The sequence below is a fragment of the Harmonia axyridis genome, chromosome X (assembly GCF_914767665.1).
Source record: "Harmonia axyridis chromosome X, icHarAxyr1.1, whole genome shotgun sequence".
Classification (NCBI taxonomy): domain Eukaryota; kingdom Metazoa; phylum Arthropoda; class Insecta; order Coleoptera; family Coccinellidae; genus Harmonia; species Harmonia axyridis.
The window spans coordinates 26,522,979-26,595,067 of record NC_059508.1 but is presented as its reverse complement, the minus strand read 5'-3'; the positions used below and the strand labels follow the sequence as shown (position 1 = coordinate 26,595,067).

The window sequence follows — 72,089 nt, the reverse complement described above, 5'->3', positions numbered from 1 at the left end:
TTTTGTAGTCTCATTCTAAAATAAATTGAAGGACAACAATCAATACGGTAAGGACTTTCGGTTTCAAGGTGGACAGAGAAATGGGGAATCAGAAAAATTGGAGAACAAGATGAATATTTCAAATTTGATCGATAATTTTTGAAGGTCCTGAGAAGGACCGATTAGTTAGACGAACCATTCTCATCACAACAGTAATTTTCATATATTTATTCACTTCTTCTTCTTCAAAGGTGCTGCTTTTTTCGGAGTTGCCACAGACTTGACTGATTTGGGTTTTGGAGCTTTCGGTTTCTTAGTTGGCGATTTCGCAATCTTCTTAGCTTTAGAAGGGGACTTGGCGGCTTTGGGGCTCTTCTTCTCGGTTGTTGCAACTGCTTTCTTCGTTTTCGTTACAGCGGCTTGTTTTTTGGCAACAGTAGACTTCTTTTTCTTCTTGTCGGTCACCACAGCTGATGCCGAAGTGGATTTTTTAAGATCATCTTTGGACTTGGAGGTGGCTTTTTTAATCACTTTCTTCTGGGATCCCGATGTCGAACCACCAGCTGCCAATTTGAACGAACCAGATGCGCCTTTTCCTTTTGTCTGAACTAAAGATCCAGATTGCACAGCTGATTTGAGGTATTTCTTAATGAAAGGAGCCAATTTTTCCGAATCTACTTTATAGTTGGAAGCTATAAATTTCTTGATGGCCTGCAATGACGATCCACTTCTTTCTTTCAAATCTTTGATGGCGTTATTAACCATCTCTGAAGTCGGAGGATGGTTGGGTTTGGCCTGTTTCGCGGTCGCAGTCTTTTTCTCGGATTTCTTCGCAGTTTTCGCACCGATTGGAACGGACGCACCGCTTTGTTGCACCTCTGTATCGGCAGAAGACATTATCGTGATAATTGATGAAATCGTTACACTGTATATATTTCAAAAACGTTAGATACACTTTCTGCAGGAAAAATACTGAAAATTAATGCATTAAAACTGAAGTCGACGGAACTTTGGCTAGAAATGTATGAATATGAGGATTATTTCGAGCAAAATGCTCAATTGATCAATCCTTGAAATTTCCGAATGGAAAAATCAAAAATAGAAAATTTCTGCACCATCTCGTCTAGAAATATTCCCGGAAAATTTCCCATAATCGATAATACACGACATTCGAAAGAAGGAATGTGAATTCCGGTATAAAACGCTATCGTTAACAAAGGTGGTCCTTCGAGCCGGAGTATTGGCCTCAGTTTTCTCCATGTAATTTGATTAATAGGAAATATAATCAATTGTATTTCAGGGAACGTAAATTGTTCGAATTTTCGTTAATTCAAAGCATACTTGATATAATCGATAACTTTCCTACAATTAGGGTTATTATAGTTCTGAAAGTGGCGAGTCGGTAGGGTGATCTAGTGTGGATGAATCTTCTAACTGTTCAATGAAGACAATTTTAAATCAACTCGTGAGAAATAACAGACAGGAAAGGATAATAATCGTATTTTGGAGCAGGCTGGAAATGTAGCTGATTGTTCATAAATTCATAGAAAAGCTTTTCCGCTAAATAATGCCGTAATACAAAAGCGCGTTCGGAAAAAGTAGTCAATCTAATATGAAAACTCGATTAATGTTAGACACGCACTAACGGATGAATTACCTGAAGAACGAATCATACAAATTAATAGTTTGAAAAAAAAAAAGGATAATATAAAATCTCCATAAAAAAAACAATTTGTAATCCCATACTGGAAGCAGGAATCAGCGAATGATATAAATGGGAACCAGCGATATCGTGCAAACAAAACTATATTACCTCATTTAATTAAGATATCAAATAATTCAGTAAGTAAACTACTTTTAATAATTCAAGTGAAATAGTAAATTGTTAATTCTGCACTTCAAACATGTGAAACTTAAGTAACACGGGAGAGTATAAATCTCAAGTATAATATTGACAGTCCAATGGGCACTGGAAGAATGTCTAGGTAAAGTTGCTTCACACGCCACTCATTATTATTATTATATTATAATAATATTGTATTATAATTATATTATAATGGATATGGAATGTCTTGATGATGAGTCTGATAACTCACTGGCAGATTGAATGGTCATAGAATCGAAAGTATAAATTTCCATCAACTAGTCATTAAGCTGAACGATGAAGAGAGCCTGAAATGTTTATGATGATGAGTACATACTGGCAGATTTAATTTTTATTGTTATTAACGGTCATAATAGTGCCGTAATGTAATTTTCCATAAATCTGTTATTGAAGAAAAGAAGAAAGAAAGAGGTGAGCAATGAAGAATATTTGCAGGTTTATGCAATGTTATTGTTGATCGGAGTAATGAAATATACAGCGAAAACAAGATCCCTATATGAAGAATAAGGAATATTGTTCAAAAAGCATTAATACAAAGATGTGCCACGTCCCCGACACTTGTTAACAATATAGAACAGAAATGAACATCTGAACACTCATTAGTGGGTTTGGTAGAGTTATCCGGACGCCAAGGCATCAAGGATAACCCTCTTTTTGATCAATGGGGGTATACGACCTTCCGTAAGATATTCACGGTTCCCAAAATCACAGCCTTCTGCATCCATGTGATCGTGTTCTTAGGCAGATTCAGCTCCTTGAGATAAATACATATATATATATATATATATATATATATATATATATATATATATATATATATATATATATATATATATATATATATATATATATATATATATATATATATATATATATATCGTGAATCTATTAAGGGAATTCGACTGATAAGAAGGATTTCAGTTTTACTCTTTATTCATACCAAGCTTTCGGAACTGGTTGGTTCCTTCCTCAGGGTTACTACAATTTTAACAATTAAAATTAAAATTACATATACAAAAAGAACTATCCCAAATCTTTAAAAACAGTCACAGAATTTGAGGTTGTCTCCTTAATAAGTTAAAATTCATCAATTAACGCAAATTTTTAAGTAAATTAGTCTCAAATACTCTATCAGTTGGATTAATCTTTCTTTGTCAATTGGATGTGAAGTATAAACAGTGTGTCTAACCTAACTTAATTATTTTCTTTGGTACATATCACAGAATCGCATCGCGTCAACTTTGGTTTACTTTTTCTTATTTTTATTCGTCTAGTGGTCCATCATAGAATCGTTCCCGGTTTGGATATGTTAACAGGAACGTGTAAACATTGCTTAATCTTTGTACGTCAGTTTTTTTATTTATTGGATTTTCTTGATTTCTTATGTTGATCATTTCTTGTATCAGTCTTTTATTATATTTACCTTCCGTACATAATACTTCTGTATTTTCAAAATCAATTTGATGATCCTTTTTCATTGAGTGTACAGCTAAAGCACATCGTGGGTTCATTGTCCGGATATCACTCTTATGTAACGTTAATCGACTCTTTAACCATTGAGATGTCTGTCCCACATAGGTGGGACATATACTATTTTTACATGTTTTGTGGTTGCCACGTTTTTGACTGTTTTCTATTGCTATTGTAGTCCTGAAGATGGTCCCCATCGGGATCGAAACGTCGATTAAATGAAATAAAGAAGAATGAAATTATAACACTTATCAATTTTCCCACACCCCTTATCATACTTATAACTATTGTTGTATATTGGGAATTAAAAATCGTTGATATATATATATATATATATATATATATATATATATATATATATATATATGGTGACGACAGGATTTTTACCTTGGTGCTCCCACCCGGTTGATCCTATATAACCACGAAAGTGTGAAGGGAAAAAAAAAAAAAAAAAAAAAATATGTATGGTGTAGGAATACGAGATCCGTATACAGCCAAGTTATCAACGCTACGAGATCATGAGATCCGATGGCCGGATCTCGTAACGTATTTCGTTCATTTTCGGTATCCTGAGGTAGTATATATCATTCTGGCGAAGTTTGAGATGGAGCTCATAGCGGTCACTAATTACATGCAAATTGTACAAATGAAGTTCGGGAAAATTGGCGCTGGCATCGAAAATGTATATCGTCCTAGAGGTGTCGTGCGTACTTTGGGAGATCCTTGAATTGCAACACTGTGTGGATCTCGGAAAGTCGAAACTCTTTATCAATTTGATGAATTAAATACATACCTATTATTCATGTCATGACTCGTGGTGATTTATCTAAGTGGAATGACGAGAAGGGTTTGGGAATGCATTTATTTCGCTTTCTGATACTCGAATTCCTGACAACGCTTGAAAGTCTAGCTAGGGCAGTTTGAACTGTTATTTCGATAAGTGTATAGGATGGTCTTTGTTGGAAATTTTCAACTTTTTAATGTAGGTGTTCGAATATACATAAGTAAAATTGAACGAAATGAATAAGAGCGAGTTTTATCTAATGAATAAATGATATTCATCGAAGTATTTCATATTTATGAGGAAAAATTTATCTCTTCTTCAATACTATAAATGAAATCATTCGAGACGTACGTTTCCTTTCCTAATTTAATGTACTCGAGACAGAAAAATATTGAGTACTCGTACCTTTGCATAATGTTGTTCTAGGCTTTGATCATAAAATATTTATTGATAGAGCTCAAATTCAAGAGCCAATATGTTGAATTGATTTTATAAACCATAAATCAATTCATGGAAATTTTTGGAGTATCTTCTTGAAAATCGGTCAATAGATATTTCTTTGGAATTTTGTTATTGTCAATTTATAATTCTAAGAACGGATATCATTATGTCGGATCGCAGATCAATTAGTTTTAGGCTGAAAGTGACGTCGCTGAATAATTAAAAAAAAAATTGTTGGAGGAAAAGTTTCGTTACATTTTCCCAAGAAAAATTTTCTATGAAAATTGATATGTTACACCAGCCTACTGAATCGGATTTTGTATCCAACAATAAACAGAAGTACCTACTGAAGATTAATGTAGGGTGGAATGCAAAATATCATATCTGGGACACGTACCAAATGATTTCGAATTATACTAGGCGGATTGTAGGTATCATTGACAAGCTTCAATATTTTCTACAATTTCTCGTATATACCGAATATTCGTCTATGGCTTTTTTTTGGAAAAACTTAGGTATTGTTGAATGTAATTTCCTTTGCTCTGTTGTATTTGTCAATCAGTAATATGTAAGGGAATAAGATTTCTTCTTATAGGGTATTCCCCGAAAACTCTCGTTTTCTTTTGAAAAATGAATTTTTTGCTAGAAGACTAATGATAATATAACTTAATTCATTGCAAACATAGGTGCTAACTCTTTTTACTAAATGAAAACATTTATAACAAGTAACTATGAATTTGAGGTCAATACTCCTATCTAAAACATCATTTTTAATTAGAACATCTTATTCGAATTGCTTGAATTCCAATTTCAGAAAGAATCAAATCTTAAAATTTTTGTTGATTATTCTCTCGAAAATGGATAAGTTCAGAGCCTTCGACGATGAGTACCGTTTTTCAAATTGTGATATACAAGAGGCGAAGCTATTTTGTTACCATAATACAAGAGCGCTCACATAATTTTGCGATTTAATAACTGTTGGTTATTTAAAAGGTAGCACCTGCTTGTTATTTTTTCAGTGGGAACAAACATGAGGAAGGTATCCAATTATTTATAACAAATTATTTATTAAATGAACAATTTGAGTTTGAATGCGAATATTATTCTTTAACATGAAATAGCAGGATAAACTATGAAAATTGGTTAGTACATATGAATAATAAGTCGAATAAAATTATTGTATATCAAAAAAGACTACACCTACAACTCAATTTCGAAAATTTTAAATTAAAACCGATTTTTGCACCAAACGTCTCAAATTGAATCTGCTGATTGAAGAGATTTATATTGGAATCTACTAAGAATGATGTAATAAGAAATATGCTTTTGCTTGTGTGTTTCTCACACCATTCTACTCTAAATCCCGTAGCTCTAAGCTGACATTAAATTCCACCTCAGATTCCACTAGTTAATATGCGAGTTTAACAAAAAGGTTTTTTATGATTCCAGGTTATTTTCCATCAAATTGCACCGCACATTTGTGTTTTCTAGAATAGAACCTTTACAAAAAAGATTTTACACGAGAAATAAACCACAAAATTTCATTCAATATCAAGGAAATTTGATGTGGAAAGTTGACATAATATATAATAGGAATTCCTTCGGAATTCGAAAAATTCTTAAACGATTTTTTTCAGTAGTTTTTATGGTTTAAAGAATACTCTTAACAGATCATAGAAATTAATTAACGTGTCAGAGACATAAAGCAAAGTTGGTGTTTCATAAATGGGACACTCTAAATATGTAGAGTTCCATTTAAAAAACAAGAAACTGCGTTGAAAAGTTTTTCAACCTCAGAATTGTCGAAAAGTGTACCGTTATCGATTTTTCAAAAATGTCATCTGTTTCAAAGATTTGAGTAATTTGTCTTTATTATTTGATGGGACGCCTCATATATAAATATTTCTCGATGATTAAAAAGTAAAATAACTTATTTCCGCTTTATATAATATAAAGCGGAATTTCCGACAAGTAAAGACTGAAACAATCAAACACTAAATATTTCTCATTTATCTGCACATTTAATTCATTTTGTGTTCATCGTAGAATTGTAATCCAGTCATTAAAGTGTCCAATTTTCAAAATACCAACACTCCTCTATATCTCTGAATCGATATTTGATTTCTAATTAAGTGGGAACACCCTATATATAACTCAATTACAATAATACGAAGAATACAAAATGAATTGATCTCGAAATTGATGAAAAATATGTATATATGAGGTGTGCCATCAAAACGGTGTCCTATGTTTGAAACGGATAACAGAAATTTTTTTTTGATTGGATAGATTTAAATATGTTTCATTTCTTTCGGGATCTAACTGATGAATTAGATCTCGAAATAAGTGAAACATTTTTACACAAAATGTTGTGTCCATTGTATAATTTCAATCGAATATTATGTAGGGTGTCCCATTTAAATGAGACCAATTCCCGTCTATATTTCTAAAACGATTATTAATTCCTATGCTGTGTTATTCTTAAAATATTGACCATTAAAATTACTGGAATAACGGGAAATAAATTGAATCTCAAGATAAATGAAAAATATTTATATACGAGGTGTCCCATCGAAACAACGAAGTCAAAAATACAATATCTTTGAAACAGATAACATTTTTTAAAAAGCGATAACGGGATGCTTTTCGACAAATCTGCGGACAAAAACCTGCGTCGAAAAATATATGGTGTACCATTTGAGAAACATCAATTTTACTCTTTATTTTTTTAACGGTAGGTAATGATTTCTATGATGTGTTATCAGTATCATATGAAACATAAAAATTACTGAAGACAATATTTTAGAATGTATTGAATATCTTGAATATAAGATATATATATTGAAATATTTGAAACAGTAATTTTTCATGAATGTCTTGTAACTTGAGAACTGAGCAAGATATCTATGATCAGCTTTCTGATCTTGGTTTATTTCGAAAGAAGAGCTCAGGAGTCCTTGAAGATTTTTTCATCTTGTCTTATGAGTCTCGAGATACGTTCAGTGAGCATCGAATTTAGCTCATCCTGTACATACAGAGTGTCCGGAAACTATTACGCCGAATTGAAAAAGAACAAACTTCTTTGAACAATTTCGGAAAATGTGGAATTAACGAATAAAAATTACATTCAATTTTTTATAATCTCTGCAACGAATGATTTTTGGGAAAAAAATGAAGTCTTATTGATTTTTCAAGAGAAATGTTCTGTTTTGGCATCATAGTTTCGGGACACATTGTATATTAAAACCATCGTTGGTTTGGGTAATTAAATTTGTTCCACTCGAAATGAAAAATTTTCCTTGTGTTCACGACTAATTGATAAAAATATTTTTTCACATTATCTTAGAAATATGTTAGTTTCACATATACCAGAAAGGGTTATTAACAATAAGTTTGAATTACGTCTTGAACATTTATTAGAATTCGAAGGTTATGTATTAGTAATAGAATATCAAACCATAATAATCATCCTGTGGCTTGAAAGTTATTGCTTTTCAATATTTTCGTATTTGCCGGAGAATATCCTGCATCTTCGGAACAAAAAATAAACAAAACGTTTGATGGTTCGTTCGGAAGTAATATTAATTGTATTGGTTCCTAAGAGCTATTCTGTTATTTCAAGCGATACTGAAAAATTGATGAACGCTCTGTATATGACCGTTTTAGAAAAAGAAACAAACGTTAGAGTTATGCATAATATCGACGTTCCTTCATTCTACCACGACGGCCCGTCATCTGGTGTCATCTGGAAGAGGAGACCGATATGCAGGGGGCACTTCAAGCGTTGACAGGTATAATTTGCCCAGACGAAGATAATTTTTAACGCATTCATATCAGTTTTCTAAACCAACACTGTATCGATATAAGTCTGTAAAATTTTTGTGTTCAACGCTGTCTTGACACATAATTTGAACTAAAGAGAAAATAGCGATGTTTAATCGAATTGCCGTAAATGTACTTTATGTTTTACGACCTCCTCATTTTTGAGCTATTGGACCACATAATTTGATTCATTCGCGTTACGTAGTAGAATTCACTACACAACTCAAACTTCATTAAGTTACATATTTTTCGGAAAAGAATTCACTCTAAAGAACTTAAACTCTACCAATAGCCGTAACTGTTTTTTTATAAAGGGTGTTTCATTGGGCAACAGAAATATTTCACAGGTGCATAGGTGACAAACAACCAATGTAGAAATTAATTACAAAGTAATCTTGAAATAATTAAGAATTCAATATTTTTCATGATTTATTGTTAGAAGTCATTTCAAACCACTTTCAGGTATCGAAGTTTAAAAACTTCACTTTTACGTTGAAAATTTGTGCAGTAAAACTGTCTGCGCTAAAATTTGAAGTACACCTCCCAGTTCAGTTTTTAGTTCAGATTTTCAAAATTCCGATCTACAGGGTGTTGTTACGAGGATTCAAACGATTCATAATTTTTTGTTAACCCAGACATGGATTTTCGAGGCGGTTATTGCATGATACGTTTGGGCTCTCAATCAGGAATATATTTGCCAAATATGAAGAAAATATACCGGGTGGTTCGTTCGATATGGCTTCAGAAAGAAACGGGTGAAATTCATAAAACACCCTGTATCTCGACTATGAAGACAGTAAGACCCAATAAATGGGGTATCCCCAGAACCGCCTTGGTGCCACCTATGCACCAGGAAGTATTTCCGTTTTCGAATGAAACACCCTGTATAATGTGGAAGTCTTTTTGAATAACTCATTTGGACCAAACACATTGAATACCAGCTGAATATTTTTCTAAAAAGGCGTTGTTTGCAAACCAACTTGTTTGACGTCAAGTAGTCATCAATGTAATAAACATATTCTTATGATTTCGAGGGAAATTATATCAACAACAGTACAATGTTGTGCTATATTTTGTTCATTATAGGCAGTCGTAGATTAATCGTCGTACTATATAAATGTTTGATAATGCATCATTATTGATATATTCGTGTGCTTACATAACTCGTGCTACGCACTCGTTTTCAACATACACACTCATATAATAATAATAATTTTATCCCACTTGTATAGAAAATAACTATCATCCACGACTGCTTGATTTTGAAGCTCTAATGCCAATAATTGTGGTTCATTTGCGTTGCGTAAGAATACTAATCAGGCAATTCATCACGAAATGAACGAATTCAGAAACAGACTCATGAATAACCAGCACTGCTTCTTATATACAGAGTGTAATTGAATGTCAATATCCATGGAGGTGATTTTGGTGCCCATTTTAAGAAAAAAACTTCATATGAACATATGTCCTAACCTTTTCAGGGTGGTAAAGTTTTCGAAAATAATTAATTCATTTTTAATATCTCCAATAACACTTCCGATATTTCAATGAAAGTTGTCATTCATGTACTATGAATCAAGAGGCATTCTTTAATCTATCACCTTTTTTTTTTATTTCCACCAGTGGGTAAATAGGCCGGAAATAGGCAGGTCAAATGACTTGCCTATTTCGGTAGACATTGATAGTATACCACATATTTTTCCTCAAATAAAAATTATTCTCGAAATTCCCAATCATTTTTCACCAAAGTTGATAATCTAACTTTTTTCAATTCGATGCACGGTTTTCGTTAAAAAACTAAAAACTGTTTCTCTGCATGATCATAACAATATCGTTGATTTGACAATATCATCATACAGAGACATAAGTAGATTTTATTATTTCAGACGAAACCCGTGCGTCATCCAAAAAAAATTCAAAATATCAAATTTAAAATATCCGAAGTGGTATTGTACATATTAAAAATAAATGATTTATTTTTGAAAATTTCATCAAATACCAAGGCAATTTATTTTAATCAATATATTGTGGTAAGTGATAATTTAACGGCATTTTATTTTTTCGAAAAAACGCATTGCTGAATAATATTTCAACAAAAAACATGAGTGCTTGTGGCAACAAAAATCTGAGTTCAAGACAAGGATCTTTCACGAATGCTTCTCGTTAGAAACACATTATTTTGGTTTGTGTTTTTTATAATTTTTCACAGGAAAAATGAGATTCCGAAATAGTAATCGACAGGACTATTCCATGAAACCATAAATTCTTTTTATCAAAGGTATTTTGATTTTGGTGACAAGAGCTGTCGAGTTTTACAACGGGTAAACTCGAAAAAACTGATGAAAGATGATATCATACAGTTTTCCATCAAGGTAATTATTTGTAATTCAAAATCGAGCGTTTCAGATTGGTGGAAATCAAGAAGGGAAAAAGTGTAATTTCACAATATTCAATCAAAACAATGTACAGCAATGTACAGTCTTAGATAAAACGATGTAAGTACTATATATGTATCTGTGTGAATATTAAAATATTCGTGTGTACTTACACAATAAAGTATATAGATATTAACGATGCATTGATCCCATGTTTATATATATAGGAAAATACAATTATTTGTTCGAAGTGTTTTATCTTTTAATAAGTAACTCATGTTATTTCGATGAAATGTGTTACCTGATGCGCAAGTGGTGCACATCTTTCTTGAGATTTGATACCTGCATTCTATTTTCTATATCGATGAAAGCAATATCACCTGCTTATACATATATAAAACTTTGGAGTTAAATTTTTATAATCTCTAATCATCTATAATATTTAGTCGAAGTTGTAGGCAGAGATCCAAATATAAGCAGAAACGAGTCATATTAAAGTGATGTATTATATTATAGTATGATTCAAATGAATCGAAATATTTGCTCATATAACCTCCACTTTCAGGACATTAGCACACAATATCAATATATATTATAGTTCGAAAACAATATCAATTTTAATATGAAGACAATAGGACATAAAACGTTCAACTTGGTGTTCATTGTCTTGGAACTTTATATTTTATAACAACAATGTCCTAGAAGTAGAGGTATATTTTGATTGGTTCTTCATGATACAGTTGGGGTAGAAAATATATCAAAACCAATTGAACCTGCTTTTGACAGCGAAACAATTTCCCTCGTCAATTTTTATACATGTTAAGAAAATAATACTGATAAATCCTTAATTTTATCAGAAAAAAAATTTACCTATATAATGTATGAGAATCAGACATAAAAAACATAAAGTGTTTCTCATTCTCGTTAATTTTTCTTGTATTTCATTTCTTTCTCGGACTCTATATTCCATTTTTTTTTGTGCATTGCCTGAAATTTAGTCAATAGCATATAACACGTATTTCCACAAAACGTTTTCAATTATCACATAAATAAGAAAACAAACAGAAATTATTGTTATTGTTTTACAGAATCAATAAAGTATGTTATGTTATGTTATTAAAATGAAATTTATCTTCTGAATTATCGAAAAAATATGTTGATTAAAAACTCCTCTCTGAATATAATATTTTTGAGAGAATATGCATGAGTATTACTCAAGTAGAAATATAAGGACAATTTGAATTGTATCCTGGGTTGAGTGAATCCCATGCGGATAATTGGAATACTTGGTAACATTGACCAGCCGACCAAGATGCGAATCGCTAGTTAGAATAACGTGTTAAAATGAGAGAAAGTTTGGGATGCACAAATTTTTTGTTTTCTTTGTTTCATTTCGTTAAATCTGAGTGAATTCTGAATTTCTTGATCGGTCAATTTGAGTAATCGAGTGATTTCTAACATAAGGGGGTTGTGTCAAGTAACCGTGCAAGTAACGGTGACTGTGTTAGCTTTTCATTATTATTGTGCCCTTTCAAAAACCATTCACGAAAAACTCATTTGGTTAACCGGTAACGAAATTCAAAACAAACTTTTCTGTTGATACTGCCTGCTACATTTCAATCAAAAAGCCCTTTCGTTTCGACTGGATACGATAACTTGAAATTCCTTGTTTTACGAGTAAACATGAAATTTCCAAAAAACATATTCATCCGGCTATAAAATCTGAATTGTTCGTGAAACAAAATATTGTAAATACCTACTATGTACAGTGCTCAAGCAAATTCATAACAGTGTTAATAATGAGGTTAGGGAAAATCGTAAAATGATAAAGTATCTAGTGAACATGATCATTTTCCTATCGACACAAGAGCATTTAGGGGAATCAATGAAAGTGTTAATACTGACATTCGAGGAAATTTGGAGAAGCTTGTTGAAGTCGCCATGACGTCAGACGTTATTAGAATATATTTCCGTTCCGTCTGTATTAGTGTATTTTGCAAATTATATCGAAAACCTTTCAGAATGATTAAATTGATTCGGTGACCAAAATTTTGAGGCAAATAACATTTATAACGAAATGGACAGTGTTTTTACTAGGAATAATGTATTCATTATTCATTAATAACTGATACTGTTGTAGATTATTATCTGTTTAATTTCCATAAAATGAATGTTTTGTTACTGAAATATATGTTTTTAGTTATGTTCAATATACGGCCTAATAAAAAGCGTCACTTCCACTTCTGATAATAACATTTTTAAATCTGATTGATAAGTGAGAGGAACTATTCGATCTATAATGTTCCTTGAAACTCAAAATGTTGAATTTTCACCTAAATTCAATACTGAAATTCGATTCAAACCAAAATTATTGAATTAATCAAACTACAATTCAGTTATTGGCTAAACCCTACATATAAGTGTTGGCAAGAAATCGTGGAGGAAAAACTACTTTTATCAATTATTCTTCAAATTAATTGAAATGAGTATGACTACTTCAAACCTTATTCTAGCAAGGCACTCGAAATTTTGCAACAAGCTTGAAATGCTTATTTCATATATATGCGTAAAAATGCAACCCGTTCGAAAGATCAATTACCGAAATTCTCATTATGGCATATTCCATATTTTTCTTGAATTATCCTTGGTCTATATTTGATTATACTGATGATATGATCAGCTTTATATTTCGCACAGTTCCGGGCTGTGTTTTAGTTGAAGCCTCTGAAAACTCGATCCTATCGGTTCTGTGGTATCAGAGATATTTGATAGTCGCCTTTCGATATCCTTTTCAATTGCTCTATGGTTCTGGTTCACTGAGCAACATGAAATTTCACGGAAGGCTTCAAATTGTCGTATTTCAAGGGAGTGCGTAATTTCATTCAAGTCAAACTCATAGTTTTGAAATAAATAGAAACTCAACATTTCTAAAAGACATATTCACTAAAATCTTGGTCAGATTTTACCAGTTAACGAACTTCGCGATACGAAACCACCCAAGTACACTGTCCTTCATCTCGAATGTTTCGTGTATACAAACACGCAAACAGATTTACATTTGAAGACGAATTCATCAACAGGGAGTCGAAACTTAAATTTCGACCACTCAAAAATCGGTGAGATTATGACAGAGTTCAGCCCTAAAACTGATGAAATAGGAACACCTGCTACAATGATTGACTCTGGCGTTGGCATAAATACATATTCCAAGTACACGACATGTTCTGCATCTTGCGAGATCCGACGAATATGCGATTTTGACCCTTATCGATATACAAAGATTTTGATACTTATCTCGCATCTAACGAGATCCGTCTTAGTGGCAACGTTGAACGGATCTCATTGCCACGCGGTATACAATGTATATAGGGTATATAGGAAAGGATCTCGGATTGTTGGTTTATAAGACATGGACCTCGTAGCGTTGAAATTTTACAGGGATCTCGTAATCACATTTTCGAAGTATATACGCAATAATGGTCGTGATTTATACAGAATGATTTCTCAGGGAATCGGTGTGAACACCAAAAAAATACTCTGTTTTCTTTGCCGAGCTTTCGGATTTTATTCAATCCATCCTCAGGGCTTCTACAAGATATCAACAAAAATTATCAGTTACAATAAAGAGAAAAAATAAACATTCTATATATATATATATATATATATATATATATATATATATATATATATATATATATATATATATATATATATGAACCCATCGGTTCATATTTGACACCCTTATGAGAGATAAGTTCAACGGTTGATATATATGTTTTTTCTTTGTAAATATAATATGGATTGTACCGTGTGTGAAATATTGTGCAATACGGGATAGGAATGAGAAAATTGGCTTCTCGATTAGAAAATGTGTGATCTCGTTATACGCGGAGGGGATTAACTTAGCGAGAATTATCAACTCAAACGGGTGGGATGAACGGAACTTCTTCTTCTTGATAGTGCCAATCCGTTATCGGATATTGGAGACCATTCTGGCTATTGTGACCTTATTCACTGTTGCACGAAACAGTCCAATTGTTGTTTCCCAGAACCAGACCCTCAAATTTCTGAGCCACGAAATTCTCCTCCTGCCGGGACCTCTCCTTCCCCCAACCATGCCCTGCTGTATAAGCTGGAGAAGGCTGTATCTTTGTTCATTCCGCATGATGTGGCCCAAGTACTCCAGTTTCCTCCTCTTCACGGTGTCAACAATTTCAGTTTTCTTGTTGACTAATATTAGAACCCTCTCATTGGTCATGTGCTCTGTCCAATTGATTCGGAGTATTCTTCTGTAGAGCCACATCTCGAATACTTCAAGCTTCTTACACGAAGCTTCAGTAAGCGTCCATGACTCCACCCATACAGAAGCACAGGAAAGACATAGCACTTCAGAAGTCGTATTTTGGTCTTCTTGTTCAGGTCGTGAATCGTGAAAAGTTTTTTCATTTTAATGGAAGCTGCTCTTGCCTTTTCAATCCTACAGCGGATTTCCCTCGAATGATCCCATGCCGAGGTACGAAATTGTTTCGACTCTTTACTATTCTGTTGTCGATGTAAAGTTGATGAACGGAACGCGCAGAAGAAATAATTATATATCTTATCGCCGCCTACCGTCATCGATTCTGTGAAAATATTTTATGGAATAATTTATATAAGCCCATTTCTTAATTTGTTCAAATTGATAAAATAAGGTGGCAATAAAATTTGGATGAGAAATGTTACTCCTAGTGCACTACTAACCAAATGCTTATAAACTTGAATAGATAACACTTTTGTTTGTCCTCGGAATATTTTTACATTTTGCGATCGTATGGTCACAGCAATTCCAAGTAAAAAAAAAATTAATAAATAATATTTATAGTTAGGTGAATGAAAATGTTAGCTGTTTACCCTTAACGCTGAATTCCAAAAGAATTATCTCGTCATAGTAATTTGGTTGCCCATCTCACGGACAGGCTTAGGCTTTGTGGGAATTTTGTTTGCTTTCGGATTGTATGATATTTGTGTAATGGAAAAAACGAGAAAAAGTTAACTTTGTGGTCCTGAAAAGGACCGATAGCAATATTTCGATGGTGAAATTTAACCTCCGAAACCGTACAACGTACGACCTTGGCGTTTCAAAGCATATACGACGTCCATTGCTGTTACAGTCTTCCTTTTTGCGTGTTCGGTGTAAGTTACAGCGTCTCTAATAACGTTTTCTAGGAATACCTTAAGTACACCTCTAGTTTCTTCGTAAATCAAACCAGAGATACGTTTCACCCCACCGCGGCGGGCCAATCTTCTGATAGCGGGCTTCGTGATTCCTTGGATATTGTCTCGTAGAACTTTCCTGTGACGCTTAGCGCCACCTTTTCCCAAACCCTTACCACCTTTGCCTCTGCCAGTCATTTTTCAGTTAACGACTACAATAACAAGAATTAACTAAAGGTTTTAGCGGAAAATACGGCTTTTATACCATCACAGTTTTCCCCACCACTAGATCTACACGACCAACCAATGATATTGCGAGAATGTGCAGTGGAACCGCCTACCTATTCCGCTATAAATAGATGAATCTAAGATTTCCCTCAACTAGTTTATACCCATACTCGAGATGGCCCGTACGAAGCAAACCGCAAGAAAATCCACTGGCGGAAAGGCACCGCGTAAGCAACTTGCCACAAAAGCGGCACGTAAAAGTGCACCCGCTACTGGTGGCGTAAAAAAACCTCATCGTTACCGTCCAGGTACCGTAGCTCTTCGTGAGATCCGTCGTTATCAGAAAAGTACCGAGCTGTTGATTCGCAAACTTCCTTTCCAAAGGTTAGTGCGCGAAATTGCCCAAGACTTCAAGACCGATCTCCGTTTCCAGAGCTCCGCCGTGATGGCCCTTCAAGAAGCTAGCGAAGCTTATCTGGTCGGTCTATTCGAAGATACAAATTTATGTGCCATTCACGCCAAGAGAGTAACCATTATGCCGAAGGACATTCAACTTGCTCGACGTATCCGTGGCGAACGTGCTTAAGCATCTTTTTCACAAAGTTTAAAATCGGTTCTTTTCAGAACCACAACTTTTTTTTTTACATTTATACAATTGATTGATTTCTTATAAGGTATCCCAAATTAAAGATCCGATATCAATAGTGCAATATAACCTTACTTAATTTCTTCCAACAAAATGCGTTACGAATTTCAATTTTGATTATGGATTTTTCATCAGTCTTTTGATATCCTCTATATCTTGGCGCAATAGCTTATTTTAAGCTGGAAGCAAATTATGCCGTCTTATTTCCAATTCGATCATTCAACTGCAAAAGATTCTGATGACCAGCATTAGAGAGAAGCGATACCGTGATTTCTAGATCACGTTGTGAAACGTGAACGTTACTTTATGATATCAGTGAAATTAAAGCGTGACGTGATCACTGTTTAGGTTGCTTGTTAATAATATTTGTATGAATCACCCAAACCTTAGTTCGTTTATCTTTGCAACTCGAATTGGTCACTCATTCAAAGCAAAATTGTTATGAAAACATCCATTTTTCTTACATATTCAACTCTTTTCCTTATTTCAGATTTAGTTAGGAACGTAACAGAAGGATATCGATTTTTCAAATGTTTCCTCAAATTTGAAGAGGTGATTTTGAAAGATAATTTCAACTTGCATAAATTACAAGTAGCATAATTTACATCAACTTTTGTGAAGAAAGCCCAAAGATTGCTGGTCTTTCGCCTGTTATTATTCTTTCGCCTATTATTATTATGTCGCTGACGTGTTTTCGTTTATTTTTTATAATACAGAGTACCATTTATTGCTTCGGTCGACAACTTCAATATAGAAAGAATTTCTTTGGGGTTGTTTATCAAAGATAAGCATAAAATTAGAATTTTATTGCCACCACCAATTATGCAGTAATGCAGTAGTTATTAGTTTGCAGCAAGTATTTATTGTTCAACTAGTTCTACAAAAATACTTCCTACAGCATGCGAAGTTGCCTACGATGCTGGGATTGTCATAAAAATATGCAATTATGTTAGTCGAAAAAGGTTCCGAAGCAATAAAAACATCAGGCTGCCTTCATAATTTACGATTGCAACGGACGATGATATGCCCTGAAAAGATCTGTGAAATGTTCAAACTGTGATCCCGTCACGCTCTGTATTCGTTTTTCGGAACCGTGACTACCTGTGACATTCTGATCTCAGTTAAATCACAGTTCGTGAAATATAGCTCTTCTCTAATCAGCATTCCACCGACTGTTTCATAACATTTTGAAGAGGATAATGAGCATACAAGTTGTAAATAACATCCCATCACCAGTAAGGGTTAATGTACAACAATCTAGCTTGCGACATGTTTGGAATACCATAGACGATGAGATGGCGGTAGTTTTTGCAGACACTCGCCATTGCTAGAGTCCATCGAACTCTGTGCTAAGCTTTAATTCTTCGGGTTTGATGAAATGTCCATCAGTTGATTATTCAGGTGATGCGTCAGCAGTGTTGTGAAAGGCAGTGCTATGGTTCCTAAATGGTTTTGTCGGAGATGACCCGGGACCAACTTCTATTTTCTTTTGAAGTTTGTAGGTTCGGGTATATACCCGAACTTAAATAGGTGGAGTCAATTTAGGTGGTACGATCTCAAATAAAAAGTTTACACTGAGAAGGTAATTTTTTTTTTTTTTTTTTTTTTTTTTTTTAGTGAGATTATTGTCAGAGGTGTCGAGTGAGATTAGTCGACAGAGTAAGACGTGTCAGCAGTGAGTAGTGATTTCCCAGCCCACTGGTGAGTTATTTTTTGTGATTGTGTATGTTGTAATTTCAGTGTACTGTGTTGTTCAAGTGTGATTGTTGTAAAGCAAACAGGCCCATTGAAAAACGCTCTTAGGAGCGGGTTCGATCAGAACCCTGATCTATTCCACCGTCTCTAACGCGAGTGAGACAGTCATGGATGCGACGACGAGTAGTTCCCCGGTCAAGCCGACAGCAGATCAAGTGGAGACAATTTTGGACTACTTTGCTTCCGACGAAAAAATTTTGAGAACATTGTTTATCAGATTAGGCGAAAAATTGGGTATCCCAACGGGTGAAACTCCCGAAAGGAGGTCAAGGAAATCGAAAAGGCAGAAGACACTCCCAAAATCTAATGAGAATTCCCCAATTCAGACAGAAAACAGGTTTGAAATCCTTTCAGACCTTGAAGTCAACGAAAAACTTGATGAAGTCTCCATGGTCTCAGACGATGAAGACTCTCAAATTGACCACGCCCCCAACAGCGAAACCGGTAAAGATGGCAGCACATCAGCAACCCCCACCCAGAGGAACACCCAAAACAACCACGCCCCCAAAAGTTCGTCATTCAGAGGCCAAAAAGAAGAGAACAATACGACTTCAATAAGAAACCGATTTTCAATCCTCGAGGATAAAGAAATGGAAGTAATCCAACCAGAGACTCAAACCGAAAATCGATCCCCCCGTAACCCCCGACTGAATAAAATAGAATTTCCGCCAATGCCAAGGAAATCAGTGCCCCTCACCGAAGCACTAAAACCAATCCCAACCAAAGCCCCCCCAAGAATTCCTCCAATCAAGGTGAGGAACTCTAATTCATTCCCGTCAATTGAAAAGATGGCAGACGAACGTCAAATAAAAATAAAATTTGCAAAACAGACCAATCAAGGGTTGCAAATTTTCCCTGAGACTGCTGACGACCATCGAAAACTGACCTCAGGTCTGAAAGAACACGATCAGGAGTATTTTTCCTATACATTGCCTGATGACAAGCTACTCCGCGTTGTGATTCGCGGCATTCCCGGACATGAAACCGAGAAATCGATCAAAGAAAAATTAGAGAAACGGGGCTTCGAAGTTTTCGAAACAACCCAACTATACAGGAGAGTGAAAGGCGGGAAACACTATTTCCCATTGATGTTGGTGAAACTTCCCCGCACCGAAGCCAGTAAAGAAATTTTCAACCTGTCCCATCTAGGTTTCTTCAAAATCCAAGTAGAATCCCAAAGAACAAGGCAAACATTTAAACAATGTTTCAGATGCCAAAGCTTTGGCCACACTCAGTCTACATGTCACTTGAAACCAAGATGCGTGAAATGTAGCGAGGAACACTGGTCATTCGAATGTCCGAAACCAAAAACTACTCCTGCCGTGTGCGCCAACTGCCGCCTACCCCACCCAGCCAATTATCGAGGCTGCAAGAACTACCCGGGCAACTCAAAGAAGCCCAAAACTCAGGAAAGGAAGTTTAACTCTAACAAAGTTGTAGAGGGCGTGTCCTACAGTTCCAAAGTGGCCCCGAAAAAGACTGAAAACAAGATCATAACCAAAGAACCAAACATGACGGAGATGTTGGCCCAAGTCACATCTTTATTAGCCAAGATTGCCAGTAGCCTCAATAAATAGGAAGCCGCACTCTCTAAAAGTGCTTGCGTGGAATTCAAATTCCATCGTGAACAGACTCCCGGAGTTCAGGGACTACGTTGCAGAAGAAAAATTTGACGTCGTTCTCTTATGCGAAACGTTCCTGAAGCCAGCCAACACATTGTCGGTCCCTAACTACCACATCTACCGAAGTGACCGCCTCACAGGAAGAAACGGTGGAGTCGCTGTCCTAGTGAAGAAAAATATCCATCACGAACGGATTCCCAATTTCAACATTGTAAATCTAGAGCACGCAGCAGTGAACATCCTGATGTCCGACAACAGGCCCATCACAATTATAGCCGCCTACAACTCTCCGAGTAAACCCCTCCTTGCTTCTGATTTGAGCCAGATATTCCCCTCATCTGACAGAATAATCCTTGGTGGTGATCTGAACGCTAAAAACCGTCTATGGAACTCGAGGACCACGACGACACGAGGCAGAACTCTTGCCGCGCATGCAGCCTCCAACAACTACTCGGTTGTTGGTCCGGATCAACCAACGCACTACGGGACAGGGAGACCCGATGTGCTGGACGTTTTTCTCCTCAATAATATAGAATACTCTTCCACAGTACATACGCAGACAGTCCTGAGTTCAGATCACAACCCGATAATTCTAGAGCTGGAAGACTGGCACGACATCCCAGTTCAACACTCGGAGAAGCAAATAAATTGGAGAAAGTTCACTGACCTGCTCAAGAACACCCAACCCCTAGAAGAGCCCAAGACCGTGATGGAAATTAACAGTGCCACAAGAAGACTGACAGTGGACATTCAAGCAGCCATTTCTGAAGCGACAAAAATAAAAATCAAAAACTCCCCGGACAAGAACAGCTTACCTCCGGAAATCAAACAGCTGATTCAACTCAAGAACAGAGCTCTGAGAAAAGCCCAACGAACTCTGGACCCAAGGGACAAGAGGGAAGCTAATCGTTTGACCAACAAAGTCAAATATGAGATCCAGAAGTTCAAAAATGATAGTTGGCAGGAATTTCTGGAAACAATCAATGAAGACTGCAACGATAGCAACGCCCACTACAAACCCATGTGGAACCTGAACAAGAGGCTCAAAAACAAGTCAAATAGATCTCCACCATTACATGGACCAGGCCGTATTATTCATACAGACCATGAAAAAGCTGATGTCTTCGCAGACAGACTTCAATTACAGTTCTCCCCAAACCGCAGCCCCGACGACGACATTGACTTTGAGGAATCAATTGAAAGAAAGGCAAGAAGAATCATCCGCCAACAATCCGACGCAACGATCCGTTCAACCAACGCAGAGGAAGTTCTTGAAGAGATAAAGTATCTCAAGAAAAGAAGCTCTCCTGGCGAAGACGGTATCACAAATTCCCATTTGAAAAACTGCCCCATAGAATTTACTAAGAATATCGTTAATTTAATAAACGGCATTTTACGCCTTCAGCACTTCCCTGAAGCATGGAAGAATGCAATAGTAATTCTAATACCTAAACAAGGTGAAGACCCTTTATTTCCTCAAAGTCACCGTCCTATTAGTCTCCTCTGCACCATGGGGAAACTCACTGAACGTATTGTACTTAGAAGACTCGAAGAAGAACTCCAAAGCAACAATACCATCCCTGATGAACAATACGGCTTCAGAGCAGAACACTCGACTGAACAGCAAGTACTTAGACTAACAGAAAACGTGATCAATAACATAAATATGAGACACATCAGTGCGGCCGCATTTTTCGACATATCCAAGGCGTTCGATAAAGTGTGGCACCAAGGTCTAATTGTCAAAATGAACCAAGCTGGCACTACCCTAGCAGTCACAAGACTTATTAACAGCTACCTCAAATCCCGGACATTTCAAGTCAAAATTGGCTCTTGCAGATCAGCTAAAACCCCAATAACAGCGGGGGTTCCCCAAGGAGGTGTTCTCTCGCCGAAGTTGTATAATATTTATTCATCGGATATTCCAAGGGTTTTCGGAAATGCGAAAATCTTCACCTATGCTGACGATACCGCTGTGCTTGCCCACTCCAGAAATTTGAATCTGGGAAGAAGATACCTCCAATCAGCGACTGATTCAATTCTGGAGTGGATGGAGAAATGGAAAATCAAAGTAAATCCAAAGAAAACGCAAGCAATCGTTTTCAGCAGAAAAGCCGCTCTACCGAGCGATCAACTCGAAATAAATGGTGAAGAAATCCCTTGGAGTAACAAAGTTAAATACCTTGGTGTGATCTTTGACCGTAAGCTTACGTGGAAGGATCACATCGAAGAAATCAAAAGAAAAACTACGCTGAAAAATATACAACTACATCCTCTGATGGCCAGAAAGAGCAAACTCAGCCTTGACAACAAGTTGAGGTTGTACAAAATGGTAATCGTCCCGTCGATACTATACTGCTCCACTGCTTGGGGGCAAGCTGCCAAATGTCATAAATCAAAACTTGAAGTAATTCAAAGCAAAACCCTCAGAAAAATTACAGACGCCCCTTGGTTCATCCGGAATAATGACATCAGAAAAGATCTAAAAATTGACACAGTTTCTAAACAAATAAGACGACGTAACAAGAAACTTTTGGAAAAATTCGAGTCCCACACCAACCCCACTTTGGCAGAGGCCTTAAATTACGACCCAGAGGAGTCATCAAAAATAAAGCGGCCAAAATTAGCGCTAAACGAAGAGGGAGATCATAGTCAATTCCACCACTGAAGGCGAAAAAATAAAGTAATAACGCCCACAAAATTCCCCCATCCTATGGGGAATATACCAAGCCCAAGGATAAAAGTGTTTCAAACACTAATCCAAGAAGAAACCAAAGATCCTTGTGTGTAATTTTTTAGTTTTCACTTATCGTCAGATTGATCGATTGAAGATGCCTCCTAAAACTAGCGGAAAAGCTGCCAAGAAAGCTGGCAAGGCCCAAAAAAACATTTCTAAAAGCGACAAGAAGAAGAAACGCAAGAGGAAGGAAAGTTACGCTATCTACATTTATAAAGTATTGAAACAAGTCCATCCGGATACGGGTATTTCAAGCAAGGCTATGAGCATCATGAACAGTTTCGTTAATGATATTTTCGAACGCATCGCCGCCGAGGCGAGTAGACTTGCTCACTACAACAAACGTTCGACAATAACCAGCAGGGAAATTCAAACAGCAGTGCGCCTTCTCTTGCCCGGTGAGTTGGCAAAACACGCCGTCAGCGAAGGAACTAAAGCAGTAACAAAATACACCAGTTCCAAATAAAGCAGGAATTGTTGTTGCATATCAAACGGTTCTTTTCAGAACCACAAATTTTTAAAACTTATAATTATAGTCTGATCTCTAATTTCACCGTTAACGACATGTAGATTTATCAATTTGAAATAATCCATACTAATATAATTCGAATATGTTCGTCAACTTCCTATACCATGTCTGATAATTTTGAACACCAATATCATATATATATATATATATATATATATATATGTATATATATTCGGTTCAATGTTATTTACCTGCTTTTCAATTGTTACTATATATATATATATATATATAAATATATATTTATACCGTTGCAGGGTAAGGCTTAGAGGTTGCCGGTTCCTCTCAGAACAAGGCAACACTCAATTGCTTCTGAGGAAACTTCTCACAATTCTCGTGGTCCACAAGATCATCTCCTTTTGCGCCTTCTCTATTAGATCTTCGTGAAGTCCAAGTTTGGCTGTGTTCCCAGTTAGATGCATCTCAACCAGCCCATTCGTGGTGTGAGTAGATATATATATATATATATATATATATATATATATATAAACCTGTTGCAAACAGTGATTGTTAAAAAAAAAAATATATATTGATATATATAGATATATATATATATATATATCTATATATATCAATATATATATCTATATATATATATATATATATATATCTATATAAGGATAAGGACAGTCCCTCTCAGAGAAATACTAACCGTAGACACGTGTTTCGGGCTTTCGGCCCTCATCAGTACGGTGAACAAGTGTTAGGATGTGCAGCACTTGAAAGAAACAACAAACAAACAGAGTCAACAACAGAAGCCAGCAATCCATTTGTGGTTTCAGCAGGAAGACCCAATGTGTTTTCGGGCAACAACCGACATCACCACGCGAAAAGCTATAACTAACTGCGTGACATCCGAATCCAGGAATAATAACATGTCGGAAGGATAACGAGGGTAATTGTTCATAAAACAAATCATAAGGATAAGGACAGTTCTCTGAGAGGGACTGTCCTTATCCTTATGATTTGTTTTATGAACAATTACCCTCGTTATCCTTCCGACATATATATATATATATATATATATATATACAGGGTGAGTCTTTGACTTGTACATATATTTTAACCGAAGGTTCTTGAGGTCAAAAGAAACACTTTTTTCATTTACCATTTTTTCCGATTCGGCCCTGTTAAGAAGATATAGCCATTTTAAATTTTCAAAATGAGCTAATTCACCCCTGAAAACCGGAACACTGAAGTTTTCTCAAGCATAAGATATACCTCTTGAACCTTGGAAATAAGCTACTAAATTAGAAAAACCATCATAAACTCACGTTTAACATTCCATTTGTTGAACAAAGTAGTGTTTATAATCAAATAAATGAGTTATTCCAATTTCGTTGTCGCTAAAGATTAAATATTCTTCTCTTGATTTCTATTTCATTTTCGATAATTATAACGAATTGAGCTCGCTACCAGCCATATTAGCTCTGATACTCATATCCATTCATTCATTATATTTCATTTATATGATATCGTTGTTTATTTTTCGTGCAAGAATTAACCTTAAAATCTCAAATAAATAATATTCATCTATGAAAGATCTAACACAGACTATAGTAATCTGTGGTTTTAAGTTTGAATTTCAAATTTCGAGTGATGCCAAATATAAACACAGCAGTTCGGTTCGAATAATCTATGTTCTAACCTAAAATTTTCATTTACAGTTTACACTGTTATTGTTATAAGATATTTGTTATGAAATGAAGCATTTGATTTGTTCCAACTATCTCATAAAAATATTGAAATGCATCAATATTTTTGAAACCATCAGTATGAAAATATGGAAATATGTAAAATATTCTGGCTCTGTAATCAATGGAAAATGTTAGACTCCACTTGTAATCAAATTTGTTGTTAATGTGTACCTACATTATAGCCAACTTTACTACTTAATTCATCTTGATTTTGGCATTGAAAATAAATGAGAAGTATTCAATATAATTATCCACAATAGAATATTTGGTTTCTTTCAACTCACCTGATTTGTTTTCACATTAAAACAATTATGGCCCTCTTGGAAGTATGTCAATCATAAGCTCTTAGGATGAATTTATGGAATAGCAAAAGAATAAAAGTATTCAATCTCAATCACATGAAAATTTGTCTAGTATGTACCTAGTGGTATGTTTCGATGTGTGTGGTATGTTTCGATGTGAGTTAGAATGAGCCGAAGAAGAATACAGTATTGTTCGATAGCAGCAGTCTTTAGTGGGATATTGATTGTTGTCATTATAATGGGACTATTTTGTGAAAACTTTTTTAAACATGGGTTTTATGAATAATCTGGACTTTTCAAAAAGAATGTTGATTTTAGTGAAGTATCTTCTTATTATCAGAGCTGTGCCAAAGCTCAGTGATTTTTAATCAAATCGAGGAGTTGAGGTGAGCTTATTCAAATAACTTCATTTTCAAACTAAGTTGGCTAGTACTTCAATTCTTAAATCTGAGACATGACTTCATAGTAAATATTCATTTCTGTGGTTTTTTTTCCACAATAGAACAGAGTTGCATTCAGCCAAAGTACCCAATTTTTTTAATTTCACAGATAATTTTTTTTTTTTAAGATCAAGTTATTCGAAAACGGCGCTTTGTACGAGAAAATATGAAGAATACTTTTATTTTTCAAATTAGCCAAATATTCTTCAATGAACGTTCAAATTACTATTAAGAGTTGGTTTCTTCGAATTTCTGGTATTTTGATGGTATGTTATGTTCATAACATAGAAACAGAAGAATGTGTATGGAATCTGGTGTTCGGAGAAGATGTATCACATCAAAAAAAAGCTATATTTCAAAAATCATTTCCTTCGATACAACCATTTCCGAGATATAGCCGATAATCACATTTTTTTAACGATTTTCAACAGCCTGTATCTTTTTAACCGGGCCGAATCGGAAAAAATGGTAAAGGAAAAAAGTGTTTCTTTTGACCTCAGGAATCTTGGGTTAAAATATATGTACAAGTCAAAGACTCACCCTGTATATATATATATATATATATATATATATATATATACAGGGTGAGTCTTTGACTTGTACATATATTTTAACCGAAGGTTCTTGAGGTCAAAAGAAACACTTTTTTCATTTACCATTTTTTCCGATTCGGCCCTGTTAAAAAGATATAGCCATTTTAAATTTTCAAAATGAGCTAATTCACCCCTGAAAACCGGAACACTGAAGTTTTCTCAAGCATAAGATATACCTCTCGAACCTTGGAAATAAGCTACTAAATTAGAAAAACCATCATAAACTTACGTTTAACATTCCATTTGTTGAACAAAGTAGTGTTTATAATCAAATAAATGAGTTATTCCAATTTCGTTGACGCTAAAGATTAAATATTCTTCTCTTGATTTCTATTTCATTTTCGATAATTATAACGAATTGAGCTCGCTACCAGCCATATTAGCTCTGATACTCATATCCATTCATTCATTATATTTCATTTATATGATATCGTTGTTTATTTTTCGTGCAAGAATTAACCTTAAAATCTCAAATAAATAATATTCATCTATGAAAGATCTAACACAGACTATAGTAATCTGTGGTTTTAAGTTTGAATTTCAAATTTCGAGTGATGCCAAATATAAACACAGCAGTTCGGTTCGAATAATCTATGTTCTAACCTAAAATTTTCATTTACAGTTTACACTGTTATTGTTATAAGATATTTGTTATGAAATGAAGCATTTGATTTGTTCCAACTATCTCATAAAAATATTGAAATGCATCAATATTTTTGAAACCATCAGTATGAAAATATGGAAATATGTAAAATATTCTGGCTCTGTAATCAATGGAAAATGTTAGACTCCACTTGTAATCAAATTTGTTGTTAATGTGTACCTACATTATAGCCAACTTTACTACTTAATTCATCTTGATTTTGGCATTGAAAATAAATGAGAAGTATTCAATATAATTATCCACAATAGAATATTTGGTTTCTTTCAACTCACCTGATTTGTTTTCACATTAAAACAATTATGGCCCTCTTGGAAGTATGTCAATCATAAGCTCTTAGGATGAATTTATGGAATAGCAAAAGAATAAAAGTATTCAATCTCAATCACATGAAAATTTGTCTAGTATGTACCTAGTGGTATGTTTCGATGTGTGTGGTATGTTTCGATGTGAGTTAGAATGAGCCGAAGAAGAATACAGTATTGTTCGATAGCAGCAGTCTTTAGTGGGATATTGATTGTTGTCATTATAATGGGACTATTTTGTGAAAACTTTTTTAAACATGGGTTTTATGAATAATCTGGACTTTTCAAAAAGAATGTTGATTTTAGTGAAGTATCTTCTTATTATCAGAGCTGTGCCAAAGCTCAGTGATTTTTAATCAAATCGAGGAGTTGAGGTGAGCTTATTCAAATAACTTCATTTTCAAACTAAGTTGGCTAGTACTTCAATTCTTAAATCTGAGACATGACTTCATAGTAAATATTCATTTCTGTGGTTTTTTTTCCACAATAGAACAGAGTTGCATTCAGCCAAAGTACCCAATTTTTTGAATTTCACAGATAATTTTTTTTTTTTAAGATCAAGTTATTCGAAAACGGCGCTTTGTACGAGAAAATATGAAGAATACTTTTATTTTTCAAATTAGCCAAATATTCTTCAATGAACGTTCAAATTACTATTAAGAGTTGGTTTCTTCGAATTTCTGGTATTTTGATGGTATGTTATGTTCATAACATAGAAACAGAAGAATGTGTATGGAATCTGGTGTTCGGAGAAGATGTATCACATCAAAAAAAAGCTATATTTCAAAAATCATTTCCTTCGATACAACCATTTCCGAGATATAGCCGATAATCACATTTTTTTAACGATTTTCAACAGCCTGTATCTTTTTAACCGGGCCGAATCGGAAAAAATGGTAAAGGAAAAAAGTGTTTCTTTTGACCTCAGGAATCTTGGGTTAAAATATATGTACAAGTCAAAGACTCACCCTGTATATATATATATATATATATATATATATATATATATATATATATATATATATATATATATAGTATATTTCAACCAACAAAGAAAATCATGATTCAAGACGAGACAACCAAACATACACCTCGATTTATATATATATATATATATATATATATATATATATATATATATATATATATATATATATATATATATATATATATCGTGAATCTTTAAGGGAATTCGACTGATAAGAAGGATTTCAGTTCTACTCTTTATTCATACCAAGCTTTCGGAACTGGTTAGTTCCTTCCTCAGGGTTACTACAATTTTAACAATTAAAATTAAAATTACATATACAAAAAGAACTTTCCCAAATCTTTAAAAACAGTCACTTACAGAATTTGAGGTTGTCTCCTTAATAAGTTAAAATTCATCAATTAACGCTTTTTAAGTAAATTAGTCTCAAATACTCTATCAGTTGGATTAATCTTTCTTTGTCAATTGGATGTGAAGTATAAACAGTGTGTCTAACCTAACTTAATTATTTTCTTTGGTACATATCACAGAATCTCATTGCGTCAACTTTGGTTTACTTTTTCTTCTTATTTTTATTCGTCTAGTGGTCCATCATAGACTCGTTCCCGGTTTGGATATGTTAACAGGAACGTGTAAACATTGCTTAATCTTTGTACGTCAGTTTTTTTATTTATTGGATTTTCTTGATTTCTTATGTTGATCATTTCTTGTATCAGTCTTTTATTATATTTACCTTCCGTACATAATACTTCTGTATTTTCAAAATCAATTTTATGATCCTTTTTCATTGAGTGTACAGCTAAAGCACATCGTGGGTTCATTGTCCGGATATCACTCTTATGTAAAGTTAATCGACTCTTTAACCATTGAGATGTTTGTCCCACATAGGTGCTATCACATTCGGAACATTTAATTTTATACACTACATTAGATTTCAGTGGGTTTGGTGTTATATCTTTCAATTTACTGTATAACATCTTGATAGTTTTCGTGTTGTATGTACTTATTTTTACTTTTTCATCTTTAAAACAATTCTTAATTTTGCTGGTTAGATTTCCTATGTTGGGAAGGCTGCCATATTTTATTACAGGATCATCTTGAACTATATTTTCAATTTGTTCAGGTTTTCGTCGAGATTCTGTTATGGAGACTCTGTCAGTTTCATACATTAGTTTGTCGAGCATTTGTTTTGGATAGGAATTTTGCCGAAAGATCTCATGTAATTTCTTTATGTTCGCATCCACCATATCTGGATGGCAGATTCTTTGTATCCTGTTTTTCATTTCTTTGATACAATTTATTTTCATGTTTATCGGATGTTCTGATTTGAAATGTATGAATTTGTTTGAATTTGTTTCTTTTTGATACCAGTCCAGTTTAATTATGTTATTTATTCTGCAAACCTTTGTATCCAGGAATGGAACAGAATTATTTTCATCTTCTCTTTCACTTGTAAATTGGATGTTCAAGTCAAAACTGTTAAATACCTGAATTATCTCCTCCAAGCCTGTTTTCGGTATTGCAAGTATCAAATCATCTACAAATTTTTTTAAGAAAAACACCTTGAAGGACAACTTTGGAATGGAAATGTCCAAAACATAATCCATAACATAAAGGGACAGTACCGGGCTAAGTTTGGACCCCATAGCACAGCCAAATGTCTGTACATAAAATTTCCCTTCAAATATGAAATAGTTGTTATCGAGTATGAACTCAACGATCTCCATAAACAGTGTTTTGGGTACATTACAATGTTCTTCAATCTTACTCCACTTAGTCTCTAGCACTTTCATCACTAGTTCTTTATATATATTCCCAAACAGGTTTACCACATCTAATGAGACTACTTCATATTCTGGTGGAATAGCAAGGTCATTAATAAATGTTGCAAATTCAAACGAATCTTTTATATAATAGTCATTATTTTGGTTGTAAGCATTCGAGAGTATTTTTGCTATAAATTCAGCCAGTGTTGACATTGGGCTCTGTAAGAGTAAAACTGAAATCCTTCTTATCAGTCGAATTCCCTTAAAGATTCACGATATTTATAGTACGACTGTTAGCTGGAGACAATATATATGTATATATATATATATATATATATATATATATATAAATAATATCAGTAACTGTTTAGTTTCCATGCGTTCTACCGTTGTAAAATCCCGCCCAGTTTCCCTTCTTATCTCTTCGTTCCTGATATGTTGCAATCTGGAAACTCTACAAGATCTTATCGAAATGTCCATCTCTAATTTGTCTATGGTCTTTTTTTTTCTGGAAGTTGCCAGCATTCACAGCCATAAGTTAAAATAGATTCTACAACTGTTGTGTAGATTGTTGCCTCTGATATTGAAACCTTTTTTTTTCGTTTCAGTAGCCGTTCAGTTGTTTATAGATAGAGTTGAGTAGGGGTGGAGGAGTCTCGATAGAAATGGCCCCCATTAATTGGGGATCTGCTTAGTGGTTATGTTTGCCTTAGAATGTTAGATGATATCATAGTTCTCCAGTCGCATACTCCAGGAAGTTTATTTTAATTGGGGTCGGATCTTGTATATTCTCAAAATTTAAATATGTATGTCGTAAAAAGATTTACCCAGATTTTTTCCTAATTAGGATGTCTATTAGCTGTTCTTTCGATCCTATTCTTGGGGCATCCTTTCTGCTGTGTAGTAATTTTCAACTCTGTATTTCTCAGAGTAACTAACGCTAAAAGATTACATATATCATGCTGTTACAATCATTACGTGTTCTTCAATTAACGGAAACTCTAGAGCCCGTAAGCAATCAGAGGTCTCCCCAAAGGACGTAGTTAATATCACACAATCTACTTCTACGAAAGATGAAAAAAAACTCCTCTCCTGACCTATCTAGCTGCCGGTATCACTAGGCAACAACAGTACCTAGAAGTGAAGGGAATCCAATATGCTGATGTCATCATCAAAATGACATCACACCGAATAAATAAGTCAAAATCATTATTTTGATCCGTATCTGATAGAACGCTCGAGCTTTTCGGATTCTGAAGAGTTTTTATGTCAAAATAGACGACGTAATATCCCCACCAGACAAATGGAAGCAGGAGTGCCTCAAGGTTCAGTTCTAAGCCCAAAATCAACAACATCTGCATATGCAACGCCCCAAAAAGGTCAAGGAATATGCTAGCTCTATACGCAGATGATAGATGTCATTTACAGAATAGTGATCGCAGCACTAGATGATTTATATATTACAGACGAATGTTTCATTAAGGTGAAAGATTCAAATGAAATGACTAAACCTGCATAGTCAACTGTGCGATTGTATTTTTCTTCCTGTTAATTTCTAGCTGTTTGCGGAACCAATTATCAAATATATTGGGACTGTATGCAAATAAAAAAACAAACAAAAAAACAAATAATAATTCAAACTCTATGGATGGCAATCAATGGCATTCAATGTATGAAATTAGTATACTAAGCCCTACCTCATTCAGAGTATGGAACGTACTACGCTGATTGGTCGAAACCGCGAGTATATATATATGTATACGAGGACATTTTCGAGGAATTCATTCGAATTCGAATTCATTCAGTGTGTGTCTTATGTGTGTCATACGTTCCAGAGTGTGTCTTAGTGGAAGTTACCTGCCCGACAGTGCTTAGTGCGCAACCCAACTGAGGACGAAGTCGACGGACTTTTAAACGTAAATTACTCCGAGTCAGGACTCGTCCTGTTATCATGGAGAAGCAGGTTCAAGAGCTTACCCTGCTCATAACTGAGCTCAGAAAAGAACTTCAAGAAATAAGAAGAGAAAACGCGGAATTGAAGGCGAAAATACTGCTCCAAACAACCTACGGAGCAGAATCCCCGACCCCACAGTTTAGCGATGACGAGCTAAACAGCGAAACAAATGAATGGAGACAGACTCCAAAAAGACTGAGAAAAACCCAACGTCAAACAGAAAATAAAATCACACAAGCCAGAAACCATTTCGCCATCCTAGAGGACGAAGAAATGGAAATTACGCCCCCACAGACCCAAACAGAGACTGAGACAAACCTCAGACCCCTCGGCAGTCAACGACGGAACAGAATAGAGTTCCCTCCCATGCCAACGAAAACAGTGCCTCTCACTGAAGCCCTAAAACCCCAGGTCATCCCAAGAATTCCACCCATCAAGGTGAAAAACACGGAATCTTTCCCGGCAATCGAGAAACTTGCCAGAGAAAGAAGTATCAAAATCAAATTTGCGAAGCACACCAACCAGGCCTTGCAAATTCACTTAGAAACGGCGGATGATCATAGGAAACTGACTGCCGGTTTGAAAGAACACAACCAGCAGTACTTCTCGTACACGCTCCCAGAGGACAAGCTCCTACGAGTTGTCATTAGGGGAATTCCTGCCCATGAGACTGAAACATCTATAAAAGACCAACTGAGAGATAAAGGCTTTGAAGTAATTGAAGTGACACAGCTTTACAAGCGTATCGATGGAGTTAAACATAACTTCCCCATGATGTTAGTGAAACTCCCAAGAAGCGAAGCAAGCAAGGAAATTTACAACCTAAAATTCCTGGGTCACTTCAAAATTAGCGTTGAAACGCAAAAGACCAAGCACTCGTATAAACAGTGCTTCAGGTGCCAACAGTTCGGGCACACGCAAGGGACGTGCCAACTAAATCCCAAGTGCGTCAAGTGCAGCGGAGAACACTGGTCTTTCGAGTGCGAAAAACCAAAAACAACCCCGGCGGTCTGTGCAAACTGCGGACTTTCACACCCAGCAAACTACCGTGGCTGTAAAAATTATCCGGGTAACTCAAAGAAGGAGAAAACCCAGCCGAGGAAGTTCGAATCGAACAAAATTGTGGAGGGTATATCCTACACAGACAAAGTGGCCCCGAAACCGAAACCAACCCAAAACAAAGAACCATCCATGACAGAGATGCTGGCCCAAGTCACATCTCTACTCACAAAAATAGTAAGCAGACATGCAAAATAGAAAGCCCACATCTCTAAAAGTGCTCGCATGGAATGCAAATTCCATTAAAAATAAAATTCTGGAACTAGGAGATTTTGTCCAGGAAGAAAATTTCGACGTCATTCTGCTATCTGAAACGCATTTAAAACCAGCTGACACACTGTCACTCCCAAACTACCGCTGTTACCGAAGTGACAGAGTCATCGGAAGAAACGGCGGCGTTGCTGCATTAGTCAAATCAAATATTGAACACGAAAGAGTACAAAATTACGAAACGGAGAATCTGGAACACGCTGCGGTGAATATCACGATGTCCGACAACAGACCCATCACGATCATCGCAGCTTACAACTCCCCGAATAAACCTCTCCTTCCGTCAGACCTGGACCAAGTTTTCCCCTCGACCAACAGGATCGTGCTTGGTGGTGATCTGAACGCGAAACACGCCATATGGAACTCGAGAACCACGACGACAAGAGGAAGGATACTCGCCTCTCATTCCACGACCAACAACTATTCTGTTGTTGGTCCTGAAACACCGACTCACTATGGCAGAGGGAGACCCGACGTCCTAGATGTCTTCATACTCAATAATATCGAGTATTCACCAGAAATCCACACGAAGACAGCCCTCAGTTCAGATCACAACCCAATTATATTAAAACTGGCAGATTGGCACGATACTCCGACATTGCACACGGAGAGGTTTATAAACTGGAATAAGTTTAATGAATTGCTAACCAGCTCACAACCTTTGGAAGATCTTACAAACAAAACTGAAATTGATAATGCAGCAAAAAGACTGACAGTAGACATCCAAAATGCTATAACAGGATCGACGTCGACAACTTCAAAGAAATCCCCGGATAAAAACAGCCTCCCTCAAGAGATAAAATACTTGATTCGCCTCAAGAACAGAGCCTTACGCAAAGCTCAGAGGACCATGAACCCCATGGATAAAAGGGAGGCAAACCGTTGGACAAACAAGGTGAAAACCGAGATCCAGAATTTCAGGAACGAAAGATGGCAAACACTTTTAGAGAACATTAACGAAGACTGTGACAACTCAAACGCCCATCATAAGCCAATGTGGGATCTTATGAAGCGAATGGGCAATAAAAAGAATAGATCACTACCATTACACGGACCAGGCCGTATTGTTCACACAGACCAAGGAAAGGCAGACGTTTTCGCTGATAGATTAGAACTCCAATTTTCTGAGAATGAAACCCCGGAAGACGACGTTGACTTTGAGGAAACAATAGAGAGAAAAGTAAGGAAAATTCTACGAGGACAGTGCGACTCAGCGTTGAGACCAACTAACGCAGATGAAGTGCAGGAGGTTATAAAGAACCTAAAGAAAAGAAGCTCCCCTGGTGAAGATGGTATTTCCAATACGCATCTGAAAAACGTACCAGTAGAATTTACACAAAACCTTGCCACATTAATCAATGGCATCTTCCGACTACAACACTTCCCAGAAGTGTGGAAGAATGCCGTTGTGATAATGATTCCAAAACAAGGTGACGACCCAATATTTCCTCAAAGTCACCGCCCCATAAGCCTTTTACGGACTATGGGAAAAATCACCGAGAGAGTCATCCTTAGAAGACTGGAAGAAGAGTTGGAGGAAAACAACGTCATTCCAGATGAACAATACGGCTTCAGAACGGAACATTCGACAGAGCAGCAAGTCCTCAGGCTAACGGAGTCGGTGATCCAAAACATTAATAGGAAACACACATGCACGGCCACATTTTTCGATATCTCGAAGGCGTTCGACAAAATGTGGCACGATGGTCTAATGTACAAGATGAACCAAGCAGGCATTAATCTAAATTTAATCAAGATCATTAAAAGTTACCTCACGTCCCGGACCTTCCAAGTAAGGATTGGCACTTGTAAGTCAGCAAAAACCTCAATTAAAGCTGGAGTACCACAAGGAGGAGTACTCTCGCCGAAGTTGTACAACATTTTCTCGTCTGACATCCCAAGAATCTTTAACGAAGATGTGAAAATTTTCACATACGCTGATGACACTGCTGTACTTGCCCATTCAAGGAACATGAACCTTAGTGGAAGATACCTTCAGACTGCCACAGACGACATCCTGAAATGGATGGAAAAATGGAAGGTGAAAGTTAATCCAGCTAAGTCGCAAGCAATTGTTTTCAGCAGAAAATCAGGACTACCAACAAGTCAAATAGACATAAATGGGGAAAAGATCCCGTGGATCAACAAAATTAAATACCTCGGTGTGATCTTTGACCGCAAACTCACGTGGAAAGATCACATCGACGCAATCAGAAAGAAAGTCAGTCAGAAAAATGTGCAACTTCATCCCCTATTAGCGAGAAATAGTCAGCTGAGCTTGGATAACAAACTGAGACTATACAAAGTTGTCATAATACCAAGCATCCTTTACTGCTCCACAGCTTGGGGTCAAGCTGAAAAGTGCCACAAAAATAAACTGGAAATATTACAAAATAAAATACTAAGGAAATTAACAGATGCCCCTTGGTTCATCCGAAACGCCGACATTAGACAAGACCTACAAATGGACACGATTTCGAAGCAAATAAGACTCCGAAACAGGAAGCTGTTAGAAAAACTAGAGTTTCACTCAAACAAGACCCTGGAAGATGCCCTTAACTACGATCCGCAAGGCCCCTCGAAAATAAAGCGTCCCAAGTTAGCGCTTTTAGAAAACGGAGAAGAAAGCTAAACTCCGTCCCAATAAGCGTGTGAGACTCCAACACGCTCTCTGAAGTTTCCTTCTCCTAAAAGGAAACAACCAGGACTAAGGATAAAAGTGTTTTACACTATTCCGATAGAAACCAACGTCCATCTTTCGAGGAATTATCAAAGCCCAACAATCATTTTACTCTCCCATATTCGCGTATTATATTATTATATTATAATGTCTGGTCGCGGTAAAGGTGGAAAAGTTAAGGGTAAGGCAAAGTCTCGTTCCAACCGAGCTGGATTACAATTTCCAGTTGGTCGTATTCATCGTTTATTACGCAAAGGAAATTATGCTGAACGAGTTGGAGCTGGAGCACCCGTCTATCTAGCCGCTGTTATGGAATATCTAGCCGCCGAAGTTTTGGAATTGGCCGGTAACGCAGCACGTGACAACAAGAAAACCAGAATTATTCCCAGACATCTTCAGCTGGCAATCAGAAACGACGAAGAGTTGAACAAATTGCTATCGGGAGTAACTATCGCTCAAGGTGGTGTTTTACCGAATATCCAAGCCGTCCTCTTGCCAAAGAAGACAGAAAAGAAATCATAAATACAATCTGTATGTGAAACGGCCCTTTTCAGGGCCACAATATTTCCTCATTGAAAAGATTTTTTTATCATCTGATCACTTTGGGTATAATAAAATTGCGACAATTTCACGGTCCTACTGACATTCGTAAGTAGGGTAAATGCTCTGATTTTCGACCAAATTAACAAAAACATCGATTTCGGGTACGACTTTTTCACACATAAACTAATCAAATTTTAAAGGTGTTGATGTTCATCGATTCTTTGGCTAGTTTTAAATAATTTGTCATATAATTTTAAACGTTCTCTTCGCATTCAACCTTCGAAATGTGAAAACAGAAAATCTGAATAACATTCGGGTCACGACCATGCCGCAGAGTTCTCGACCATTTTTTTGTTTGTTTTCGACCACTAATAATAGTGGCCGCTCGCTTCTCGTCTTCACTTAAAAATTTTATATTTATATCAATCAGATGGATTTCAGATGAGGTAATTGAGTAAGAAACACTGGGAACGTAAAAAAATTATTCTGCAAAAGTTTTCATTTTCTATAAGTATTTCAAAATAGGAACTCATATTAAATAATATTATTTGGTTATTTTGTTCTTAATATCTTTTCAGAAACTAATGAGTATATAAAACACCGACCACAAGTGGTCGAGAATTAAGTATAGTATATCCAAAGTCACTTGGAGGAACCAGAATATTTCAATTATATGTTCAAGGGTTGTCCAAGTTTCCAGAAATTCCTTTGGGGCCAGTGAATTTATTGCCTAACAATACTTTCGAATAAACCCCCGGTATTTAGCGGATCGCGGTTTCCATTTCAAAGAGACATCTGGCCGAGCGTTTTTATGGACTAGTTCAAGTGGCTTTGTATATACTATACAATCAAATTGGTTCTCGACCGAGAATAAATGAAAGGTAGAATAAGTATGTTTCAACGTTAATTCAGTGGTCGCAAACTAATATTCAAAAAAAAAAAACGAACATGATCCAACAGAAATATATCGGTTGAAATAAACAATTATTGAAATTACATATTGGTTGTCGACCACTTTGGTCGAGAAATAAAAGGTAAAAATTTTCCAATACCAGTTCGCGACTGCCGAATAATATACATTTTCCTACAACTGCTATGAAAAGTAGCGTATTCTTCATAGCTTACTCAATTTCAAAACTATGTATTGCTCATACTGTGGGAAATATTATTTCTCACAGCACTTTGCCCACACCTCGCTTGGTAGACCAATGTAATTGGGCTTTTGAGTCGTTTCTATGGAAACGCGATAAATTCGCACATACATTTTGATTTGAATCAAGTCCATTACTTGAATTATTGAAATTTGTGCAGTTGTAGGAAAAGTACAGTGTGCAACATGTGGAGAAAGTCCTTTTCTCGCTCGTGTGAACTCGCGAGAAAAGTTGGACTTTCCCCACTTGTTGCACAATATACTATTTCAGCGCGAAAACTTTGACCTATACCCCTACTATGCAAACTATCTTGAAAGGGTAGCAATGGTCGAGAAAACACGTACGGCGGAAATATTTTACACTACAAGATATATTTTATTATTATTTTATCTCAAATCACGGAATGGTCGAGTCGAGAGACACTGACGGTCGGCTAACCAGTGCATTTACCCTATATACAGTGGCTTAGGTAGCTATTAGACCCGGGTCGATCGCAACCCACCGACGAGATAATCGGGTCGAAAGACTTAATATAATACAGTGGGAGATCAGGTAAGAAATTTACGAAATGGGTTGTTCTGAATAATGGTCTATTTTCGAATAAAAATGAACAAATTTGTAAAACAGTCCCCCACTATGAACAGTAGAAAAGGACTTATTCTAGTTAACTAGACCTTCAAACTTCGATTTATCGAATCGAATAAATTATCGTATAATTCGATAATTATCGTACCGGTGGCAACGATGGATTTCGGAGTTACTTTCGAGCTACAATTTATTTATTTTGTATTATTCAATAGTTATGTCAACTAATGGGGCTATGTTAATTGGTGCTTTTATCTTTTGAAAATGAAATAAAACAAAAGTAAAAGATAATGAAATCAAACTCAATAAAAAATAACTATACTACGAGGTTGCAACAGGTAAGTCGAGTCCGATTGTTCATTAAATTAGTGGAGAAATGGTGGACTGTATAAGCGACAGCGAAACATATGAAAATGATACTAAAGTCTAAAATTGTGGTTAACATTATAACTTACCTGATGGGCGTCAGGTTAGAAAACATAGCCTCTCCACAGGGCCCTTGGTGCGGGATATACAGGGTGTTTCCTAAACATACGGCAAAAATTCAGGGGGTTGTTCCTTGGACTATTTTAAGCATGTTTTGTCCTTGGATGATTTTTGAAAAACCTCTTTGTTTCGAAGATACAGGGCGAACAACATTTTTCATATTTTTAAAATTAATCATAGTTCAATAATTAATAATAATTTGGATTGGAAGAGGTGGACCTCATTTATGGCCTGCTCGTTCCCCGGACTTAAACCTCTTAGATTATTTCCTATGGGGCCATCTAAAATCATCAGTTTATACCACTCCAGTAGAAAATGTGGAAGACTTGCGAAATCGGATCATTGCTGGGTGTAACTTAATAAGAAATGATCCTGGTGTTTTTGAAAGGGTTCGGCAGTCAATGAGGAGAAGATTGGATGCTTGTATGCTGGCTAGAGGTGGTCATTTTCAACAGTTTTTGTAGGTTGAGTTGAATTTTCATGTAATTTTTCATAATAAAATGTTATTATCTGAAATTTTGTTTCCCCTATATCTTCGAAACAAATAGGTTTTTCAAAAATCATCAAAGGACAAAATATTCTTAGAATAGTCCAAGGAACAACCCCCTGAATTTTTGCCGCATGTTTAGGAAACACCCTGTATTTCAGCTCCAACTTTCGGTTTTCAAGGGCGGTGTAGAAAAGCTCTAACATAATGCGTTCGAGCGAATATAAAATCGACGAATAATGCGGGAGTTTCCGAATGAAGCCACCAATTGTTCACTTGTACACTCGCGAACTTACCATCTTTCGCTATACCTCGAACTCACACTAACAGGTAGGAAAGCTACACCTATCAATAACGCTCCCATGGTTTGAAAAATGCTAGGGTTCGTGTTGTAGTAAGGAAAATGTATCGACGAAAAGCTACAAAAATTCTACTTGCTGAAGAATCCGACAATCCGACAAGTTCGACAATCTAGGAATAAAAATCGTAACTTAACAACATGAACACCTAATTGAAAATGCGTAAAGTGAATGATATCTTACCTACAAAAGGAAATTTTTTTACGGTTAATTGGGATCCGGGAATTGAAAGCACGCGGGATGATTTTATATCATCCCGATATGAAAAATTCAACGAGGTAGAGAATGATGAAAATGTTTCACGATTAATGAATTATGTAGAACCACACTCGAATCGTTTCGCCAACGATGTGATCTTCAGAAACGTTAGGCTACTAACTATATATAGCAAAACATGTCCCTGGGGAGGGGGGCTCAAACTACCTCCACTACCTACCACATTATAGGTTAATCGTAACACCTACCAATCACAGTATATCGTTATAATCTACTTATAACTAAACTACAATTTGTCACTAAGAACCGTAAACTTCAGCGGATTGTTAATTTTCCCTTTGAACATACGTTCCATTGTGGCCAAAAACACTCTTCATTAGAATACTTGAACAGTTTTAACGATCTATCACACCAATAATCAAGTTTTGATAATACTGACGACAGTTGAGTCATTAATTAAATTATCGCCGATTTCAACGGATAATGTTCGACTGTGAATTTGAATCCACGCCACCAGAACTTCGAGTAGCTATCCGAAAAGCGTACGAAGCTTTTATAAACTGGTGTGCGAGTGAAGATGAAATAAGTCCAGTGCATTATGCTAAATAGCGAGCATAGATACTTGAAAAGGCAGAATGTTGGATACAAAGCGAATAAGTCAAGTGTTCCTTCCGGAGCAATAAAAATTTCTGAACGATGCTCCTGTAGAATGTCTCCCTAGTGACGTAACTTCTGAATTCCTTCAGTGCATATTAAAACAGGTTGCTTTGATTATTGCCATCTCCTGAGTTGGCGCAGGTGCGATGAACTTCTGAAATTGAGAATGAATGTGATATGGAAACGTTAGAAAATCGGATCATAATAACTTATTCTCGCGCAAATCTTTCAATTACATAAGCAGAGTGGATCAAAATAGCGAAACAATACTGTGACACGCGCAACAAAAACTGCGACTGTAAAAAGGGTTATTCTTACAAATGAGGGGTTTGGCAAAGTTACACGACAGCCTTTAAAGCAGGGGGGTGAAACCGCTAGTGCTAACACTGGCAACGGATGTGACGTCACAGTCACTCAGCATTACACGGTATACGTATCACGATGTAAAAATTTTATTCTCATAACAAGCCAATCAGCGTTCGAGGTTTCCAATAAATAGGTATTTGATTGAACAGCCAACAATTAATTGTGTTTGTAATGCATGTATGGTAGCAATGAACAGATCAAGTAGTTTTTATTGTCGCTTATTACAAGTTCTGTTTTAGGTTTCAGGTAATCCATGAGAAACTAAATTTAGAACATAATTAGACTGGGTTTTTCCTCATATCGTATTTCAATGTACTAATATATCTGAAAGCCCTCTTACTTGCGATTATAATATTCCTTCAAAATCAACTGGATTTAAGTTAAATTCTGTTCCTCGGCCTTTACTGAAATATCAAATTAATTATCATCATCCCTATGATTCCAGAACTACCCCAAATGTTTCTTGTATGGAAAATATTAATGATTTTAACATGCCATGTGAAAGTAAAACTTTCGATGATTTTTGAAGTTTGATGAATAATTAATATTTAGTTTTTTATGTTTCAGAAGGAAGAAAATCGTTATTTTGCATAGAAATATTTCTGATTTACATCTGAAAAAACACGTTTGTATAATGATTTCAAAACTTAATTGCAATGAAAAATGAATGATGACTATTTTGAGCAGTTCAATAGTTAATTTATGTTGTATATCTGGGACAAAATTTGATTTTCTCCTCACAAACAGAGTGGGCAAATTTCGATGTTTTTGCACTACAACTTCTAAACCTGAGGTGATAGACAAAATCTGATATCCCATATTCTCGGTCTCTTGTTTTGAGAAACTAACAAGGTTAGAATTCATTTTTGGCCACCTTTTGTTTTCGAGTTATAAGCGAAAATTGGAAAAATGGCGATATCGAAAAACTTTTACATCTCCGCTTGTACTGATGCTAGAGCTCCGAAATTTAAACATTATACAGACACTTTTTTACGTAGAATCCAGTGGCGTGCTCGTGTTTTCGAAAAGGTTTTTAATTACGAAGCTATGACCCAAAGTTATGTTTTTTCAAAGGGAACACTAAATTTCTATGCCATGTTTTGAAAGCTTAATTTTTCCCGATTTCAAAAATTTATAACATTGAATGATTTGTATTAAAATAAACAACAGAAAATGGTCAAAAACCTTTTTTTACCTAAGAGTCTCAATATTTCTATGGTTTCAACTGTTGATGAGCTCATAAAAATTGAGCTTTCTATAACAAGAGCAGTGTCCTTCCGGCAATCTGATTATTTCTATGCTTCTTACTCATTTCTACAAAATTCGAATCAATTCGGCAATTGTTCATAAAACAAATCATAAGGATAAGGACAGTCCCTCTCAGAGAAATACCAACCGTAGACACGTGTTTCGGGCTTTCGGCCCTCATCAGTACGGTGAACAAGTGTTAGGATGTGCAACACTTGAAAGAAACAACAAACAAACAGTTGTTCTGTTGTTGTGTTGTTGACTCTGTTTGTTTGTTGTTTCTTTCAAGTGTTGCACATCCTAACACTTGTTCACCGTACTGATGAGGGCCGAAAGCCCGAAACACGTGTCTACGGTTGGTATTTCTCTGAGAGGGACTGTCCTTATCCTTATGATTTGTTTTATGAACAATTGCCCTCGTTATCCTTCCGACATATATATATATATATATATATATATATATATAATTACATAATATGAACCCTTACTAAATAAATAGATCCTTTCCTTCAATCCCATAAGAACTACATATTACAATGTATCTAATTGCAGATTCAGCATTTCATCTTTATGAATAGCCCTTTGTTTCACTTGTTATTGAATTGTTATTCACCTAGGAATTTAGATAAGAAAATCTATAAAGGGGACTGAATCTGTGTACTCATTAAGAATTGATTGGTCATTCTTTAAGAATTGATTGTGTATCCATTAAGAAAAGATTGTCTCGCTTTGTATTCGAAATAAATCGTTTTGTTTTTAAAAACGAGGTTTTCCACCACAAAAACATAATTGGCGACGAGTTGATGGGATTGTGCCATTCCTATTAAAGAAGAAAATTTGGTGACATTGATTGTGCAATTCTTTCCTGCCAGAAGAAGAAGTTCCTGCAGTGATCCAAGAATCCAACTCAATCAACATCGATCTTTCTAGGACGTCGGTTTCAACCGTTCAGCACAACCGGACAGAGAGTAGAAAACCACCCAGAAGCCCTGATCACCTGAGTAGCGCCCCGTGACGACTTCACAGAATACAATTTGGTGAGCAAAATCCTTTCCAATCCTTTCTTCCCAGTTTACTTATTCTGGACAAAAAGAGTCATCCTTTTTAATAGTTTTGTGTGTAAAACTGTATCATAGTTTTTCCTAGGTTTCTTTAAAAAACCGACATAAGAGTTTTCCCTAGGTTACTCATTTAAAAAACCGATTACTATATTTTACTTTATTGTATTGATAATTAATCAAGATTACGTCAGTAAAGCATTTTAAAGGTAAAAAAGAGCGTAAAGAAAATAAAAATATGGCTCAAGAAAGAATAGATTTAACATTGCCAGAAAAATTTGGAATGTTATTACCTAGATTTTCAGGAAAAGAAAATGAGTTGCATTCGTTCTTACGTAGCGCAGAACAATTTTTATTCATGTTTGCAAATGAAGCCCAAATAATTAAAGATTATTGTTTCGCAGTTGTAAAATCGAAACTTACTGATCGTGCATTAGCAGAGGTATCTACTTCTGATATACCTAACAATTGGGACGTTCTTAAACGATTCTTAAATACGAAATTCGGAGATCAAATAAATTTAGATGTATTAATTCATCAATTGCAATTTTTAGCAAAGAAGCCACATGAAGACATGTTAAATTTCATTGATAAAATAATATCGTTGAAAATTCGAATTAATTATAGAATAGATTCAGATCCTATGCCTGATCCAGAGAAATTAATTTATAAATCAAATATTTTAAAAATATGTAAAACAGTATTGATATCGAATTCCCCAATGGAATTACGAACTTATTTGATTACTAACAATGCATTTAACTTTGATAATACCGTAAACGCTGTAAAAGATTATTTATGTAATATGGCTCAGTATGAATTATTAGACAGAAGTCGAAATAAAAATCCTATACATAAAAATGTATCGAGAAATAATTATTCCGATCATCGCAATAATACAAACAAATACAATCATTTTTCAAATAATAATTACCGAACGCAGCATTATGAAACGCAGCATAGATTCCCTTCGAGACCGATACAATTTACGCAACGTCAAGTAAATACTCATTATCCTACGCAACGTGAAACGTTTGGTGTTCCAAGTACGTCGAGAAATCAAAACGTTTTTAAACCGAATCCAAATCAAAGAATAACTACCCCACCTGAAAGAATGTCAGTACAGACACGAGTTTATCCACAAAAAAGACCTAATTATTCGACCCAATATCAAAATAATCCCCAGAGAAAATTCTATAATAATAATGATCGAAGCCCTGATTTTCTCGTAGAAGAATTAACTCATATTGATATAAATCCTAATAAGAGAAATTCTTTCTCACAACCTTCTACATCGAAAAGTAATTTCTCAAATGAACGAAATTTTCGGGACCCTACTTTAGAAAACGAATTGACATGAAGCATACCCTAGATAATACAAATCAAAATCCTATTAAAGTACCAGTAGACCTTAGTCATTTAGAAACTGAAAAAAGAGATTTATCACAAAAACAGAAACTGCGTATTGCAAGTAATTTTAGAAAATTAAATGAAAAAACTATTGACATTAATCATCCAAAACAGGAAATAAACAGTCAATTGTCGAAACCTATAGAAATGAATAACATTGAATACGTATTTTCCAAATGCGATATAACTAATGATTCCAATAAAAGCGAAACCAATGAAATTGAAAATAATAAAGTCACGGAAGAAAAATCAGATAAACCCTCTGAATTATTAAATACTATTGAACAAAAAGATGATAATGTTTTGATTCATAAATCGATAGAAGATGTAAATGATCATAATTATACGGATATTTCCAGTGATCCAAAACGAAAATACTTAAAGACGAAAATAAATGAAGAATTTTCGAAAGATATAAATTACCATAAATTTCCCCATGATATTTGTCGAAAAAGCAAATTCAAACGACCTCCCATACAATTTCAATCAAGCTACGTAGGTCACGAACCGTTCAATTACTCCTATTGTAATACAAACCCAACTTATATCAAAGCCCCAATCACACGAAAACTTGATCCTGCATTCAAAAAGATAGATGCGAAAGAAATTGATTCTCATCGTATTCAAGACGATAAAAATAAACATATTTATCATAAAAAAATATTGAAACAACGAAAAAAATAAGTTTTAAATTTTATTTGCAGATTCAAAAATAGACCAAACAAATGGTATACTACTTACTCTAATAATGATAATTCTATGGACAAAAATAAGTATCATAATAAACGCACTCGAAATCATTCCCTTAGAAAATAATATATTACCCGTTTTATTAGGAAAAGCCTATGTTACGAATAAGAATCTACAATTGATTTATCATATTGATTTAAATAGGATAGAGGAAATAATTTTCAAATATCAAAAGGAAATTGAAAATCTGAAAAACCAAAAATTAGGTTTTGCTCAGACAGCAAATTATAAATATTTACAACATTCAAATGATATAAACTTTAAAGCCCTTGAAGAGATTCTTAATAAGAGTATTAAAACTAAAAGAGGATTAGTTAATCTTGGTGGTAAAATTTCAAAAATATTATTCGGAACGTTAGATTCAGACGATGAAGAATTATATCGAAACTATTTTAATAGCATACAGAAAAATGAGAAAACGCTCATGAAAAATCAGAAGCAAATAGCTACTGTTGTAAACGATCTGAAAAATAAGTATATCACTAAATTCAAAAATATGAATGAAAATCTGAAACTATTACAAATTGTTCCAGAGTTACGTGAGGTAGAGCAAATGCATCTCATGACATTTGAAATTAAAGATATTAAAAATACCCTTGATGAAATTCAAACAGCAATAAGTTTTGCAAGATTACACCTTTTACACGAATCTATTTTACCTTATGCTAAATTTGTCGAATTAATCAAGAATGTCACAATAATACCTGTTCATCACCTTAAAGATTATTATCAATTATGTCATACTAAGATTATTTTTCAAAACAAAATATTACTCTTTTTGATTTCAATTCCCACTGTTTATCAGAAAGGCTATGATCTATACAAGTTTTACTTCCTACCTCAGAATAATTTAACCATTTCCCATACCAATCCCTATATGCTCTCTCAAGAAGAATTATTGGAATGGTCAACTTCAACAAATAATTGTCATCCCGTGGAAGAAGATTTCTTATGTGATCAAGAATCATTAAATAAACCCCCAGAATGTCTCAGGAACATATTGAAAAATCATACAGAAAATTGTCCTAGAATTAAAACTACTTCACATTCAGACATCAGATTGTTAGAAGATGGAAGTATTCTATCGATAGACAACGTGAAAGTTCAAGAGAAATGCCCTCAACAAATTAAATATTATTTTACTCCTTCGATGGCACTCCTCCATTCAAAATGTGAAATAAGCAACCTACAGAAAGAGATTTTCCCTCTAACCACCATAAATGAAGAAAAATACATTATTCTACCCAAGCAGACCCATTTTATGAAGAATAATTCCAAAGAAGAAAATATCGAGAATGAAGATATTCCAGACATCGTCTTAGAAGACTTAGACCAGTGGAATCTTCAACCCATAGGAATAACTTTTACATTTATTTTAATAATATTTATAATAATAATTATTATTGCTTTTGCTTTTAGATATTTCAAAAGAAATGTATTTTTAAAAGCTACACCTCAGCCAGGTGATACCTTTTTCCAAGAAGGGGAGGAATTACATAATATGAACCCTTACTAAATAAATAGATCCTTTCCTTCAATCCCATAAGAACTACATATTACAATGTATCTAATTGCAGATTCAGCATTTCATCTTTATGAATAGCCCTTTGTTTCACTTGTTATTGAATTGTTATTCACCTAGGAATTTAGATAAGAAAATCTATAAAGGGGACTGAATCTGTGTACTCATTAAGAATTGATTGGTCATTCTTTAAGAATTGATTGTGTATCCATTAAGAAAAGATTGTCTCGCTTTGTATTCGAAATAAATCGTTTTGTTTTTAAAAACGAGGTTTTCCACCACAAAAACATAATTATATATATATATATATATATTTACCAACCATGCAGCGTCCTGGAAAACGATGTCTACAAACTGTACTGGGACACAACTATGGTCACGGACAGGGCAATATCGCATAACCGGCCGGACATAGTTCTGTTTAATAAGACCGAAAAATTGGTGCAGATAATAGACATAACGGTACCCGCCGATGATAATATCGCCCGAGCGTACACTGAGAAACTCACCAAATATCATGACCTCGCGTTTGAGCTGAAAGAAATGTACGGTCTGAGGAAAACATCAATTCTCCCACTCATAATATCGGTAAATGGCCTGGTGGAGACACACATGATTGAAAACACGAAACGTCTACAATTAGATACTTACCTGATTAGCCAAGCACAGAAAGAGGTCATCCTAGGTACCACGCGGACAGTCAGAAGATTTCTTACTAGCTCCTGAGTACAACCTTGGTCGCTGTGGTGACCCGGTTGTCTTGGATCCATCCCGCTTGTCGGTGAATAAAAAAAAAAAAAAATATATATATATATATATATATATATATATATATATATATTTTGATCATGTTATTTACCTGCTTTTTAATAGTCAATAGTATTTTCTTTATTTGGAAGTGTCAGGTTTTTAATGAAGTTGTTTAGTTCATATAAAAAAATATATAATTGTACGTTTCGGAGACATTCTCCTTCTTCAGTAAAAATGACTCATCTGATAGTTTACAATATGAAATATTAATTAAAATTGAGCCTTCAATTTCTCGTCATTTTACCTGAAATGACGAGAATAGTATGTTATGGAAAGAAAATAAATTTGTATTGTCTTCTAGATGTTCATCAACACGTTTATGGGCTGGAGGTGCATCATATCAAATATTCAATATGAAAGTTAATTTTTATGAATTTCAGATATCAAATGGATTGATAACTGTTAGAATATTAAGCTAGAGCACACATGTACCTAAGTTGATACTTTGAGGTCCTAAAATAGATTTGTAGAGAAAATAATTATACATCTTCAGAAGTAAATGAAGATAACAATAAAGGTCATCATCAAAAGTTTGTTATATGTACAATTTGGCGATATGAAGAAGAGAAAACGGATTCAAAATTGAAAAAATTTATGGCGCTTGAAATATGACGATTGAATTAATTTGAATGAAGAATAATCAGAAACGTTATCGGAGCATATTTGTTTGCACACTGCAGAGACAGTCACTGTACTTCTATGGGTTGATGTAATAACTGTGACGATACTGTACAAAAATATGATCAGTGGAGCAATTGATAATTAAATATGTCATATAGATATTGCTTCATGTTATGGAATTTCATTATTAATGAATCGTCTGATATCCACTAACAATGTACTTTTCAATGAGTGCTTCGAATGATGAGTCATCTTGGGGGATCGTTATATCCTTATAACGATTCCTTCAGATTCGAACAGAATTCTAGTTTGCTAGTTTTATAAATCTAGAATCGACCACAAATCTGATGAAATTAATATTTAATCGATAAATAGGTACATACAGATTACATGACTTACCTATTCACCTTCAATAGCGTCATCGAATGATTCATACAGTTTTATTAAAATAACCTATGTATTATTTTCCGAACACTGCGTAGAATGAAGAATTATTATATTCACATAACGACGCACCTAAAACTCACTTATCAGCTCAACGCACATAATTGAAATGAACCGTTTTCTGCTGCAAAATATTTGGTGAATGGTTACATCTGGTCTAATACTCTAGTGGGTTTTACGATTGTTGTTATTCACTTCTTTGAAAATGCCGCTCGCCTTTTCTGGGAAGAAATGTTTTCAAAAATAACCTTTTTTTATGACCTTTCCCTCTGGATATTAGGGGTAAATATACCTCCTGTAGGTATATCTTTCCTAACGAACTTCCGTGCTTTTCGTGTTTGATAAAAAAAAAATTTCGAATGTATTAGGTATTCCTAATTCATGGTTATGTAACAGCTGATTGGATGAATTATATATTTCAGAAAAATTATTCCTTCAAATCCCTACCTACCGACCTAATATTTATTTCACAAAAATTTGCTCAAAATTATCATCATAATTATAAGCTTGCGAAATGAAAAAAACGGAATTTTTATGTTGCAGATTTGTCTGTTTTTCTCGAACGATAACAAGAAATAGTTCATAACGCGAAATAATACATATAATATGTAAATGAACTGATATGATAGACCGAAAAAAAATCGAAAACATTTTTTGACGACAACGTTTACTCATACCTGTAATGTGAGAAAGAAAGGTTCGATAACGAAGTTCGAAGCAAACATCACTCAAAATAATAGCAATTTTTTGATTACCGATTCGATCATCAACCCTTATACAGGGTGTTCCTAAATTGGAGGTACCGCAATCGCTTTGTTTTCAAGATACAGGGTGTTCCTTGTAGTTCTACATATAGAATATATCTCGTATATGGTGTAGTATTTGCGCGATATCGTAAAACTCAATTCAATGCTTACATTTATAGGTTTCCTTCAAATAGTGAATTTAGCAAAATGTGGTGTCACGCCTTAAGATTGTTTTCATTTTGAAATATGATAAGTCATTTATATTCCTCTGAGGGGACGCCGACGAAAGCGGGTAGATAAAGGAAAATAATAAATTTCGGACATAGACGTGCTCGCAGTGCAATAAAAGTAATCATCTTGAAAGCGATAATAAACTGAAATTCTATATTTTGTAAATCTTGGGGGGGGGGAAGTAATTACCCCGAGTATCCTCTCATTTCTACGCCCTTGGCCCTCTGGTTATTACTCGAACAAAAGGATTTGTAGGTCCTGTCTTTCAGAAGGCAAATTCGTTATTAATGAGCAGATATTTTGAATAGATAAAGTTGGTAGCTTCTCAGAATCGAAGATACCCATATAAAAGTGAAATCAACCTTTCCTATGTATATAATAAAACATGTCTGAAATCCTTTGAATGCAATAATAAACGCTACCTATACAATAGCTAAATAACCATCTTTTTCTTTGAAAGTTGACATTAACAATATTACAAATAGTTCCCATAGAATTTCCGAGAAAAGGTCCTTTTTCACATAATCGAAAATCAGGGGTAGGAATATTAATAATGACTCAGATGTTCATTTTAGGTATAAGGACTGGAATTTTATTCCCTACGCCTCTACTTTAATTTCTCCGATTTCCTACTAATGTCTAATTGTGAGACTTTTCTCCCTAATATTAATACTGTTTGACAATCGGTTTTTAATTTATACCAACTTTGATACGAATCGTTTCAGAGAACGGTGTACGGAAGTATCATTATTATTTCTCTATTGAGTAGGGGAGAACGGGGGAATTTCGCGCACCTAACGGAAAAGGTTTCAAAAAAGTTTCCTATGTAAATGCAAACTTTCACAATTTAACTTCGAAATTTTGCATTTATTCGACGAATCGCTTTGAGAATATATTAAAAATCTGAAATAATAATGTCATTGCGCGAAATTCCCCATGTGCTGGGATAATACCGCGCATGGGATGGGGTAATTCTGCGCAAGTATATATTGAATGAAGCGGGTACTGTTCCAGCATTATTATGCTCCCAAATTCAATAATTTAAAAGTCATTCGAGATTTTATCAATCAATGTTATCTATTTATTTATACGTAGGGTTAATTCCATCTAATGTGTTTTTAGGGTGCGTTTCAAATAAATATTCTATAGCATAGAAATTAAACTATGTAATTTTTTCACAAGTGACAGGTGTATTCATTATTAAAAGTAGTGCAATATAATTTCACGAACTGAATCTCCGCTATTCAATTAATTAAATTTTGGATCTTGTCGAACATTCAATTAAAAATATCCACATTCAACTCCGATGAGGGAGAAGATATTTTGGAAGTATGTCGCAAACTTTCTAAGTTTTGGAACAGTTGAAGCATCTAGAAATTCTGAAAAGGATATATTTGAAGTTCTAGATAACCAGATAAATGTGCGTATCAAAAAAAAATTGTTGACGACGTTTACTCATATCTGTAATGTGAGAAAAAGTTCGATAATGAAGTTTGAAGCAAAAATTAAAATAGAATTTTTCTAATTCGATTGTTCATACCATTCGATTGTTCCTAAATTGGAGGTGCGAAGAAAAATGATAAATTCCCTGAATAATTTTAAGGAGCAAATGTCCTATACATGGGCCCGCAAATGCTATGTTTTCTGGATAGAGGGTACCTACGTTTCTTGTAGTCCTACTTTTTTGTGATGCATATAACATTTTATCGAATCTCTTATTGATCCTCTCTACAGATTGGATAAATAAATACCAAAAATTATAATTAATTATTTATCACTGGATCCTATAATAATTTGAATTTTCCTTGGGATTTCTGAAAATTAGTTTGACAAGAAACCGTAAAGTGTAGTACTGGACCAGAGATTCTTTTCACATTTTTCTAAACAACCAGTGGTTCATCAAAAAGGTCTGGTGAAAAGAAGCGGGCACTCTTCCAGAAAAAATATCACAAAAACTTTAAATTGGAATATCTATGCCAAATTCAGTTAAATATCTTGTGGGGAGAAGGTGCACCCTCGTTAAGCTAGCAGAAAGACTTTCGAATTTTTGATTTTTATTTTGATTTTGTAGGCTTATTTATTATTACCTTATTCAAAATTTTTTTTTTCTGGAATTGTCGGAGAAATCGCGGGTTCTGCGAGCTTTACGGTTGAGCTAGCGGAACCCAATCGTAACTATACTCCTCAGAATAATTTAAATAACATAATAATTTTAGGCTCTATTCAAACTAATTTATCACCCTATTCCGGCGTTTTGATAAGTAAATACACCTTTGACGACTTGGTATAATCGTTTTGGTGTTTCGCCTCCTGTCAGATTGTGATTATTTCCATAGTAACGTACTTGGAAAAAAAAAAAAGTCAAGCTCACTGAAATGTCATTGAATTTTTTAAAAGGCAGCGCTTTGGTTATAGGTCCATTAATAAATAAGAAATTGAAATTATTTTTCGTGATATAATCATAACGAATACCAGAGTGTAGACTATATATTTCGATTATGCGGACCTTTTCATCTCGTCGTATATCGGGAAACACCACGCGAGTTGCACTCTCGTGTCTCAGTGTTTAATCGAATATTATATATGCTCTTATGACATAATAACTGATCATTCAATGAATATTAAGTGAATATTCAATGATTATTTTGTTAATACTTATTCGAATATTCCAGTATTCCACTCAAAAAACCTAGCCACCTATGACTGGAACTTTGTTGATATCTTTAAATAAATAAATATATTTCCGGTGGTTTAAAAAATAATGAGCATTTCACAATTGAAAAAAGATGGAATTGTCATAAATAATATTTTGCTATTAAAGTCATCTAGACTTTCTTCCTCCAATCCATGTTTGAATGCCTTTAAAACTGGCACAGAATCTCCATCAATATCACGATATTCCAACATAGCCACCATGCCATCAATTTCCATAGCAGAAAAATATGCATAATTATTCAACAGATTTATTGAATGAACAGGTAATACTGAACACAGTTTACTGTTATCTGATGGATAAATGTAAAAATGTTCGTTATTCTTGGAAAGTCGAGAGTACCCTGGTTTTACCGAAAAAATGGTTACTTATATTTTTATAATCAAATTGTCGTTTGGAAAATCCAGCAATTAGTTCTATTCCATGACAACGTACAAAATACAATAGATCTTTAAGTAGACGCAGTAAAACCTGCGCTGGGACACTACAATCTACATAGACCCATTACAGGTATACAGGTATATGAACCCATTATAGCTATACAGGTATATTTTTTTTATTTTCCATTATCTTTCTTACTTTCGTAGAATTTATTTCATTGAAAAAACCAAAGAACCCATATCATACTCATCTTTCCGAATGTATTTTCTATCCGTAGAATCTTATGTTATTATTATTAGAACTCTTTATTGCTAAACTCATATGTTAGAATTCATATTCGATTTGCATTTTTCACGTACTGGCGGTATGAGATTAGGGGAGAGTGGGGCTGGAAGTTCCCGGGGTAAGGTGTTCCGATGGTAATAACTTTTTAACAAAAAGAGATATCAAGAAAATGTAAATTAGGCTTTTTTGTGAACCACTGGTAGTTTAAAAAAAATAAGAAAGAAACTCTTGTTCAGTACTACACTTTGGTTTGTTATAGTTTTGTCGTATTTGCATTCGATTTCGAGAAAAAAATTCAAACAGCTCTCTATAGCAATTCTCAGGAAAATCCAAATGATTATAAAGATCCAGTTAGGTAGCTGTGATGAATAAATTAATTATAAGTTTTGATACTTATTTACCAACTGTGTAGCGAAGATTAATAAAGATTCGATAAACTGGTTAAGCATCACAAAAAGTAGGACTACAAGAAACACCCTGTATCTCGAAACCAAAGCGTTTGCGGGCTCATGTTTAAGTGCCTTGATACAAAGGGCGGTAAGGCATGCAAAGCTTCGAAAACTAAATGAGATTAAAAACATATGTTCCGCTGAAAACACTTAGCCTTTGTCAGTAACTAGTTTCGAACGCAGAATCGTAGGAAATTTCCATATGTTAAATGTGTAAACAACTTCCACGTAATTCGAAGTGTTGTTTTTCGTCTTTGTGAAATACATTACATCCCTGATTCAGTTAGGGTAATAGGCAATACCAGTGCCGTATCTAGGGCGTGGCAAAGGTGCACTTGTCACGGGCGCAAGGTCTGCAGGGGCGCCCAAAAATATCAAGAGAAAAAATAATTGGAGCACCACACATAATAATTCGAAAGATCACAACTCGGTTTTCAAGTATACGCCTCGCAACGAGCAATGACGAGGAATCTGGAAACCAAGGACGGAGATCTTTCTTTTTTCTTGGGGGGGGGGGGGATTCTCGAACAAAATTTTTTTTTACAACAACGTTTACTCATATCTGTAATGTGGGAAAAAAGTTTGATAACGAAGTTGAATCTTAATTACTCAATATTTTTTTTTATTACCAATTCGATTGTTCTCACCTTATACTGGGTTTTCCTAAAAAGGAGTTACGAAGGAAAATATTCCTTGGATAATTTTAAGAAAAAAAAGTCCTATAAACATGAGACCGCAAACGCTTTGTTTTCGAGATACAGGGTGTTTCTTGTATAGTCATACTTTTTAGTGATGCTTATATTTATTAGTTTATCGAATCTTTATTAATCTTCGCTACAGAATTTGTTGATAAGTACCAGAAGTTATAATCAATTTATTCATCACAGCTTACTAACTGGATTTTTATAATAATTTGGATTTTCCTGAGGATTACCAGAGAGCTGTTTGAATTTTTTTTTCGAAATCGATAGCAGATACGACAAAACTATAACAAACCAAAAAGTGTTGTACTAGACAAGAGTTTCTTTCCACATTTTTCTATAGAACCAGTGCTTCACCAAAAAATAGTTCTGGTGGAAAGAAGCAGGTACCCTTCCACAAAAAATATCACACTGCAGATTTGCAAGCATATCACAAGCTGAAAACTTTAAATCGGAAGATCTATGCCAATTCAAATTGAATATCTTGTGAAGGATAGGTGATATGAGAAAAAAACTTGAACTTTAACACCGGCATCTCAAAAACAAAGCGTTTGCGTAATCGTGTTAGGACTTTTTTTCCTAATAGGATCCGAGAAATCTGTCATTTTCATTTGTACCTCCAATTTAGGAACACCGTTCAGATATAATCAATTCAAAACTGATATATTCACAAAAAAAATTGCAATTTGAATGATCCACAATAAATTATATAACACAGCCCAGACAATTTTCAGATGGGAATTACTCAGTTCAGTTCTTCGACAACTACAGTATTGTGACGAAAATTATACAAAAAACCGAAAACAACGGGTAGGTAAGTGTATACCGATGACGAATGCAAAAATCACAGGTAACAAAAAAGGGGCGATGCCGAGAAAACGGATAGATGAAGGAAAATAATAAACCTCGGACAAAGACGAGCTGAAATGCAATTAATGTACTCATTTTGAAAGCGATAATAAACTCATAAACGGTAAAGGGGTCCGATTTTTTACTGACGTGTCGATTTCAAAGGAAAGAAAAATGATTATTATTATTGGTTCATTTGATGGAGAAATTTTCGTTATTCGTATTCGCGATATTTCTAGAATTTTATATTTTGAAAATCTTGGGGTGGGGTAATCACACCCAGTACCTCCCCATTTCTACGCTCTTGGATTGAAAAAAATGTTGACGAAAAAATGGAATACTTACACTTTGAATTAATTAACCTTTGTTTTAGAGTCTAAATCAGACTCCTCCATTAGACAAACTCTTAAAATGTTCAGAATTTGTCAACACAGAGAGACATATTGGTCTATCTCATTATAAAATTTTTCACTGTCAATTCATTTTTCAGTAAATTCATCAAATATGTACGATCTACTCCTATTATAGGGAATAAATATCACTATTCTTTACCTCTATAAAGCGGTTTAGGTCTATATTATCTTGTAGGGGAGAGTTGGATAATACCGCGCTTCAGTATTATTCAAAAACTATCCACTTTTTCTTTGATGTAGTGTGTATACATCAAAGCTGGACATGCCTACATCCTTCTCCGCGCAATGCCATCACGGTCCCTGAAACGACGAAAATAGCACGCCCTGTAGAAGTTTTTTTCGTCACTCCTTATAATTTTTCGCGTACTTTCAGTAAGAGGTAAGTAATACTGTATTTATATTGTAATACTTTGATACTATAAATTTCTAATGCTTGTACACTGTAGAATTATTGACCGAATACTTTTTTACGTACTATAATATTTCCCATAAAATTTTGAGCTTAAAAAATAAAATTATCAAGTTTGATTATTCCGCGCCGGGGCGCGATATTATCAATCCGTAAAATATGAAGTCTGTACTTGAGGCTATTCGAAACGGAAATAAAATAAAGACATCTGCAAGAAACTTCAGACGAAAATTTACTTAGACTTCATGTTATAAAAAAATATTTACGTTTTGTTGTCATATAGACTTTAAGTTTCCATCAATACTTATTGCGTGATATTTTATATACTGATTTAATTTTGAGAAGAAGATTCGGCTCTCCCTATCTTCACGCAGGAAAATTACTCAGAAAGATATCAATTTTTTTATTATTAGATACTTTTGTTACTTACCCATTCGCGAGCAAATAATGTGGGCACGATTTTGTCAAACCTGGGCACGATAATATCGAATCAGTTCGATAATACCGCGCCTCTATTTTTTTTTATAAATTGACAATAAATACTTTTTGATTAAATTTCAGAAGTTTTTGTTATGCGGTTATTGTACCTGAATAAATGTCCTACTAATTACTCAATATTGTTTCTTTCAATATCAAATAGTTTCCTAATTATAGGTCCAAGTCCTTAGGGGCTCGGTATTATCCAACTCTCCCGTAAGTCGAATTTAATCAAGAACGAATTGTATAACTCGAACTACGCCTATGTCGAACTATACGTAACTCGACGAAAAATCTTGCTCCCGTGGTGTTTCGAGTTATACGAGTTAACTCTTAACTGCATTAATTATCATATTTGATATATCGTATTTTTAATACTGCTAGGGACATCTATGAGCGAGTGTACGAATTTTATGACGTTACTCATTGGAGACAGTAATTCGGATATAGTGAAATGATTTGCAACATTAATCGCAATTTCTCTTAATTCTGGTGGTGTTAAATCGATTTCGTCAGACATAACTAACGAATTTAATGAGTAATTGTAAATTATTTCAAAATTCTAAATGTACGATTCATATTCAAATTCCGTAATCTGTCAATGTTCGTAACAGTCACACCAACTGCAATGATACAATACAAATGTCACTAGGATATTCAATCTAAAATTTTCATTTAATTTCGACAATAATTCACAAAACTTGACTGAAATAGAGAAAATATCGTCTAATACTCGTTGCAGAAGGCAATTCCAACACTCATGCGTTCGAATTTCGCATTCGTGTTAGAATAGAAGCCCATTCTGCAACTTGTTTTAGAATATAGTCCGTTCAGGAATTATTGACATCCCGGGTGGCTGGTGGAAAATCGAAATTAAGTTGGTAATGGCTCATTCGATCAGTAACATTTTGAATTGCAGATTTCGGGTTGGCATTGGAAATGTCATTGACAGGAGGTTAGATTATTCAGTTTGTTTGTATTATTGGTTTTGATCCAAGAAATTTTGAAACTAAAAAGTTGTATCAATTTCAAACACACATTGATTAGTTTATTTGAGTATTTCTCACAGTACTGTTTGAAAAAAGAAGGCAAGTCATTACAGCCTGGATTATTAGAGGAAGAAAATCTGTGCAATACGATTTCACCTTCAAAGAATCATTGAATGATTTGATCGTTACCAAAAGCAACCAATATATCAGTCTGGATAAAATTTGACCAAAAAGCATCTGAATTTCAATAAATCAAAGACAACATTACATAAAATTTATTGGTCACAAGTTCAAAACAGTAAATAAAAGGAAAATTCTTATTGATAAACAGAAAAATATAATAAGTTGAGTACGATTTTATGGTGAATACGTCAGAGGAAAGAAAATATAGAGGTGCCTTATAGCATTTGTTGACATCGCTATAACATTTTTGTTTACAAACACTTATAATGTACTGCGTTGCCATTCTGAGGAAGAAGTAAACTTTTCTCCGTTCTGTGGCATAGATGTTTTGCGAATATTGTGGGGATTTGGCAACACGGTTCTGTTGTTGTTATTGCACGTGACAACTAGAGGGACGTTAAGGGTTAACTGTTCATTTTAATTTCACGTTTGTAATCGTCGTTATTTTATACAAGTTTGTGAATTTAAAGTTACATATTGTTAATTTTAATCATGGTAAAACCTCGAAAAACATGTATAGTGTGTAAAACATCCGGAAATGAAAACCTAACCTATCATAGGTAAGTTCGCGTTTTGAGTCCATAGGCGTAGAATATATCTCGTCTAAAAAATTCGATCCATTCTTTAACGATTTCCTAAAAATTTTCTTGTTTTATGTTCGAATCTATACGCATCTCTAATATCTATCCTATTCATGAAGTAAAATTTAACCATAAGAGACACTAGAATGAAGTGTAATCTGAATAATGTGAAATTGTAATGCAGTGCCAACTGTGGAATTTTTTCTAAAAAGTATGTCAGTAGATTTTTGATAGATTTCTGAACGATGATGGTAGATTTTTAGTAGATAACTCCAAAACCAGTAATCAGTAGAAAGAAAGAATTAGAAGAACGATTCCGTTGGAGGAGAGGCTCACTGATCATTTCGGACAGAGGAACTGTTTTTTTGATTATCATACATAAATGTTTTTCAAGCCAATTGACCTTATTGATTCCTTCAACCCAAAAAGAAAAATCATGAAGCTGTCATATTTATCGAAATTGTAATAAATCATGTGTTAAAACTTCTTAGTGTTATTACTGTGTCTTCTCCCCAATGCATTGTGAATCAAATTTGAAACAAATGAATTCCCCCTTTATTTTTGAGAAAAAAAGGTAGTATGAATTTTTTTAACTTACAACTTCTGTTGTGTCGGCAGCACACAATTGCACTTTTCTGTATTGTGGGTTGCTGACTCATAAAATGATTTGAAAATATTGGCAATATGAGCCAATATGGAACGAGCGGTTTTTTATAACAGCAAAAACATTATTATTAATTGGAACTGTTAATGAGAGTGATATACTTTCTTGTTCTCCGCATATTTCGTCGCTATAAACAATAGTATTCGCATTATCGCTAATTTCGATAAGTTTATTAACTTCGCTGTGTGTGGCAAATTAATTCAAGTGTTAGTAACTGATAGAGACAGTAATTAGTTATAAGGTTCAAGAATATCAAGTGCATGACCTACGAAAGAAAAGGAGCTTTTATATTCAGTTTCTCATTAGCGGAAAATCTGTGAATTGTTTTTGCCATCGCAACATCTATAATAAAAATACAGTCCATACTCGCTCTACTTATTAAATACAGTGAAGAGCTAACAACTTCTTTCTCTTTTGCAGTCAGGCTATAAATTAGCCTTTTACTGCTCCATCTCAATATAATTGACCTCTGGTGAGCTATTTTGATCTGCTCTAGCAGGTGGCAAAGTTTGTGTAATCATTACACAATCTCTGTGCCAGTAAGGGTTTGGCTCTAATACACACTTCCTAGAGAAGTGCCATCTTCGGTCGTTTGTGTTTCCTAGGAGCTTTTTCATCGTAGTCGCAAGCCTTCCTTATAAAAGGGTTTGCATGATTTTCCATTTCAATGAAGGTCTTCACGCTCAGATCTTTTAGATGGTCGCCCAGGAATGGTATTTTCAGGTCTTCATGTACCTATCCGTACCTTGCTGACAAACCAAGCTGCATTTACGGCTGGTCTTAGGATCGTATTCTGCACGACTTGAAGTCTCTGCAGGTGCGTCTTTGCGGCGTATCCCCAAGCCGAACATGCGTAACACATGACCGGCCGGATGGTGGACTTATAAAGAAGAAGCTTGTTGGAAAGAAACATTTTTGTGCTTTTGCAAAGTAGCGGTTGCAACGCTGCCGCTGTTGTCTTTCCCCTTCGTCACAGCTGATGTGACGTGTTGGTTCCAAGTGAGCTTTTTGTCAAGTATCACTCCCAGATACTTGGCCTCGTTTTTCCATTACAATCCTCCTACCGAACATTACGACGAGTCCGATGGGATCTATTTTCTTTCGGCTAAAAAAAACTGCTTCGATCTTCTCAGGGTTTCTTGTAGGTACTTCGTTGCCATTTTGGGACACCAAGAACTGGCAAGAAAGGCGGTATCGTCAGCGTAAAGTGCCATGGAGTTTTTCACCGTTTTTGGCATTTCGGATACATATATTGTGAAAAATATTGGAGACAGCAGAGATCCTTGCGGAACTCCGGCTGAAAGAGACCTCTCTGAAGACAATACTCCGTCAAATCTGGCTCTAAACTTGCGAGAATGCAGGTAAGAAGCTAAAAGTTGGACCATGGAGAGTGGGAAACCTGCCGTAAGCAGTTTGTATAGCAGTCCTTTGGGCCGTACTTTATCAAACGATTTGGCTACATCCAAAAACACAGCTCCTGTGACTTGTTTCCGGTTATATCCATCCGTGATTGGTTCCACTACTCGGAGCACTTGTTGCACAGTGGAATGTTGGCTTTAAAAACCGAACTGTTCCTACTGTATGATATTCTTTTCTTTCGTTATTGTGTTGAATCTTTAGCATTGACTATATTCGTCAGTGCTACTAAAGCTTTTCGAGGGAGGTTCCGCAACGTCAAGTTAGTAATGCCGTCCGGTCCTGGTGCCGTTCTCACTTTACTCGACATAATAGTGTTCTGGATTTCCTGAACGGTTCGAAACCAATAGCTTCCGTTGATTCATTTTTCACTTTGCGGTTGACGTCCTCAATGTGGTCCAATTCCGCATAGTTGTAACTACAGCTGCATTGGCGTTGGAGGTTATCTGCGAAAGCTTCAGACTTTTCTTCTGGACTGTATACCATTCCTCGTAAACCGTGAATCGGCGGGGTTGGTTTCCTATCTGAGTGCAATGCTTTGGCCATCCGCCAAACACTGTTGTCTTCTGTGGAAAGAGAAAGTAGTTTCTCTTCCCAACTATCATTCCGGACCTTTCTGAGAGCCTCCTTGACTCTATCGTTGAGCTAGAGTGCTTCTCTCTGATAAGCTCCGCCATCAATAGGTTATTACCACCAATAACACCCAAGAATCGCTCGAATTTCATGTTTTCTATTTTCAGCTGTTTGAAATGCAGGAATAAGAAAAAACCTTCTAATTTTACACAGACATCCTAAAGGACTAATGAACACGTAGGTACCTTTCATTTTGCAAACACAGAACCTTTCAGAAACTATAATTGATCATTTCAAAGAGCGATTTAACGAGCACACATATATAGGTATTAAATATGAATAACAAATATTAATCGCTCTTTGAAATGATCAATTATAGTTTCTGAAACGTTTATTTGTGATTGCAAAGTGATAGATACTCACGTATCAATTAGTCCTTCAGAAAGTATGTGTGAAATTAGCAGCCTTATATTATTCATTCCGGTACCTGCATTTGTCCGATTTATTGTTACGTGAATATTGGCATTTTTTCGATATTCCGCTTGAATTATATATTTATTTGAAGTACCTATATGTATTCGGTAATGATTGATTGCAAGTACTGACTTTGTTTTAAAGGTAAAAAAACCTGACCCGCCACCTCTTGTCCACATGTTTTTGGATAAGAACAAGATCTATGTTAAAACTGTCGAAATCAAAATCAGGATAGATATTTTTCAGGGGGACACGCAGAGTCTCTTCTGGTTTTGTTTGGCGCTAAACCTACTGAGAAGCCAGTTAGATACATCGACGACCTCAAGCTCTACTCCGCTAACGACGAGCAATTGGGAAATGTGGTAGCGTTCTTTGAGGCTATCGGAATGAAGCCGGGGAAAGATGAATGTGCCGTGGTTCAGGCGAAGAGAGAAGTCAAGTACAATCAATAGGGGACAGATCTGGTCGGCACGCAGAACCTGACGATACAAGAATGCCAGAGTCTTTCATCTACCTCAGAGCACATCAAGCCCTAAGATCCCTGAAATGAAATGAAGAACATTTTCAAGGCAAAATTTGTAAAAAAAATTTTTGTAGTCTCATTCTAAAATAAATTGAAGGACAACAATCAATACGGTAAGGACTTTCGGTTTCAAGGTGGACAGAGAAATGGGGAATCAGAAAAATTGGAGAACAAGATGAATATTTCAAATTTGATCGATAATTTTTGAAGGTCCTGAGAAGGACCGATTAGTTAGACGAACCATTCTCATCACAACAGTAATTTTTATATATTTATTCACTTCTTCTTCTTCAAAGGTGCTGCTTTTTTCGGAGTTGCCACAGACTTGACTGATTTGGGTTTTGGAGCTTTCGGTTTCTTAGTTGGCGATTTCGCAATCTTCTTAGCTTTAGAAGGGGACTTGGCGGCTTTGGGGCTCTTCTTCTCGGTTGTTGCAACTGCTTTCTTCGTTTTCGTTACAGCGGCTTGTTTTTTGGCAACAGTAGACTTCTTTTTCTTCTTGTCGGTCACCACAGCTGATGCCGAAGTGGATTTTTTAAGATCATCTTTGGACTTGGAGGTGGCTTTTTTAATCACTTTCTTCTGGGATCCCGATGTCGAACCACCAGCTGCCAATTTGAACGAACCAGATGCGCCTTTTCCTTTTGTCTGAACTAAAGATCCAGATTGCACAGCTGATTTGAGGTATTTCTTAATGAAAGGAGCCAATTTTTCCGAATCTACTTTATAGTTGGAAGCTATAAATTTCTTGATGGCCTGCAATGACGATCCACTTCTTTCTTTCAAATCTTTGATGGCGTTATTAACCATCTCTGAAGTCGGAGGATGGTTGGGTTTGGCCTGTTTCGCGGTCGCAGTCTTTTTCTCGGATTTCTTCGCAGTTTTCGCACCGATTGGAACGGACGCACCGCTTTGTTGCACCTCTGTATCGGCAGAAGACATTATCGTGATAATTGATGAAATCGTTACACTGTATATATTTCAAAAACGTTAGATACACTTTCTGCAGGAAAAATACTGAAAATTAATGCATTAAAACTGAAGTCGACGGAACTTTGGCTAGAAATGTATGAATATGAGGATTATTTCGAGCAAAATGCTCAATTGATCAATCCTTGAAATTTCCGAATGGAAAAATCAAAAATAGAAAATTTCTGCACCATCTCGTCTAGAAATATTCCCGGAAAATTTCCCATAATCGATAATACACGACATTCGAAAGAAGGAATGTGAATTCCGGTATAAAACGCTATCGTTAACAAAGGTGGTCCTTCGAGCCGGAGTATTGGCCTCAGTTTTCTCCATGTAATTTGATTAATAGGAAATATAATCAATTGTATTTCAGGGAACGTAAATTGTTCGAATTTTCGTTAATTCAAAGCATACTTGATATAATCGATAACTTTCCTACAATTAGGGTTATTATAGTTCTGAAAGTGGCGAGTCGGTAGGGTGATCTAGTGTGGATGAATCTTCTAACTGTTCAATGAAGACAATTTTAAATCAACTCGTGAGAAATAACAGACAGGAAAGGATAATAATCGTATTTTGGAGCAGGCTGGAAATGTAGCTGATTGTTCATAAATTCATAGAAAAGCTTTTCCGCTAAATAATGCCGTAATACAAAAGCGCGTTCGGAAAAAGTAGTCAATCTAATATGAAAACTCGATTAATGTTAGACACGCACTAACGGATGAATTACCTGAAGAACGAACCAGGAGGTAATCATACAAATTAATAGTTTGAAAAAAAAAAAGGATAATATAAAATCTCCATAAAAAAAAACAATTTGTAATCCCATACTGGAAGCAGGAATCAGCGAATGATATAAATGGGAACCAGCGATATCGTGCAAACAAAACTATATTACCTCATTTAATTAAGATATCAAATAATTCAGTAAGTAAACTACTTTTAATAATTCAAGTGAAATAGTAAATTGTTAATTCTGCACTTCAAACATGTGAAACTTAAGTAACACGGGAGAGTATAAATCTCAAGTATAATATTGTCAGTCCAATGGGCACTGGAAGAATGTCTAGGTAAAGTTGCTTCACCCTCCACTCATTATTATTATTATATTATAATAATATTGTATTATAATTATATTATAATGGATATGGAATGTCTTGATGATGAGTCTGATAACTCACTGGCAGATTGAATGGTCATAGAATCGAAAGTATAAATTTCCATCAACTCGTCATTAAGCTGAACGATGAAGAGAGCCTGAAATGTTTATGATGATGAGTACATACTGGCAGATTTAATTTTTATTGTTATTAACGGTCATAATAGTGCCGTAATGTAATTTTCCATAAATCTGTTATTGAAGAAAAGAAGAAAGAAAGAGGTGAGCAATGAAGAATTTTTGCAGGTTTATGCAATGTTATTGTTGATCGGAGTAATGTAATATACAGCGAAAACAAGATCCCTATATGAAGAATAAGGAATATTGTTCAAAAAGCATTAATACAAGGATGTGCCACGTCCCCGACACTTGTTAACAATATAGAACAGAAATGAACATCTGAACACTCATTAGTGGGTTTGATAGAGTTATCCGGACGCCAAGGCATCAAGGATAACCCTCTTTTTGATCAATGGGGGTATACGACTTTCCGTAAGATATTCACGGTTCCCAAAATCACAGCCTTCTGCTTCCATGTGATCGTGTTCTTAGGCAGATTCAGCTCCTTGAGATAAATATATATATATATATATATATATATATAGGAAAAGTAATATTTCTTGTGCTATATTTGATGTATTGAAAGTGTAAAAAAAAAAAAAAAAAAATAAATAAATATAAATATTTGAATTTTAATGTGCTCTAAACCCAAGAAAATTACACTTTCAATATATATATATATATATATATATATATATATATATATATATATATATATATATATATATATATATATATATATATATATATATATATCGTGAATCTATTAAGGGAATTCGACTGATAAGAAGGATTTCAGTTTTACTCTTTATTCATACCAAGCTTTCGGAACTGGTTGGTTCCTTCCTCAGGGTTACTACAATTTTAACAATTAAAATAAAATTAAAATTACATATAGAACTATCCCAAATCTTTAAAAACAGTCACTTACAGAATTTGAGGTTGTCTCCTTAATAAGTTAAAATTCATCAATTAACGCAAATTTTTAAGTAAATTAGTCTCAAATACTCTATCAGTTGGATTAATCTTTCTTTGTCAATTGGATGTGAAGTATAAACAGTGTGTCTAACCTAACTTAATTATTTTCTTTGGTACATATCACAGAATCGCATCGCGTCAACTTTGGTTTACTTTTTCTTCTTATTTTTATTCGTCTAGTGGTCCATCATAGAATCGTTCCCGGTTTGGATATGTTAACAGGAACGTGTAAACATTGCTTAATCTTTGTACGTCAGTTTTTTTATTTATTGGATTTTCTTGATTTCTTATGTTGATCATTTCTTGTATCAGTCTTTTATTATATTTACCTTCCGTACATAATACTTCTGTATTTTCAAAATCAATTTTATGATCCTTTTTCATTGAGTGTACAGCTACAGCACATCGTGGGTTCATTGTCCGGATATCACTCTTATGTAACGTTAATCGACTCTTTAACCATTGAGATGTCTGTCCCACATATAGGTGCCATCACATTCGGAACATTTAATTTTATACACTACATTAGATTTCAGTGGGTTTGGTGTTGTATCTTTCAATTTACTGTATAACATCTTGATAGTTTTCGTGTTGTATGTACTTATTTTTACTTTTTCATCTTTAAAACAATTCTTAATTTTGCTGGTTAGATTTCCTATGTTGGGAAGGCTGCCGTATTTTATTACAGGATCATCTTGAACTATATTTTCAATTTGTTCAGGTTTTAGTCGAGATTCTGTTATGGAGACTCTGTCAGTTTCATACATTAGTTTGTCGAGCATTCGTTTTGGATAGGAATTTTGCCGAAAGATCTCATGTAATTTCTTTATGTTCGCATCTACCATATCTGGATGGCAGATTCTTTGTATCCTGTTTTTCATTTCTTTGATACAATTTATTTTCATGTTTATCAGATGTTCTGATTTGAAATGTATGAATTTGTTTGAATTTGTTTCTTTTTGATACCAGTCCAGTTTAATTATGTTATTTATTCTGCAAACCTTTGTATCCAGGAATGGAACAGAATTATTTTCATCTTCTCTTTCACTTGTAAATTGGATGTTCAAGTCAAAACTGTTAAATACCTGAATTATCTCCTCCAAGCCTGTTTTCGGTATTGCAAGTATCAAATCATCTACAAATTTTTTTATGAAAAACACCTTGAAGGACAACTTTGGAATGAAAATGTCCAAAACATAATCCATAAGATAAAGGGACAGTACCGGGCTAAGTTTGGAACCCATAGCACAGCCAAATGTCTGTACATAAAATTTCCCTTCAAACATGAAAGGAACATGAGGAACATTCAAACATGAGGAAGGAACCAACCAGTTCCGAAAGCTTGGTATGAATAAAGAGTAAAACTGAAATCCTTCAGTCCTTCAGTCGAATTCCCTAATAGATTCACGATATTTATAGTACGACTGTTATCTGGAGACATATCTGGAGATATATATATATATATATATATATATATATATATATATAACAATAGTTATAAGTATGATAAGGGGTGTGGGAAAATTGATAAGTGTTATAATTTCACTCTTCTTTATTTCATTTAGTCGACGTTTTCGATCCCGATCGAAAGAGATGTACCATATTAAACGCCACACTTGTTCTATGAATTACAGAAGGGATGTAAACAATATTAGCTCCATCTATACTTATTTTCATCGTATTGCACAGGGACGAAAGCTTGACACACGTGTCTAAGGAAACCACTTTGGTATAAGGGACTGTTCTTATTCCCTTCTTTTTGTTTAATGAACAATTATCCAAGTAAGCCATTCCACATTGTTGATTTTCTTGGAATCGGATGTCACGCAGGTAGCTATAATCTCCCACGTGGTAAGGTCAATTGCTGCTGTAACCACAAATGCACGACTGACTTCTGTTGTTGATTTCATTTGTTTGTTATTTCCTTCTATGTTTCTCATTCTAACACTTTTCATCGTATTGCACAGGGACGAAAGCTTGACACACGTGTCTAAGGAAACCACTTTGGTATAAGGGACTGTTCTTATTCCCTTCTTTCTGTATAATGATCAATTATCCAAGTAAGCCATTCCACATTGTTGATTTTCTTGGACTCGGATGACACGCGGGTAGCTATAATCTCCCACGTGATAAGGTCAATTGCTGCTGTTACCACAATTGGACGGCTGACTTCTGTTGTTGATTTCATTTGTTTGTTATTTCCTTCAATGTTTCTCATTCTAACACTTTTCATCGTATTGCACAGGGACGAAAGCTTGACACACATGTCTAAGGAAACCACATTGGTATAAGGGACTGTTCTTATTCCCTCTTTGCTTTTTGATGAACAATTATACAAGTAAGCCATTCCACATCGTTGATTTTCTTGGACTCGGATGTCACGCAGGTAGCTATAATCTCCCACGTGGTAAGGTCAATTGCTGCTGTAACCACAAATGCACGACTGACTTCTGTTGTTGATTTCATTTGTTTGTTATTTCCTTCTATGTTTCTCATTCTAACACTTTGCATCGTATTGCACAGGGACGAAAACTCGACACACGTGTCTAAGAAAACCACTTTGGTATAAGGGACTGTTCTTATTCCCTTTTTTTGGTTTAATCAACAATTATCCAAGTAGGCCATTCCACATTGTTGATTTTCTTGGACTCGGATGTCACGCAGGTAGCTATAATCTCCCAAGTGGTAAGGTCGATTGCTGCTGTAACCACAAATGCACGACAGACTTCTGTTGTTGATTTCGTTCGTTTGTAATTTCCTTCTATGTTTCTCATTCTAACACTTTTCATCGTATTGCACAGGGACGAAAGCTTGACACACGTGTCTAAAGAAACCACTTTGGTATAAATGACTGTTCTTATTCCCTTTTTTTTTGTTTAATCAACAATTATCCAAGTAGGCCATTCCACATTGTTGATTTTCTTGGACTCGGATGACACGCGGGTAGCTATAATCTCCCACGTGGTAAGGTCAATTGCTGCTGTAACCACAAATGCACGACTGACTTCTGTTGTTGATTTCATTTGTTTGTTATTACCTTCTATGTTTCTCATTCTAACACTTTTCATCGTATTTCACATTGACGAAAGCTTGACACACGTGTCTAAGGAAACCACTTTGGTATGAGGGACTGTTCCTATTCCTTTCTTTTTGTTTAATGAACAATTATCCAAGTAAGCCATTCCACATTGTTGATTTTCTTGGACTCGGATGTCACGCAGGTAAGGTCAATTGCTGCTGTAACCACAAATACACGACTGACTTCTGTTGTTGATTTCATTTGTTTGTTATTTCCTTCTATGTTTCTCATTCTAACACTTTTCATCGTATTGCACAGGGACGAAAGCTTGACACACGTGTCTAAGGAAACCACTTTGGTATGAGGAACTGTTCTTATTCCCCTCTTTTTGTTTAATGAACAATTATCCAAGTAAGCCATTCCACATTGTTGATTTTCTTAGACTCGGAAGTCACGCGGGTAGCTATAATCTTCCACGTGGTAAGGTCAATTGCTGCTGTAACCACAAATGCACGACTGACTTCTGTTGTTGATTTCATTTGTTTGTTATTTCCTTCAATGTTTCTCATTCTAACACTTCTCATCGTATTGCACAGGGACGAAAGCTTGACATACGTGTCTATGGAAACCACATTGGTATAAGGGACTGTTCTTATTCGATTCTTACTGTATAATGATCAATTATCCAAGTAAGCCATTCCACATTGTTGATTTTCTTGGACTCGGATGTCACGCAGGTAGCTATAATCTCCCACGTGGTAAGGTCAATTGCTGCTGTAACGACAAATGCACGACTGACTTCTGTTGTTGATTTCATTTGTTTGTTATTTCCTTCTATGTTTCTCATTCTAACACTTTTCATCGTATTGCACAGGGACGAAAGCTCGACACACGTGTCTAAGGGAACCACTTTGGTATAAGGGACTGTTCTTATTCCCTTTTTTTTGTTTAATCAACAATTATCCAAGTAGGCCATTCCACATTGTTGATTTTCTTGGACTCGGATGTCACGCAGGTAGCTATAATCTCCCACGTGGTAAAGTGGATTGCTGCTGTAACGACAAATGCACGACTGACTTCTGTTGTTGATTTCATTCGTTTGTAATTTCCTTCTATGTTTCTCATTCTAACACTTTTCATCGTATTGCACAGGGACGAAAGCTTGACACACGTGTCTAAGGAAACCACTTTGGTATGAGTGACTGTTCTTATTCCCTTCTTTTTGTTAAATGAACAATTATTCAAGTAAGCCATTCCACATTGTTGATTTTCTTGGACTCGGATGTCACGCAGGTAAGGTCAATTGCTGCTGTAACCACAAATACACGACTGACTTCTGTTGTTGATTTCATTTGTTTGTTATTTCCTTCTATGTTTCTCATTCTAACACTTTTCATCGTATTGCACAGGGACGAAAGCTTGACACACGTGTCTAAGGAAACCTCTTTGGTATGAGGAACTGTTCTTATTCCCTTCTTTTTGTTTAATGAACAATTATCCAAGTAAGCCATTCCACATTGTTGATTTTCTTAGACTCGGAAGTCACGCAGGTAGCTATAATCTCCCACGTGGTAAGGTCAATTTCTGCTGTAACCACAAATGCACGCCTGACTTCTGTTGTTTATTTCATTTGTTTGTTATTTCCTTCTATGTTTCTCATTCTAACACTTTTCATCGTATTGCACAGGGACGAAAGCTCGACACACGTGTCTAAGGAAACCACTTCGGTATAAGGGACTGTTCTTATTCTTTTTTTTTTGTTAAATCAACAATTATCCAAGTAGGCCATTCCACATTGTTGATTCTCTTGGACTCGGATGTCACGCAGGTAGCTATAATCTCCCACGTGGTAAAGTGGATTGCTGCTGTAACGACAAATGCACGACTGACTTCTGTTGTTGATTTCATTCGTTTGTGATTTCCTTCTATGTTTCTCATTCTAACACTTTTCATCGTATTGCACAGGGACGAAAGCTTGACACACGTGTCTAAAGAAACCACTTTGTTATAAGGGACTGTTCTTATTCCCTTTTTTTTGTTTAATCAACAATTATCCAAGTAGGCCATTCCACATTGTTGATTTTCTTGGACTCGGATGTCACGCAGGTAGCTATAATCTCCCACGTGGTAAGGTCAATTGCTGCTGTAACCACAAATGCACGACTGACTTCTGTTGTTGATTTCATTTGTTTGTTATTTCCTTCTATGTTTCTCATTCTAACACTTTTCATCGTATTGCACAGGGACGAAAGCTTGACACACGTGTCTAAGGAAACCACTTCGGTATAAGGGACTGTTCTTATTCTTTTTTTTTTGTTAAATCAACAATTATCCAAGTAGGCCATTCCACATTGTTGATTCTCTTGGACTCGGATGTCACGCAGGTAGCTATAATCTCCCACGTGGTAAGGTCAATTGCTGCTGTAACCACAAATGCACGACTGACTTCTGTTGTTGATTTCATTCGTTTGTAATTTCCTTCTATGTTTCCCATTCTTACACTTTTCATCGTATTCCACAGGGACGAAAGCTTGACACACGTGTCTATAGAAACCACTTTGGTATAAGGGACTGTTCTTATTCTTTTTTATTGTTTAATCAACAATTATCCAAGTAGGCCATTCCACATTGTTGATTTTCTTGGACTCGGATGTCACGCAGGTAGCTATAATCTCCAACGTGGTAAGGTCAATTGCTGCTGTAACCACAAATGCACGACTGACTTCTGTTGTTGATTTCATTTGTTTGTTATTTCCTTCAATGTTTCTCATTCTAACACTTCTCATCGTATTGCACAGGGACGAAAGCTTGACACACGTGTCTAAGGAAATCACATTGGTAAAAGGGCCTGTTCTTATTTCCTTCTTTTTGTTTAATTAACAATTATCCAAGTGAGCCATTCCACATTGTTGATTTTCTTGGACTCGGATGACACGCGGGTAGTTATAATCTCCCACGTGGTAAGGTCAATTGCTGCTGTAACCACAATTGGACGGCTGACATCTGTTGTTGATTTCATTTGTTTGTTATCTCCTTCAATGTTTCTCATTCTAACACTTCTCATCGTATTGCACAGGGACGAAAGCTTGACACACGTGTCTAAGGAAACCACATTGGTATAAGGGACTGTTCTTATTCCCTTTTTGCTTTTTAATGAACAATTATCCAAGTAAGCCATTCCACATTGTTGATTTTCTTGGACACGGATGTCACGCAGGTAGCTATAATCTCCCACGTGGTAAGGTCAATTGCTGCTGTAACCACAAATGCACGACTGACTTCTGTTGTTGATTTCATTTGTTTGTTATTTCCTTCAATGTTTCTCATTCTAACACTTCTCATCGTATTGCACAGGGACGAAAGCTTGACACACGTGTCTAAAGAAACCACTTTGGTATAAGGGACTGTTCTTATTCCCTTTTTTTTTTTAATCAACAATTATCCAAGTAGGCCATTCCACATTGTTGATTCTCTTGGACTCGGATGACACGCGGGTAGCTATAATCTCCCACGTGGTAAGGTCAATTGCTGCTGTAACCACAATTGGACGGCTGACTTCTGTTGTTGATTTCATTTGTTTGTTATTTCCTTCAATGTTTCTCATTCTAACACTTTTCATCGTATTGCACAGGGACGAAAGCTTGACACACGTGTCTAAGGAAAACACTTTGGTATAAGGGACTGTTCTTATTCCCTTTTTTTTGTTTAATCAACAATTATCCAAGTAGGCCATTCCACATTGTTGATTTTCTTGGACTCGGATGTCAAGCAGGTAGCTATAATCTCCCACGTGGTAAAGTTGATTGCTGCTGTAACGACAAATGCACGACTGACTTCTGTTGTTGATTTCATTCGTTTGTAATTTTCTTCTATGTTTCTCATTCTAACACTAATGAACAATTATCCAAGTAAGCCATTCCACATTGTTGATTTTCTTGGACTCGGATGTCACG

The 72,089-nt window shown here is 35.2% G+C and overlaps 4 protein-coding genes across 4 annotated transcripts; 3 read left to right on the top strand and 1 right to left on the bottom strand.

Moving 5' to 3' along the window:
- Nucleotides 1-15,789: 15,789 nt before the first annotated feature.
- Nucleotides 15,790-16,184, bottom strand: LOC123686001 (histone H4). Its single transcript, XM_045625904.1, has one exon. The coding sequence runs from the start codon at nucleotides 16,145-16,147 to the stop codon at nucleotides 15,836-15,838; it is 312 nt and encodes a 103-aa protein (XP_045481860.1). The 5' UTR covers nucleotides 16,148-16,184; the 3' UTR covers nucleotides 15,790-15,835.
- A 163-nt stretch (nucleotides 16,185-16,347) lies between these two features.
- Nucleotides 16,348-16,826, top strand: LOC123686000 (histone H3). The gene has a single exon (XM_045625903.1). The coding sequence runs from the start codon at nucleotides 16,353-16,355 to the stop codon at nucleotides 16,761-16,763; it is 411 nt and encodes a 136-aa protein (XP_045481859.1). The 5' UTR covers nucleotides 16,348-16,352; the 3' UTR covers nucleotides 16,764-16,826.
- Nucleotides 16,827-22,582: 5,756 nt separating this feature from the next.
- On the top strand, nucleotides 22,583-23,451 carry LOC123686101 (histone H2B-like). The gene has a single exon (XM_045626083.1). It carries the CDS (start codon nucleotides 23,032-23,034, stop codon nucleotides 23,401-23,403), a length of 372 nt encoding a protein of 123 aa, XP_045482039.1. The 5' UTR covers nucleotides 22,583-23,031; the 3' UTR covers nucleotides 23,404-23,451.
- A 12,830-nt stretch (nucleotides 23,452-36,281) lies between these two features.
- On the top strand, nucleotides 36,282-36,790 carry LOC123686098 (histone H2A). Its single transcript, XM_045626081.1, has one exon. It carries the CDS (start codon nucleotides 36,326-36,328, stop codon nucleotides 36,698-36,700), a length of 375 nt encoding a protein of 124 aa, XP_045482037.1. The 5' UTR covers nucleotides 36,282-36,325; the 3' UTR covers nucleotides 36,701-36,790.
- Nucleotides 36,791-72,089: the final 35,299 nt, after the last annotated feature.

Bases quoted from the DNA above. Each gene is read 5' to 3' on its own strand.
- LOC123686001 (XM_045625904.1), bottom strand. From the start codon at position 16,147: ATGACTGGCAGAGGCAAAGGTGGTAAGGGTTTGGGAAAAGGTGGCGCT.
- LOC123686098 (XM_045626081.1), top strand. From the start codon at position 36,326: ATGTCTGGTCGCGGTAAAGGTGGAAAAGTTAAGGGTAAGGCAAAGTCT.
- LOC123686000 (XM_045625903.1), top strand. From the start codon at position 16,353: ATGGCCCGTACGAAGCAAACCGCAAGAAAATCCACTGGCGGAAAGGCA.
- LOC123686101 (XM_045626083.1), top strand. From the start codon at position 23,032: ATGCCTCCTAAAACTAGCGGAAAAGCTGCCAAGAAAGCTGGCAAGGCC.